At 46.8% G+C, this 72,089-nt stretch overlaps 2 protein-coding genes across 3 annotated transcripts; both read left to right on the top strand.

Annotated features, from left to right (window-relative positions):
• The first annotated feature begins 16,200 nt into the window (after positions 1-16,200).
• On the top strand, positions 16,201-24,192 carry LOC121000820. 2 transcript variants are annotated; one of them, XM_040431491.1, is made up of 4 exons: positions 16,201-17,229; positions 18,831-18,920; positions 18,999-19,073; positions 23,695-24,192. In XM_040431491.1, exons 1-4 carry the CDS (start codon positions 17,068-17,070, stop codon positions 23,890-23,892), a joined length of 525 nt encoding a protein of 174 aa, XP_040287425.1. In that variant the 5' UTR covers positions 16,201-17,067; the 3' UTR covers positions 23,893-24,192. The 2 variants fall into 2 exon arrangements, with proteins under 2 accessions (XP_040287425.1, XP_040287424.1); XM_040431490.1 differs by lacking the exon at positions 16,201-17,229 and adding an exon at positions 18,012-18,694.
• A 1,354-nt stretch (positions 24,193-25,546) lies between these two features.
• Positions 25,547-61,706, top strand: LOC121000821 (cathelicidin-4-like). The gene is made up of 4 exons (XM_040431492.1): positions 25,547-25,888; positions 29,856-29,960; positions 48,030-48,125; positions 61,093-61,706. Exons 1-4 carry the CDS (start codon positions 25,709-25,711, stop codon positions 61,237-61,239), a joined length of 528 nt encoding a protein of 175 aa, XP_040287426.1. The 5' UTR covers positions 25,547-25,708; the 3' UTR covers positions 61,240-61,706.
• Positions 61,707-72,089: the final 10,383 nt, after the last annotated feature.

Genomic DNA, 72,089 nt, shown 5'->3' with positions numbered 1-72,089 from the left:
CCCACACTGCCCCCATATAGTAATTCCCCCCACATTGCCCCCATATAGTAATTTCCCCCACACTGCCCCCTATAGTAATTTCCCCCACACTGCCCCATATAGTAATTTCCCCCACACTGCCCCCATATAGTAATTTCCCCCACACTGCCCCATATATTAATTTTCCCCACACTGCCCCCATATAGTAATTTCCCCCACACTGCCCCATATAGTAATTTCCCCCACACTGCCCCCATATAGTAATTTCCCCCACACTGCCCCATATAGTAATTTCCCCCACACTGCCCCCATATAGTAATTTCCCCCACATTGCCCCATATAGTAATTTCCCCCACATTGCCCCACATAGTAATTTCCCCCACACTGCCCCACATAGTAATTTCCCCCACACTGCCCCACATAGTAATTTCCCCCACACTACCCTATATAGTAATTTCCCCCACACTGCCCCCATGTAGTAATTTCCCCCACACTGCCCCATATAGTAATTTCCCCCACACTGCCCCATATAGTAATTTCCCCCACACTGCCCCATATAGTAATTTCCCCCACACTGCCCCATATAGTAATTTCCCCCACACTGCCCCCATATAGTAATATCCCCCACACTGCCCCCATATAGTAATATCCCCCACACTGCCCCCATATAGTAATTTCCCCCACACTGCCCCCATATAGTAATTTCCCCCACACTGCCCCATATAGTAATTTCCCCCACACTGCCCCATATAGTAATTTCCCCCACACTGCCCCCATATAGTAATTTCCCCCACACTGCCCCACATAGTAATTTCCCCCACACTGCCCCATACAGTAATTTCCCCCACACTACCCTATATAGTAATTTCCCCCACACTGCCCCATATAGTAATTTCCCCCACACTGCTCCATATAGTAATTTCCCCCACACTGCCCCCACATAGTAATTTCCCCCACACTGCCCCATATAGTAATTTCCCCCACACTGCCCCATATAGTAATTTCCCCCACACTGCCCCATATAGTAATTTCCCCCACACTTCCCCATATAGTAATTTCCCCCACACTGCCCCCATATAGCAATTTCCCCCACACTGCCCCCATATAGTAATTTCCCCCACACTGCCCCCATATAGTAATTTCCCCCACACTGCTCCATATAGTAATTTCCGCCACACTGCCCCATACAGTAATTTCCCCCACACTGCTCCATATAGTAATTTCCCCCACACTGCCCCCATATAGTAATTTCCCCCACACTGCCCTATATAGTAATTTCCCCCACACTGCCCCATATAGTAATTTCCCCCACACTGCCCCATATAGTAATTTCCCCCACACTGCCCCATATAGTAATTTCCCCCACACTGCCCACATACAGTAATTTCCCCCACACTGCCCCCATATGGCAATTTCCCCCACACTGCCCCATATAGTAATTTCCCCCACACTGCCCACATACAGTAATTTCCCCCACACTGCCCCCATACAGTAATTTCCCCCACACTGCCCCCATATAGTAATTTCCCCCACACTGCCCCCATATAGTAATTTCCCTCACACTGCCCCATATAGTAATTTCCCCCACACTGCCCACATACAGTAATTTCCCCCACACTGCCCCATATAGTAATTTCCCCCACACTGCCCCATATAGTAATTTCCCCCACACTGCCCCATACAGTAATTTCCCCCACACTGCCCTATATAGTAATTTCCCCCACACTGCCCCATATAGTAATTTCCCCCACATTGCCCCATATAGTAATTTCCCCCACACTGCCCTATATAGTAATTTCCCCCACACTGCCCCATATAGTAATTTCCCCCACACTGCCCCATACAGTAATTTCCCCCACACTGCCCCATACAGTAATTTCCCCCACACTGTTCCCACATAGTAATTTCCCCCACACTGCCTCCATGTAGTAATTTCCCCCACACTGCCCCCATATAGTAATTTCCCCCACACTGCCCCATATAGTAATTTCCCCCACACTGCCCCCATATAGTAATTTCCCCCACACTGTCCCCATATAGTAATTTCCCCCACACTGCCCCATATAGTAATTTCCCCCACACTGCCCCATATAGTAATTTCCCCCACACTGCCCCATATAGTAATTTCCCCCACACTGCCCCATACAGTAATTTCCCCCACACTGCCCCCATACAGTAATTTCCCCCACAGAGTAATTTCTCCCCACACTGCCCCATCAAATAATAACCTCCCACACTGCCCCCCATTAAGTAATTTGCCCCACACACTGCCCCCCATTAAGTAATTTTCCCCCACACTGCCCCATCAAATAATAACCTCCCACCTTGCCCCATTAAGTAATTTGCCCCACACACTGCCCCTCATTAAGTAATTTGCCCCATACAGTAATTCCCCCCCACTGCTCCTTACAGTAATTTCCCCTGACACTGCTATCCATTAAGTAATTTTCCCCCACTCTGCCCCCCATTAAGTAATTTGCCCCCATGGAAACATTTGCCCCCACTGTCCCTGTAGTAATATGTCCTCCTCTGCCCCACAAAGTTAGCACACACACAAAAAAACAAAAATAAATAAATAAAGACTAATACTTACCTGTATCCGGAATGGTGTGGCAGGCACGCGTACATAAAAGTCCTGCACGCGCCCCAATATAGACGCAAGATGACATCACCACGCACGCCGAGCGGGGCTTTTACCACCACATAGGCCTCAGGCCTACTAGGCTTGAAGCCTATGGTGGTGATAGGCGGCGGGGCAGTGAACTATGTGCTCCTGTGCCCTGCCGCAGTATGTGGGTGTTCGGGTCGGCGTTGGGCCCTCCCACGATGCCGGGCCCGGGGCTGCCGACCCGAACGTTCCTATTATAATCCGCCACTGCCTCTATCCCATGAATTCCATGTGGTAACTGGGGACCCAATTATGGATTGTGCACTGGGGCCACAGGTTATGCCTCTAATGACCAACCACTTAGACGGAGCTTGTGTAGTGGCCCCACCATACATTACCAGCCTCCTACCTGCACCCAGAAATATAATGACTCTATAATTTAGGCCAGGTACAGTATAGGCAGAAAAACCAAGGAGGTCACTTACTTCTTCTTTCCCTGCATGTTAATATGGTTCTTGGTGGTTTCCTCCATATTATGTCCATAGAGCTCACAGTTCAGATATTGCTGGTGACATGAACATCTGGTCACAGGGTTGGATTCATAAACCCTTATACACAAGGAAACTTCTGTGTATTTGGGGTGGTGGCGCCTACTTCTGTTATCAGCACAAATAGACAATATGGAGGATGAGAGATGAGGAGCACCATGCAGATGACGGGACCCACTGAAGGACCCCTATGTGCAGAATCAGGAAGATGACTCTATAGGCAGCCATGATGGAAACTAGGAATGGCTGTATTTGGTCACCCGGTCGCCCATCTGCATCGCCCCTCTATTTACTCCCCATCACACTCTGTTCTTTTGCATAATTCTCCCATAATCGTCTCTTTAACTTATTCAGCTATTTTTGTTTGCATCAACAGGATCCTCTGACTGATCCAGAGTCAATGAGGGGTCAATGAGCAGCCCAGCAGTTTTTCTAGACAGTTAGAGCCCAACCTACTGCCCGCGGTCCACATCCGGCCCGTGAAGCCGATTCATGTGGCCCGCTCTTTTATTACCAGCACATTTGCATGCCTTCTGGTATAGCCACCTGGTCATGGCCCGTGGAGCTTATATCATGCAAAGTGCGGCCATCAGATGAAAAAAGGTTGGGCACCACTGTTCTAGACCACAAGTCCTCAACTCAAGTAGTCTGCCTCCTGCAGGTCATGGATGGAGGCTTTAATTAAAGGGGATGTACATGTATAAAACATCTGATATTGATAAATATTGCAATATACAATGAGACAAAAAACAATGAGAATAAACAATAACAATATATAATATTAATAATATCAATAGGTATCTGCACCTCGAAGAGGAGTCATAGATGAGGTCACAAGGCTCCCTAGTCAGGGCAGGACACACTGGACAAGCGAAATGTTCTAACTCGAGATGAGCGAGGTTCTCAAAAATTTGATTCGGCTGCTTTGCACTGGTTATCAGGAGACACTCTACTGGCTCTGGTTATAACGGGCCACTGTACTCGGGGACTGGATATCAGCGGACATTGTACTATCACTGGCTAAAGGGGGCACTTTACTGGCAGTATTGTGTCGAAGGGGGCACCTTGCTGTCACTCTTTACAGGAGGAGCAGTGCACTGACAATATTATTTATTAGGCCGTAGCTGTCACTGTCAGGGAGTACACCATTGACTGCATTGTTTACAGGGGCCCTACTGATATTCAGGTGGTAGAAATACTAACCATATTGGTTATTAGGGGACACTATTACTACCAGTGTTATTTATTGAGTGAACTCTACTAGCAGTATTGTCTACTAGGGGCGCATCACATCAGGGAGCACGTACTGACAGTATTGAATGATAGAGCACTCTACTAGAGGTTTCTGTATCATGGAGCACTCTACTGGAGGTTACTGTATTACGGAGCACTCTATCAGAAGTATTGTATGAAAGAGCCCTCTACTGGAGGTTACTGTATGATGGAGCACTCTATCAGAAGTATTGTATGAAAGAGCACTTTACTGGCAGCATTGTATGAGAGCACTCTACTGAAATCTACTGTATGAGAAGCACTCTACCAGCAGTATTTTATGAGAGGGCACTCTACTAGCAGCATTGTATGAGAGCACTCTACCAGCAGTATTGCATGAGAGTGCACTTTACTGGAAGTTACTGAATGTGAGAACATTCTACCAGCAGTGCTGTATGAGAAAGCACTCTACTAGCAGTATGAGAACATTTTATGGCAGTATTGTTTATGATCACTTGACTGTCAGTACTGTTCATAAGGGCGCACTCTACTAGCAGTATTGCTTATAAAGGGAGCACTCTACATTGACTAGTATTGACCTTGAGAGAGCACTCTACAGTCAGTATTATATGAGGACACATTCTGCTAGCAGGATTCTACTGTCAGCATTATTTAGTGTTGGGCTGGCCCCTCCAGAGTACCAGAGGATCCTCTGGTGGACCTAGGCTCTGATACCATAGGGGGATTCAAAGGTCCAGACAAAAAACAACATTTGGAGCTGCCTTTAGAAACAATAAATTGCCACTAGGCTCTATTTCTTTGAATCAATACCTATTACACTTTACTGGTGATATGGGGGTTGGGCCCCAAGAATAATTTTCTCTAGTGTGCCCAAGGAACCCCAGTCTGACCCTGGTATTATTTATGAGGGAGCACTCTACTGTCAGTATTGTTTATGAGGGAGCACTCTACTGTCAGTATTGTTTATGAGGGAGCACTCTACTGTCAGTATTGTTTCTGAGGGAGCACTCTACTGTCAGTATTGTTCATACACCCTGACACCTCGTCTCCTGCTGCACTCTCCTATAGTGGATTTCATTTCACTCCCACCCCCCACCCCGGATGCAAACATGGTGGAGGAGTTGCTCTTCTCCTATCAGACACCTGCTCCTACAGCCCCACTCCACTGCCACCCTCCATTACGCTCACCTCATTTGAAGTATACTCTGTTCGCATCTATTCTCCCTCCAACCTTCAAGTAGCCATCATTTACCGCCCCGAGGCCCAGCCACCATCTTTCTTGACCACTTTAACACCTGGCTACTACACTTTCTTTCTGCCGACATCCCCGCTATCATCATGGGCGACTTCAACATCCCTATTGACACCTGCCTCTAAACTCCTGTCAATCTCTTCCTCCTTTGGCCTCTCACAGTGGTCTTCCTCTCCCACCCACAGAGATGGTCACTGTGGCGAAACCAACCTCGCCACTGGGGCTGCTGGAGAAGCCTGAGGGCCAGCCTCCATCCTACAGACTATGGACCGAGAACTATGGAGACCCCCTCAGACCTTTTGGGGTTACAAGGAACTATGAACCCTGATTTATGTGTGTAATTTATATGCCACATATTTCCTATTGCCCATTAAAAAGGCATGGTGTGGATTCAGCAACACAAAAAGGGTTAACTCTGCACTGAGACTCCCACTGATTGTGTTAGTGATGGGATTAAGATAGTTGATTATAATAGCAGCCGACTCCTATGATACACTCAGGAGATAATCCCAGCACATGTGTCTCCTCTTCCCATTCATTCATTATGGAGGGGGTGAAGATATCTGTTTGCATGTTCATTGTTGATTGCGTCAAAGACAATGCCAGTGTGTTTGTAAATTGCATCACAGACAATGCCATTGTGTTTGTTAATTGCGTCACAGACAATGCCATTGTGTTTGTTGAATAGGGCTAGTTTTGTGTTTAAACTGTACAGGATTGGCTGCTATGTCATGTCCTCAGTATGTCATGTGTATATGCAACATCCCACTACGTGTGTGTGGGCACTGCTTAAAAGCACTTTTTATATTATTAAGAGCACTAGGTTGTCATGTATAACTTTGCATTTGTGTATCTACAAAATCCCTGTTAACAGGCCTATTAGGTGTAATTTATACATCCCACCACTAGATGGGGATATAGTTCAGGTCCTATATATACCTAGGTCAGGCCTAGTTAGTCAGTTGGAAAAATGTAGTCAGAGAAGAGAGCAGATCTCAGGTAGTCAGATCAGTTTAGTGGGAAGAAAGATAGGGTGAAGACTTCACAACACAGATTAGTAAGTGGAGCCAACTTCGCTAGAAGGTGTTACTCAGATGTGAGGCACAGAAGAGGGTTTTCCTTCTGTAGCTAGACTATAGACTTGCATCCCTGACCAGTAGGAGAAGAGTTTGCCTCCCTGGAAAAGAAACAAACATTCCTAGGAATTCATCGGTGATAAGAGCCATTATTGAGGGCCACAGACACCTTTGCATGGTGGAGGTTTATTAGCTTCAGGCAGCCACACCAAACTTCTAAGGGACAGTTGAGTTTTCCTGTCTAAAATATATCCAAAGCATCTAAACTAACCAGGTACACCTAACCCACTGCTCCAAAACCCACGAAACCTGATAAGCCTAAAACAGTGGATTTGCAGAATTACCTCTGTACCATCTAAAGGCTGCATATTTGTACTGCTGCAACTAAAAGACATCCAAAGTAAAAGTTGTGAGTTGCATCTTACCACTGTCTACCTCATTATTACTACCTATGGTTGTACCACCATTAACGGTACTGGCGTCACGACAAAAACCATCAAGGGACTCAGCCGCAACAAGCACCCTAAGCACCCCTAACATCAAGGGCACCTCAACCACCATCTTGGCTGATGCTTCCTACCACAGAGCGTGCCCCGGAGGATTTTGTGCTGTCCACCTCAACACTGTGCTGCCGGCCCAGGGAGGCTTTCTGCTAACCGTGAGTAAACTGATGAACTGTGTTTTATATCATTTGGCCCCTCATCGGTCCACCGTGCACCTCACGTGTTGCCCCTGCGACTGGCTGGCTGCATATATAAGTCAATGCTGTGTGTTCAATAAAGAGTTCCTGTTTTACATTCAACATTGAGCCTCGTCTCATGTGCATGGGGATTGCTATACGCTGTATACTCCCCAGGCTATAACTCCTAGCTCTTGTAAGAGCTATTCCTGCTCTCTGGATTTAGGAGAGGTTCACCCACTGGAGCCTGGAGCCTTGTCGTAGGTCCAGGGTGGGTAGGAGACGGTGAGACCTCAACCAAGATTCGGCAGTTTGTGGGGTCTGCAGTGCTTCTGGTGTCAAGTGGAGTGCTTGGAGTCCTCGGGAAGCACTAGGAGCATCTATCAACCGAGGTACCACCTCTGCTCCCTATCTAACCTTTCTAATTTGCCTCTCCCCCTATCCGACCACAATCTACTCACCTTCTCTTCATTGGTCTCTTCTGCTGCTCCCCCGATCCACACACTAGCACACCTCCGCAGGAACCTTAAACATCTCGACTTTCACATACTTCAAACAAAAGATAGTCAACATCAGAAAAAACTTCAGCGCACAGTCCCCACAGACCCTCTACACAACTGCCCGGTCCTCTTCTCCCAAAACCTGCTTCTCCACCATTACAGAAGAAAAACTCTTCACTCTACTCTCCAGATCTCATCTGACCACCTGTGGACTTGACCCAATCCCATCCCACCTCATCCCTAACCTCACCACAGTGTTTATCCCAGCCCTAACTCATCTCTTCAACCTATCACTAACCTCTGGTGTCTTCCCCTCTGCTTTCAAACATGCTACCCTTACACCCATCCTCAAAAAGCCTTCACTTGACCCATCTTCTTTGTCCTGTTATCGCCCCATATCACTTCTTCCATATGCCTCAAAGCTACTTGAACAACATGTCCATTCTGAACTGTCCTCTCACCTCTCCTCCTGCTCCCTCTTTGAACGCCTACAATCTGCCTCCCGACCCCACCACTCCACTGAGACTGCCCTTACAAAAGTCACCAATGACCTACTAACAGCCAAAACCAAGAAACAATACTCGGTCCTCCTTCTCCTTGACCTGTCCTCTGCCTTTGACACTGTCGACCACTCCCTTCTGTTACAAACTCTCTCATCTCTTGGCATCACTGACCTGGCCCTCTCCTGGATCACATCATACCTCACAGACCGGACGCTTAGTGTCTCCCACTCTCACACCACCTCCTCGACTCATTCCCTCTCTGTTGGTGTCCCACAAGGCTCTGTCCGAGGACCCCTGCTCTTCTCTATCTACACTTTTGGCCTGGGACATCTCATAGCGTCCCATGGCTTTCAGTATCACTCCTACGCTGACGACACACAAATCTACCTCTCTGGTCCAGACATCACCACCTTATTATCCAGAATCCCACAATGTCTATCTTCTATATCCTCCTTCTTCTCCTCTCATTTTCTAAAACTTAACATGGATAAAACTGAATTTATCATCTTTCCCCCATCTTGCACACTCTCCCCGGTCAACCAAGTCCGCTACCTTGGAGTGACCTTGGATTCTGCCCTCTCCTTCTGACCGCAAGGCCCTTTCTACCACCTGCCGCCTCCAACTCAAAAACATCTCCCGCATCCGCGCTTTCCTCAATTTTGAGTCTGCGAAAATGCTTGTACATGCCCTCATCATCTCCCGCCTAGACTACTGCAACATTCTCCTCTGTGGCCAGACAGAGGTGTAACTTGTGGCTCCTGGGTCCGGATACGACTTCTACCTCTGCCCCTCCCCCCTCCTTTACTTACAGTTCTGAATAAGGAGGGAAAACCCATGTGGGCTCCCCCCAGCCATAAGGAATAGGGATGAGGCCTGGACAGGACCCCCACCCTTCCCGTGCTCCATAGTAGCCATGTGGTTCCTACATCCTCCATCTCTACCCTAGGCTGAGGACAGTTTCAGACTACTTCAGGCTCCAATAGACAGTGCAGGAAAGCTGGAGTCACCGCGGTCAGAAGGCGTCCAGGATTTCCATATCTGGTATTTGCAGAGAAAGCGTCTTATGGAATGGAGTCATCAGAAAAGAACGTTCTCTATGTGCTTTGTGCTGCAGCCAATAGGAAGTCAAACACCCGGATAGCAATGTCGTTCTCCAAACATTTGTTTCTATTGACTTAAGCAGATTGGAGACTTCAGTAAATTCTGTCAGTTTCCGGAAATAATAACAAGAGATTTCCAGAAAAAAATGAGAACTCGTAAATCTTCCAATAATTCTGGATTCCATTCAGACATTGTTACATTGTGATACTTTCTCCTCCTCCGGTGTTACAGTAACATTCCTGATAGTCCAGAACGTCTGACAGTCCGGCACTTGTGTCATCTGGAATTACCATTGAACAAAAGTCAGCTATCGCTCTCGGGACAAACGCTCAGTAAACGTACTGTAACAGTCCTCTAATCCGGCATCTGATGGTCTGGAATTGCTGACTGTTTCCAAAGACCAGCAGAGTTATGATGACTCAGTGATCGACTCACTCTATGTATATGTTATGGTTCGTCATCACTTGTTAATAATTCAGCAAAAACGGGAAATGGAGTCAACTTTACAGAAGTTTAGATATAAATTCCCCCCTCGGCTTCAAACAGGGCTGAGTGGGTGATTCACGCTGGCATATTGCGCCCTGAGACATTGCTTCATGTCCGATAAGGAGGATTTTACAGACCTTTGATTCTGATGACATCACAAGAGATTTCACAATCCCATCACTTCAATGTTGGGTCAGTCATGAGAACCCTCCATGGAAGTATGACAAAACTGTCAGAGAGGACAGAAATCCACCGTCCCAGTGAGCGCCGCGGCCTCTTCCTAGGCAGTGATATCACGTGGGCTATATTGCTGCACTACAATACCAAGCAGAGCTGGTCAGCGGAGGTGTCAACCTCCGCAGATCTAATATCCATAGGACAGGTCCCCTTTAATGAATCTGCAACTAGGTGTTACTAATGGGGGGCCGTGTCCCTGTCACCATCAGAGACTGGCAGCACTGATTGACTGGCACTAGGCAGGGACACACCCAGTTGGCAATTGATTCATACATTTCTAGTAGGCATAACTGAGGAACTGAACAATGAAGAGATTGCATGATGTCAGGACGGGTGGTAACTGGCAGAGTACTGCGGCGGGCACAGTATATCCCTTTATAGACAGGTGTAACGGTTACTCAGTGTTTACAAACATTACACAGATTACATGATACATAATAAGTAAGTGCAATGTCACAAAATAAACACAGTATCACTGCTGAGAAATGGTGACATCAGGACAGCGGGGGGCCCCGTACCATACCTTAGTATGGGTCCCCTGCCCCACACATTTTCCAAATATGCGTGCATCAGACACTCCCAAGCAGCATGGAATGTAAAGCACAACCCCCAGATTTAGGATAAAATTTTCTTTTTATTGTTTACTATGCAGAAGAAATTTTTATTAATATAAAAGTGCAATTAAAATAAAAAAAAGTCGCCCTAATCCTCACCCACTTTATGTGACTTCTGTGTCTGAAAAAGCTGCTTGATAAGACAATGGCAGACAATGAACACATTGATAAATCTCACCCCAGTCCCGTCTCTTCCCTCAGTGTCTGCAGCCACCACTAGGAGGCGCTAAGTGCATAGGGAGTTATACAGTTACCATTGACTGCAATGAAAGCTGTATAAATCTCTCCCATTAGTGGCAGATGAATGAAACTGCAGCGCTTCCATGTTGGAAACAGAAGGAGCGCAGCGCTAGGCGTCCCGTCCCCCCCCGGAGCCTCACAGTAGTTGTGCTGTCTGTCTCCATGGAAGGAGCGCCCCTGCAGGTCACTAAGTGTAATAGCACTGTGTGAGGAGAACGTATATCTACAGTATAGATAGTTACTAGCCCTGAGTGCACTGGGGCTTACATTATCCCTTCATATGCGATTAAAGGATCTCATAGACATAGATACATTGTTTTCTTTTCCACCGTCAGAATTTGACACTGAGCCAATCCCTGAGCGTTACATAACGTCCAGATAAACCCGCAGATAATCCGTCTCCACCGCAATGTTTACCTTCTCTCCAGTCCTTGAGATTACATGTAAGTGTCTAAGTAAGGCTGCGGAGGATGGGCAGGACGTCACGCCAATCAGCGTTCATTATTAGAGATGAGCGAAGTATTAAAAAGATTCGATTCGGCTGCTTCGCAGAATTTTACCAAAATATTCACTTTCTTATGAATTATTTCTTCACAAAGAGCATTTCTTTGTAAGTAGCGGGTTCAATGACCGGGAGCTGCGGTTACGTGGCACTCCCCGTCATTGAAACTCTCAGATGCTGCGTTCATAGATGATCGCTGCATCTAACAGCAATATTACAGCGTAAAATTTACAAAGAATTTATAAAATCATACTTACCTCATCCATTTGATCGCGCCACCATCTTGACTGAAGATCTAATGCGAAATCTTGCGCGACCCCGTGATGATGTAATCACATCGACTGGCGTGGTGACGTCACTGCGCACGGTATTTTTCGCGGGATCATCAATCAAGATGGCGGCTCTTTGCGCTAAAACGGATGAGGTAGGTATGATTTTTTTTACCGCCATTTAGGGAAATTCGACTATATGGGGCAGTGTGGGGGAAATTACTATATGGGGCAGTGTGGGGGAAATTACTATATGGGGCAGTGTGGGGGAAATTACTATATGGGGCAGTGTGGGGGAAATTACTATATGGGGGCAGTGTGGGGGAAATTACTATATGGGGCAGTGTGGGGGAAATTACTATATGGGGGCAGTGTGAGGGAAATTACTATATGGGGGCAGTGTGGGGGAAATTACTATATGGGGCAGTGTGGGGGAAATTACTATATGGGGCAGTGTGAGGGAAACTACTGTATGGGGGCAGTGTGTGGGAAATTACTGTATGGGGGCAGTGTGGGGGAAATTACTGTATGGGGCAGTGTGGGGGAAATTACTATATGGGGCAGTGTGAGGGAAATTACTGTATGGGGGCAGTGTGGGGGAAATTACTGTATGGGGCAGTGTGGGGGAAATTACTATATGGGGCAGTGTGGGGGAAATTACTATATGGGGGCAGTGTGGGGGAAATTACTATATGGGGCAGTGTGAGGGAAATTACTGTATGGGGCAGTGTGGGGGTAAATTACTGTATGGGGCAGTGTGGGGGAAATTACTATATGGGGCAGTGTGGGGGAAATTACTATATGGGGGCAGTGTGGGGGAAATTACTATATGGGGCAGTGTGAGGGAAATTACTATATGGGGCAGTGTGGGGGAAATTACTATATGGGGCAGTGTGGGGGAAATTACTATAAGGGGGCAGTGTGGGGGAAATTACTATATGGGGCAGTGTGGGGGAAATTACTATATGGGGCAGTGTGGGGGAAATTATTATATGGGGGCAGTGTGGGGGAAATTACTATATGGGGCAGTGTGGGGGAAATTACTATATGGGGCAGTGTGGGGGAAATTATTATATGGGGGCAGTGTGGGGGAAATTACTATATGGAGCAGTGTGGGGGAAATTACTATACGGGGCAGTGTGGGGAGAATTACTATATGGGGCAGTGTGGGGGAAATTACTATATGGGGCAGTGTGGGGGAAATTACTATATGGGGGCAGTGTGGGGGAAATTACTATATGGGGGCAGTGTGGGGGAAATTACTATATGGGGGCAGTGTGGGGGAAATTACTATATGGGGCAGTGTGGGGGAAATTACTATATGGGGCAGTGTGGGGGAAATTACTATATGGGGGCAGTGTGGGGGAAATTACTATATGGGGCAGTGTGGGGGAAATTACTATATGGGGCAGTGTGGGGGAAATTATTATATGGAGCAGTGTGGGGGAAATTACTGTATGGGGCAGTGTGGGGGAAATTACTATATGGGGGCAGTGTGGGGGAAATTACTATATGGGGCAGTGTGGGGGAAATTACTATATGGGGGCAGTGTGGGGGAAATTACTATATGGGGGCAGTGTGGGGGAAATTACTATATGGGGCAGTGTGGGGGAAATTACTATATGGGGCAGTGTGGGGGAAATTACTATATGGGGGCAGTGTGGGGGAAATTACTATATGGGGGCCGTGTGGGGGAAATTACTATATGGGGCAGTGTGGGGGAAATTACTATATGGGGCAGTGTGGGGGAAATTACTATATGGGGCAGTGTGGAGGAAATTACTATATGGGGCAGTGTGGGGTAAATTACTATATGGGGCAGTGTGGGGAAAATTACTATATGGGGGCGGTGTGGGGGAAATTACTGTATGGGGCAGTGTGGGGGAAATTACTATATGGGGCAGTGTGGGGGAAATTACTATATGGGGGCAGTGTGGGGGAAATTACTATATGGGGGCAGTGTGGGGAAAATTACTATATCGGGCAGTGTGGGGGAAATTACTATATGGGGGCAGTGTGGGGGAAATTACTATATGGAGCAGTGTGGGGGAAATTACTATATGGGGGCAGTGTGGGGGAAATTACTATATGGGGTAGTGTGGGGGAAATTACTATATGGGAGCAGTGTGGGGGAAATTACTATATGGGGCAGTGTGGGGGAAATTACTATATGGGGGCAGTGTGTGGGAAATTACTATATGGGGGCAGTGTGGGGGAAATTACTATAAGGGGGCAGTGTGGGGGAAATTACTATATGGGGCAGTGTGGGGGAAATTACTATATGGGGCAGTGTGGGGGAAATTACTATATGGGGCAGTGTGGGGGAAATTACTATATGGGGCAGTGTGGGGGAAATTACTATATGGAGGCAGTGTGGGGGAAATTACTATATGGGGCAGTGTGGGGGAAATTACTATATGGGGCAGTGTGGGGGAAATTACTATATGGGGCAGTGTGGAGGAAATTACTATATGGGTCAGTGTGGGGGAAATTACTATATGGGGCAGTGTGGGGGAAATTACTATATGGGGCAGTGTGGGGGAAATTACTATATGGGGCAGTGTGGGGGAAATTACTGTATGGGGCAGTGTGGGGGAAATTACTATATGGGGCAGTGTGGGGGAAATTACTATATGGAGCAGTGTGGGGGGAAATTACTATATGGGGGCAGTGTGGGGGAAATTACTATAAGGGGGCAGTGTGGGGGAAATTACTATATGGGGCAGTGTGGGGGAAATTACTATATGGGGCAGTGTGGGGGAAATTACTATATGGGGCAGTGTGGGGGAAATTACTATATGGGGCAGTGTGGGGGAAATTACTATATGGAGGCAGTGTGGGGGAAATTACTATATGGGGCAGTGTGGGGGAAATTACTATATGGGGCAGTGTGGGGGAAATTACTATATGGGGGCAGTGTGGGGGAAATTACTATATGGGGTAGTGTGGGGGAAATTACTATATGGGAGCAGTGTGGGGGAAATTACTATATGGGGCAGTGTGGGGGAAATTACTATATGGGGGCAGTGTGTGGGAAATTACTATATGGGGGCAGTGTGGGGGAAATTACTATAAGGGGGTAGTGTGGGGGAAATTACTATATGGAGCAGTGTGGGGGAAATTACTATATGGGGCAGTGTGGGGGAAATTACTACATGGGGCAGTGTGGGGGAAATTACTGTATGGGGGCAGTGTGGGGGGGGGCATTGTTATTGGGGAGGCACTGAAGGGGCAATTCTATTATTTCTGGGGACACTATAGAGGGATTATTGCCTGGAGCACAATATAGGATGTTATTATTACTCGGGACACTCTAGGGGACATTATAGCTGCTGTGGACACTATAGGGACATTTGGGGTAATATATCAAACTGGTGTAAAGTAGAACTGGCTTAGTTGCCCATAGCAGCCAATCAAATTCCACCTTTCATATTTGACAGCTCTTTTGGAAATCCAGTTCTACTTTACACCAGTTTGATAAATGACCCCAATTATGTCTATTAGGGTCACTATTTTTTCAGCAGTATTGTACCTGGGGCATTGGGGGGCACAACGGGCACAGTATTGGGGGTGGCAGCAGGATGACACTGTGGGGACACCAGGATGGGGAGGTTAATGGGAAAACTGAGAAATTTAACGTGTCTGTGTTACAAACTCTGAGACGAGATGCGGCTGAAAGAATTAGTCATGGCGGTCTGGGCCTAACAGAGGAGAAGAAGAAAGAGTAGGTCTACATGACAGGAGATGTCCCTGGATGTAAGAGGTATGTGGTCAAGTATTGGGGGGTGGGGGGGGCAGAGAAAGGACCCGTCCCGTTTGCCAAACACCCTAGGCATGCTACTGGATCACAGTTCTCTTCTTCACTTCTTACCCCCTATTAGTCGGGGCAGGTAGGAAGATAATAATCCTCATCCCCCTGCATAGGTTGCTCACTACTGCCTACAGACTATTCCCAAAACAGGACCCTTGCTGAGGTCATGACTTCTTACAGGGGCCCCACAGCAAAGACCAAGATGAGCCCATAATTATGGTGCAGGATTTATTCACCCTTTACACACTTTCCATGTCCATTACTTGCTAGCAGTTCCCCTGGAGAGTGATAGGACCACTAGAGGCAGACCCCCTTTCTCCACGTGATCGGCCTCTTTTATGCACACTTCATTGTCTTCTTGACTTTCTCTGACCTTCAGACAGTTTTTTGGAAATTTTTCTTGAATTTCTTCCTTGGACAGATTTGCTGATCCATCATGATGGAACATAATTTGTAGATTATAATCTGACAGCCTCATTGTGATAAAGTCAACATTTCCTGTCGTTGGATCCTTCCTCATTAAATATTTCCTCGTCACTCTCTAGAACTTGTCCCCAGACTGATAATAAGAAGCATCTTGTGTAATTGTGCAATTAAGCAATATATAAAGCTGAGCGCTGTATACACAACCCTACAGACAGGAGGACAGTCCGGGTGATGTGCCACCACACTGAGGACAGTGCAGGCTGAAGACCATCACAGTGAGGACAGAGCAGGCTGAAGACCATCACAGTGAGAACAGAGCAGGCTGAAGACCATCACAGTGAGGACAGAGCAGGCTGAAGACCATCACAGTGAGGACAGAGCAGGCTGAAGACCATCACAGTGAGAACAGAGCAGTGTGAGGACTATCACATTGAGGGCAGTGCAGGCTGAGGACTATCACATTGAGGGCAGTGCAAGCTGAGGACAGTCCAGGCCGAGGACCATCACAGAGGACAGTGCAGGCTGAGGACTGTCCAGGCCGAGGACCATCACAGAGGACAGTGCAGGCTGAGGACTATCACACTGAGGGCAGTGCAGACCGAGGACCATTGCATTGAGGGCAGTGCAGGCTGAAGACCATCACAGAGGGGACAGTGGAGGCTGAGGACTATCACATTGAGGACGGTCTAAACTGAGGACCATCACATTGAGGACAGTGCAGGCTGAGGACCATCACATTGAGGACAGTCTAGACTGAGTACCATCACACAGAGAACAGTGCAGGAGTACACTGGGTAGCAAAGGCTTAGATACACTACAGTCACTGCACTGAGTGAAGGAAGGAGGAATGATCCAGAATTAGATACCACAGACATTGCAGAGGAGGAACTGCAGACTGTGCAAGGTTAGATACACCCAAGTGCACGTAGGTAAGGATAATAGGGATAGTCTAGGATTAGATACACATAGTGGGGGACTGGGACACCAGGGAGTATTCTGGAGAATGAAGAGTTATTTGCAAATGTGTCTGGCGCTGGGGCTGGCAGCATTGCTGTATTCTGCCCCCGTACCGCACAGCAGCCCCCCGCAGTGGACCCTGGACGACGCTCTAGACGTGTATAATGAGGGTCTGAGCAGCGCAGGATTTCTCTTTGGAATACTCCAGGTATGTGCTGTATACGTAAGTGTCTATATACATATACAGGTCCGTATAAGGCCTCATGCACACGGCCGTTGTGTGTTTTGAGGTCCGCAAATTACGGATCCGAAAAACACGGATGGCTTCCGTGTGCGTTTCGCAATTTGCGGAACGGCACGGACAGCCATTGATATAACTGCCTATTCTTGTCCGCAAAACGGACAAGAGTAGGACAGGTAATATTTTTTTTTGCGGACCGCGGAACGGAGCAACGGATGCGGACAGTACACGGATGTGGACCAAAACAACGATCGTGTGCATGAGGCCAAATGCACTGAGGCCGACACCTGGCATTGTAAACTAATTAACCCTCTAATGACCGTGACTATTTAATTTTTTTCTTTGTTGCAGTCCAAGAGCGGTACATTTTTTATTTCGGATGTAGTCGGAGGGGCGATTATTGTTTTCTGGGACGAGTTGTGGTTTTTATTGGTACTATTTTTGGGCACACATACTTGTCATTTATTTATTTATTTATTTGGGGGGGCAGCAAATCCACTATTTTTATGCAATTCATTGTGCAGTGTAAATTATCCGTTACATTTATTCAATGGGTTGTTACATTGTATACTTTGTAAACAGAGTAAAATAAGTTTTAAATAAAAAAAAGGGTTTATCAGTTTTTATATTCATTTATTTAATGTTTTATATTTATTTAGTTATTGGGGGTGGGGCGCTCTTAACCACTTAGATGTTGAGGTTGCTATTGACTGCAGGGGTTAAGTTGCAGCTGTGGTGCACTGTGTTGACATTGTAACAATTGTATTGTTATTTGTATTGACATTGTACACTTCTAGCCCCGCCCAGTTCTTCTCTGTACACGCCCACTCTTACTTAGCCTCCTTTGTGCCCCCAGTATTACATATCCTCCAATTCGTAATAGTGCCCCTACACAGTGATGATGCCTCCTTTGTGACCCCTCAGAGGAATAATGACCCCTTAATGCTCCCCAAACAGTTAAGATACCCCATTAAAGCCCCCACACAGTAGTGATGTTCCCAGGACGGGGGCCGGGGCCACACGATATGTCAGGACTCCCCCAGTTTGTCCAATCTGCAGCTCAGCAGGCACAAGGGAAGGGGGTCATTTAGAAAGTGAGCTCAGTCCGATGGTCCGGGAGGTCTGGTAATCCGACATGTCTGTTGGTGCAGAGTGTATTCCGGAGATGTCGGAGTTTCTTCATTCCTCAGCATTGTCTGAAGAAAAGTCTCACATTCCTGTGGTGCAGAAATCTACAGCTGCTCCGGGTGCGGCTCCATCATCACACGTGGAAAAAACCTCAAGGGAGGACATAAGACAGAGCAGGAACGCCCCCGCTATCTGCACATTAGGGAGTCACTCTCATGGGCACTGGTGGGCATTTGGGGGTTTCGTAATGCAGAAAATTCCAGTCCGGCTTCAACGTTCAGAGAACAGCGCCCGGCGTGCAATAGTATTAAAATTAATATGTAACCTAGACCATCACCTGGGTGACCATGCCCTGCCCACCTGCCTGCAACACGTGCACAGCCTGGAAGGGGTTAAAAATGGCGATTATAAAGAGGGTAACGTGTATTGTCTTTCCTCAGGGCAATCTGCGTGACAAATTTATCATCAAGGAGACCATCTGCGTGAAGTCAGCCGAAAAAGACGGAAAATGCCCCTTTAAGGAGGACGGAGTAAGTGGCCATGTGGGATGAATATTTGTACGGATTTACCACAATCATTGGCGTCAAAATTGATATTTCGTCTTACAGGTTGTGAAGAGATGCACGGCATCAAAACTCGAAGGAAGACGTCTTGAAGTCAGATGCCAGACTATAGACATTGCGGTAGGTTTATTGTCCTTCTCCATCTCCTGACCAAAATGAGGACACTGAAAAGAAAGGAGTTAATAGTTATGGAATGAGGTGGAGGGGTTAATGGTGATCAGATTATGTGGAGGGGTTAATAGTGATTGAATGAGGTGGAGGGGTTAATGGTGACCAGATTAGGTGGAGGGGTTAATACTGATCAGATTAGGTGATGGAGTTAATGGTGATCAGATTAGGCGGAGGGGTTAATAGTGATCAGATGAGGTGAAGGGGTTAATAGTGATTGAATGAGGTGGAGGGGTTAATGGTGACCAGATTAGGTGGAGGGGTTAATGCTGATCAGATGAGTTGAAGGGGTTAATAGTGATTGAATGAGGTGGAGGGGTTAATGGTGACAAGATTAGGTGATGGAGTTAATGGTGATCAAATGAGGTGATAGGGTTAATAGTGATCAGATGAGGTGGAGGGGTTAATAGTGATTGAATGAGGTGGAGGGGTTAATGGTAACCAGATTAGGTGGAGGGGTTAATGGTGATCAGATGAGGTGAATGGGTTAATAGTGATTAATTGAGGTGGAGGGGTTAATGGTGACCAGATTAGGTGATGGAGTTAATGGTGATCAAATGAGGTGAAGGGGTTAATGGTGATCAGATGAGGTGAAGGGGTTAATAGTGATTGAATGAGGTGGAGGGGTTAATGGTGACCAGATTAGGTGATGGAGTTAATGGTGATCAAATGAGGTGATAGGGTTAATAGTGATCAGATGAGGTGAAGGGGTTAATAGTGATTGAATGAGGTGGAGGGGTTAATGGTTACCAGATTAGGTGATGGAGTTAATGGTGATCAGATGAGGTTAATAGTGATCAGATGAGATGAAGGGGTTAATAGTGATGAGATAAGTTGGAGGGGTTAACCACTTCCTAACGAAGCGATTTTCCGTTTTTCGCTCCCTTCCCAGAGCCATAGCTCTCTCATTTCTCCACTCCCATAGCTGTATGAGGGCTTGTTTTTTGTGGGACAAGTTGTACTTTCCAATTCCACTATTTAATATGGAAAACAATGTAGTGGGAAGCAAGGAACAAAAATTCAAACGGGAGGAATTTGAAAATAATTTGAGTTTTATGGGTTTTGTTTTTACTGCGCTCACAGTGCAGTAAAACTAACTATACAGTCAGGTCCATAAATATTGGGACATGGACACAATTCTAACATTTTTGGCTCTATACACCACCACAATGGATTTGAAATGAAATGAACAAGATGTGCTTTACCTGCAGACTGTCAGCTGTAATTTGAGGGTATTTACATCCAAATCAGGTGAACGGTGCAGGAATTACAGCAGTTTGCATATGGGCCTCCCACTTGTTAAGGAACCAAAAGTAATGGGACAATTGTCTTCTCAGCTGTCCCATGGCCAGGTGTGTGTTATTCCATCATTATCCCAATTACAAGGAGCAGATAAAAGGTCCAGAGGTCATTTCCAGTCTGCTATTTACATTTGGAATATGTTGCTGTCAACTCTCAAGATGAGATCCAAAGAGCTGTCACTATCAGTGAAGCAAGCCATCATTAGGCTGAAAAAACAAAACAAACCCATCAGAGAGATAGCAAAAACATTAGGCGCGGCCAAAACAACTGTTTGGAACATTCTTAAAAAGAAGGAACGCATCGGTGAGCTCAGCAACACCAAAAGACCCGGAAGACCACGGAAAACAACTGTGGTGGATGACCGGAGAATTCTTTCCCTGGTGAAGAAAACACCCTTCACAACAGTTGGCCAGATCAAGAACACTCTCCAGGAGGTAGGTGTATGTGTGTCAAAGTCAACAATCAAGAGAAGACTTCACCGGAGTGAATACAGAGGGTTCACCACAAGATGTAAACCATTGGTGAGTCTCAAAAACAGGAAGGCCAGATTAGAGTTTGCCAAACGACATCTAAAAAAGTCTTCACAGTTCTGGAACAACATCCTATGGACAGATGAGACCAAGATGAACTCATACCAGAGTGATGGGAAGAGAAGAGTATGGAGAAGGAAAGGAACTGCTCATGATCCTAAGCATACCACCTCATCAGTGAAGCATGGTGGTGGTAGTGTCATGGCGTGGGCATGTATGGCTGCCAATGGAACTGGTTCTCTTCTATTTATTGATGATGTGACTGCTGACAAAAGCAGCAGGATGAATTCTGAAGTGTTTCGGGCAATATTATCTGCTCCTATTCAGCCAAATGCTTCAGAACTCATTGGACCGCGCTTCACAGTGCAGATGGACAATGACCCAAAGCAAACTGCAAAAGCAACCAGAGAGTTTTTTAAGGGAAAGAAGTGGAATGTTATGCAATGGCCAAGTCAATCACCGGACCTGAATCCGATTGAGCATTTCACTTGCTGAAGACAAAACTGAAGGGAAAATACCCCAAGAACAAGCAGGAACTGAAGACAGTTGCAGTAGAGGCCTGGCAGAGCATCACCAGGGATGAAACCCAGCGTCTGCTGATGTCTATGCGTTCCAGACTTCAGGCTGTAATTGACTGCAAAGGATTTGCAACCAAGTATTAAAAGGTTAAAGTTTGATTTATGATTATTATTCTGTCCCATTACTTTTGGTTCCTGGGAGGCACATATGCAAACTGTTGTAATTCCTGCACCGTTCACCTGATTTGGATGTAAATACCTTCAAATTACAGCTGACAGTCTGCAGGTAAAGCACATCTTGTTCATTTCATTTCAAATCCATTGTGGTGGTGTATGGAGCCAAAAATGTTAGAATTGTGTCGATGTCCCAATATTTATGGACCTGACTGTATGTCGATTTTCTTGCCTTTTAATACTGGGGGAAAAAACTGCGTCTCATGATAAATTAGGCAAATCTCCAGCAGTCTGTGCACCTAGTGTAAAACTACAACGGCCCCTGACTGATAGCCCCCTGACTGATAGACCCCTGACTGATAGACCCCTGACTGATAGACTCCTGACTGATAGACTCCTGACTGATAGACTCCTGACTGATAGACTCCTGACTGATTGATAGATTCCTGACTGATAGATTCCTGACTGATAGATTCCTGACTGATAGCTCCTTGACTGATACCCCCTGATTGATAGCCACCTATTTCCAGACAGGGCTGAACTGATGGCCCTGGCCCCTGCCACTTCCAAGAGGTGAGCATGGTGCAAAAACGCCCATGTGACAAAATATTATTGTGAAGTATTAAAAAGTAGCAAAATGGTGTCTTGCAACTTTTTTAATGCCACCAGAAGAGGCAGAGCTTGTTAAGAGCTCATTTGCATACTTTCTTCCCAGAATTCCAGAGAAGCTTGTATGGCCTAAGTCTCCTCATGCTAAGTAAGGTGCTCTCTTCTCAAGAAGAGATGGTACCCAACAAGAAAGTGGAGTGACACGCATAGTAAATGACCCCTACCATTGTGGCAGCAGGTCCTGGTGACACTGGGCGGTATCTGGCAGCAGGCAATGGGGCAAATTTATTAAGCTCGCCTATTTTTGGCCATAAAATTAGACCGGTGTATTTCATTCGTCTGTCTTTCTTTTGCCGATTGTTTATTACAAGTCGCACAGCCATTAATTAATTAGACTCGGCATATTTTTATTAGTCTGACATCTGGTGGTTGATTTTCAGTATGACAGGTTCATATTCACTAAGACTGGTAGTGTTCAGCGAATCGAAGTATCCAAAGTGGACTTCGATTCGTCACAAAGTCAAATTTCCTCGGGCTTCTTGGTGACAAATCACTTTTTCCTAAAGTGGTGGCTGAAAAAAAAAAATTCTCCCCTTATCCACTTGCTCGTGGAGAGTGCGTCTGCTTCCATCTTGATTGAAGAGAACCCACCAAAGGTCCTTTGGTGTCTTTTCTTCAGTCAAGACGGGAGTGGATGCCCTCTCCGCGAGCAAGTGGATGAGGTGAGTATTTTTTTAACCCCTGATTAACCCCTGAAAGGCTAAATGTGAGTCACGGATGCCTTCATCAGCGTTAAACGCGGCCTCTGAGGGGCTAAATGACCGGGGGAGGGGGGTGCAATCTCCGTTCCCCATCATTGCGCCCGCTCCATACAATGGAAAGTGATTTGTGACAAAGTTATTTGTAACAAATCGAATTTCTTATCGAATATTGGCGACGCAGCCAAATCGAATTTTTCAAAACTTTGTTCATCTCTAAAGACTGGTTCATTAATTTGCACATCAAAAAAGTCGCATCTTCGTGGAGAAAAGTCACGTCTCCTAGAAAGTGCGACTTTTAATACTAACAAATCGCATTTCACACTGAAAACACGCGGAAAAAGTACGCCAGCCCTGGAGCGGAGCAGAAATTAGATTGTTTTTGCGACAATTTAAGGAGTAAAAAAAATTGCATGTATGTAAATAGGTCAGAACAAAGTTGCAAAAACTTCTGAATTAGTAAAAAAAAAAATCTAAATAGTCGAACAAGGCTGAAAAGTCTCCAAAACTGGCGCAATTTCAGTAGTAAATACGACAAAAATATATGACTGTCTAAAATAGCATTTTTTCAACTGAAAACAGGCGCAAACACTTTAGTTAATGTAAATGTGTCCCGCGTCTCAGAGCACTGACGTCTGATCGCAGAACTCTCTCCTTCTCTCTACTGAATGATACCTTACAGGACGAAGAAAACACAAAGTCCGAGACTGCCAGAGATCATCACATTTTCAAGGTCTTAAGAAACGACAGGAAGAAAGCAGAAAGCAGCTTCATGCAGATTGAGAAGGATTCTGTCAGCAGCCACGCCGTCTTCTCCTGCCTCGGCTGCATATTCGATATGTTCAATCCCAAAACAAGCTCAAAAGACTCGGGGAGATGATCTCCTCCATGGTCTTCTGAGAACCTTCTCATAAGCCATCTAGCACTACAGCTCCCAGCATGTGCTGACATGTTGGGGGTGGTAGGTTTACATATTTACTCTGATGCTTTACTGTTAAGAATTGTAACTATCTATGTATTTTGGGGTAAACAGGTGTTACTTTTTTGCCAATGATAATGAGAAGATGAAGAGCTTGCGATTCAACTCGAGACTGAACCATGGAGCAGCAGCTGCTTTAGGGCCCCTAATAAGGGCCCCTCATGTCTTTTGCAAATAAAACTTCATCCCTGTATAATGAAACATTCTGCAACTTTCTAATTGACTTAGTTCTTCAATTACTCAGCATTTTCAAGAATTCTGGTTGCTGTCAGTGAATGATGGCATGCAGAGGCTGATAACCCATTCTGACTATTCTGTATGGGCAGTGTTCATGGTCCTGTTACAATGTGTCAGTGCAGATAAAAGCTATCCGTCTGATGTGCAGAGGAGAAGCGATTCGTCCCCTAGACTTTGAGGCAAGAAATCAGAAGTCATATGGTCTCTGTATGCACCACACATGGAGGTCATGTGGAAATACACAGCTCCGATTCAATCAGAGCGGACCGCTCACAGCCAGGGAAAAGGAGACGCCCAAAGCAGAAGACTCTGCGTCTCCGCTCCGGTGCGAAGTTACAGCTCATTACAATACAGCGTGCCAAAATATCGGAGGACCACAGTGGACGAACGGTGGGGGGTTTAAAAAAAAAAAACACCCATGGCATCAGTGGGGGCCGCCCTACAAGGTAATACCATAATTAGCCTATGTCAAAACGGATGAAAGTTCCTCTTTAAGGAGAAAGGAGGGACAGAGGGACTTGGGTCAAAATTAGGGACTGTCCCTCCAAAAGAAGGACACTTGGGAGGTCTGTTGCATATGTGCAGTAGGACAGAAGCAAGGATGGGAGAGAGGAAGTAAAGATTGGAGGGAGGGAAGAACGAAGTAAAGATTGGAGGGAGGAAGGAAGAAAAGTTTGGAGGAAAGAGAGAAGTGAAAGAAGGAAGGAAGGAAAGAGGAAGGAAGGTTTTGAGGATGGGAGGAAGGAAAAGGAAAGTAGGAAAGGAAGTAAGAGAGGAAGGAAGGTTTGGAGGGAGGAAAAAAGGGAGAGAGGAAGAAAGGATATGAGGGAGGAAAAAAGGTTTGGAGGGAGGAAGGAAAAGGAAGGTAGGAAAGGCAGGGTGAGAGGAATGAAGGTTTAGAGGGAGCAAGGAGAAGGAAGGGAAGGAACGAAGGGAGAGAGGAAAGAAGTTTGAAGGGAGGAAGGAAGAAAGGTTAGGACAAAGGAGGGAAGTGAAAGAAGAAAGGGAAGAGGAAGAAAGGTTTGCAGGGAGTAAAATAAGTAAGGAATGAAAAGGAAAGTAAAAAATGGAAGGAAGGACTAACAAAAATGTTAGAAAAACCGAATGACTGAAGGAAGAAAAAAGGAAAGGAAGGGGATTTCTCCTTTACACGCCATAATATATAAAAGTATATAAAGGCATAAACACACATCACAAAGAAGAACAAACATTGTGTTCACTGATATAACAGAGGATTTATCTGATGGAATGATTCCAGTAGATTGTACAGGGAGTGGTTCCTGGACCTGCAGCTCATTTCACCATACTCAGCACGTCCTCAGAAATATGTGCTCTGATCTATGAGTGTTTACTGACCCGAACACTTGTAGGTCCTTGTAGTTCAGCCAGATGGGGACACCTCCGCAGCCTCCTCACCCATCATTCTACCTGGAGAGACCTGGAGGAAAGCTGCTGAGATCCAGAGCTCAAGACACAACTGATGGAGCGTTCCTTGAAGTGTCTATTCCTCTGTGGCCACTTACTGACCATAACGGCTGCCCCCATTCTCTCATCTAAAGAAGACATCGCAGAAATCATTCATTTTAGCAATAAACTTTTGTCCAAGAATTTCCTGTTTAAGCTCTTGAGGGTTGAAGATGAGGATGAATCCTATTTGCAGGTAAGTGTTTTTCATGATGGATTTATGTGGAGGAGTCATTATTGCGCTGATCAGATGGATATCTGCAGAATTAAAGGAATAATCAATTTTCAGCAAAATAAAAACATTATTCTACATATAATGAAAAGTTCTACAATTTTCCAGTTTCTCTATCTATTACTCACATGTTTAAAGATCCCTGCTCCATGACACCCACAATGTCCCATGACTGTGCAGTGGCTGGGTTTGGGGTGGCCTCAAAGCTACACTGGGTCCCATAGACACCATCGAGGTGTCACCTCGAGTTGCTGCTCTCTGGAAGGGATGGTAAGATGTGGTGCACCCCAATGGGAAATAAGTCCAGAAAGGCAGGGTCTGCAGTAACCAGTGTGCTTCTTTACTGGAGGAACTCATGTGCAAAACAAAACAGGCGAGGCATAGGGCTGGCTTCTCCAGTCTCCTGCCTGGCAGAAGAAGGTTCTGTGATGAGGAAAGGCCTGAGCTAGCTGTCCCTCTTTCTCTTCAGAAGGCTGGTACCTTGGCCAAAGGCTGGAGTCCCACGGTGTGTGGCTCAGTAGTCAGCTGACTCCTTGGTCACAGGGCTGGTGATCCAGGCTTTGTGGAGAAGTATCCCCGTCTCAGCGTCTACTTTTGGTCACTCAATAGTCTGGCAGAGTCTCCTCTTCTAAGCACTGATCCCTATCTTCAGAACACTAGGGCCCTGACTGCTCTCCTTATATACAGTTCTAGTGGGAGGGGTGAAGTGGAGAAACTCATCACAAACAAATACAATGTTACATTTTCCGTCTCTCATAGACTTGCATTAGAGCTTCAATGATATTCAATGGCAATGACACAGCAGTTTTTCCAGACAAAAACAAGATTCTAGACATAACAACAGAGCTAAACCAGACAGTCACAAGGTCAGTCTGTCTGGTTTTGGTGGTAAACAAGTCTGGCCTTTTCCCTCCACAATATGCTCTTCTTTAAACCTTATGGTAGCTGCTGAAAATTACCAGCCTCTCAATATTAGCTAGAAAATCCCCAAAATATCACAGTATTTATTAACCCCTTCCACAGTGAAAGGCAAATACAGTGTAAATGAGCAGGATATATCATAGCAAAAAAATAAAATGCAGTTACACAGCATTAAACAGTATAGGTCAGTGCGCATTAACCCTTTAAAGTGAAATAAAGTAAGTTGATGACTTTGCATAGGGAAAACAGGGGCAAATGTCCACAAATGTCCAGACTTCAGAGTACCTCTACTCCAGGGCACTACAACTGCCACAATGCACCCTATGACAGCTGCAATGCTCCCTATGACAGTCAATGTGACCCCTAATGACATTCCCAATTGCCCATGACTGCCACAATTCACCGTATGACAGCTACAATACCTCCATGACAGCCACAAGGTCCCTCATGACAGTCAAAAGACACTAATGGCCGCTTGACAGTCACAACACCCCCATGACAGCCACAAAGGCGTCTCTTAAAGAGCTATAAATTATAAGAGGCAGTCGCTGGCTTGGACGACTTAGGGATCCAGACATTGTACCCAGATATATCTGGTGACTAACTGAAACACATGACAGTCTCCACAGGATGATCACCCTGACAATTTGGAGTCTAAATATTTGTGATACTGTATATATATATATATTGTAAGAGATCGCTCTCTCTCAGGGGGTTGCAATCACAGACATCTCGTCAGACAGCAAATTTTAAGTCCAAGAGGTCATAAATTTTTGCACCAGCACACACAAAACAGCAAAAACAAACTCCTGCCCGTCTGGGCTCTAACTAATACAAAGTAGTTTTCCCTGAATCACCTCTAAGCACAGGGTCTCAGGCTCCAAGCCTTAGCAGGCCTGCTCATCAAACACACATCCACACAGGGGAGAGATCTGGCTACATGTAGCCTTGTGGCCCACCCAGCCCTCCTTACGGAGACCCCCCAGATCCTCACTAGGACTCTGTTTTGAAGTCTTTCTCTCCCTCGACTGACACACAGAGGGTTGATTTTATCCCTCCTTGATTATAGCAGGCTTCACCTGTGACGACCTCGGGTAAAAAACAATACAAGGACTGGAAGGGTGTGGACTGGCAGATCCCACTACCAAACCTATCCACCAGTCCAAATGAAATCCAGCCAAAAACAAAATGTAAACAAAGCTGTCTCAGCAAACAACACTTTGCTGAAACCCCTGCAGCTTTCTGGGTTTGATTTATCTCACCCAGCTAAGGTATCTGGGTGGGATATACATACCTTTCAGCAGTCACATTGTACACATCACCACAATATACAAGGAGTGCAGAATTATTAGGCAAGTTGTATTTTTGAGGATTAATTTTATTATTGAACAACAACCATGTTCTCAATGAACCCAAAAAACTCATTAATATCAAAGCTGAATATTTTAGGAAGTAGTTTTTAGTTTGTTTTTAGTTTTAGCTATTTTAGGGGGATATCTGTGTGTGCAGGTGACTATTACTGTGCATAATTATTAGGCAACTTAACAAAAAACTAATATATACCCATTTCAATTATTTATTTTTACCTATGAAACCAATATAACATCTCAACATTCACAAATATACATTTCTGACATTCAAAAACAAAACAAAAACAAATCAGTGACCAATATAGCCACCTTTCTTTGCAAGGACACTCAAAAGCCTGCCATCCATGGATTCTGTCAGTGTTTTGATCTGTTCACCATCAACATTGCGTGCAGCAGCAACCACAGCCTCCCAGACACTGTTCAGAGAGGTGTACTGTTTTCCCTCCTTGTAAATCTCACATTTGATGATGGACCACAGGTTCTCAATGGGGTTCAGATCAGGTGAACAAGGAGGCCATGTCATTAGATTTTCTTCTTTTATACCCTTTCTTGCCAGCCACGCTGTGGAGTACTTGGACGCGTGTGATGGAGCATTGTCCTGCATGAAAATCATGTTTTTCTTGAAGGATGCAGACTTCTTCCTGTACTACTGCTTGAAGAAGGTGTCTTCCAGAAACTGGCAGTAGGACTGGGAGTTGAGCTTGACTCCATCCTCAACCCGAAAAGGCCCCACAAGCTCATCTTTGATGATACCAGCCCAAACCAGTACTCCACCTCCACCTTGCTGGCGTCTGAGTCGGACTGGAGCTCTCTGCCCTTTACCAATCCAGCCACGGGCCCATCCATCTGGCCCATCAAGACTCACTCTCATTTCATCAGTCCATAAAACCTTAGAAAAATCAGTCTTGAGATATTTCTTGGCCCAGTCTTGACGTTTCAGCTTGTGTGTCTTGTTCAGTGGTGGTCGTCTTTCAGCCTTTCTTACCTTGGCCATGTCTCTGAGTATTGCACACCTTGTGCTTTTGGGCACTCCAGTGATGTTGCAGCTCTGAAATATGGCCAAACTGGTGGCAAGTGGCATCTTGGCAGCTGCACGCTTGACTTTTCTCAGTTCATGGACAGTTATTTTGCGCCTTGGTTTTTCCACACGCTTCTTGCGACCCTGTTGACTATTTTGAATGAAACGCTTGATTGTTCCATGATCACGCTTCAGAAGCTTTGCAATTTTAAGAGTGCTGCATCCCTCTGCAAGATATCTCACTATTTTTGCTTTTTCTGAGCCTGTCAAGTCCTTCTTTTGACCAATTTTGCCAAAGGAAAGGATTGCCTAATAATTATGCACACCTGATATAGGGTGTTGATGTCATTAGACCACACCCCTTCTCATTACAGAGATGCACATCACCTAATATGCTTAATTGGTAGTAGGCTTTCGAGCCTATACAGCTTGGAGTAAGACAACATGCATAAAGAGGATGATGTGGTCAAAATACTCATTTGCCTAATAATTCTGTACAGGGTGTATATATATATATAGAGAGAGAGAGAGAGAGAGAGAGAAAGAGAGAGAAAGAGAGAGAGAGAGAGACTTTCACATCTTGTTACTTGTATTATTTTATTACATTTTTCCTTTTCTTCAGGAAACCTCAACAGGAAGAAAAGTTCTGAAATTTTCCATAAAGGAGACAACATGTTTGACCTCTGACAGTTATGATCTTGAAAAGTGTGACTTTAAAAATGATGGGGTCAGTGTCAACATATGACTAATATTAGATATAGATTGGATACAATGCAGAAATTTTGCTTAAATGGGTCGAGTGCTTTACTTTGAAACTTTTTCACAACAGGTCTCTAGTCTACAGGAGCAGCTAAATATGCTGCATAGACCTTATATAAACTTAAAATCAGGGCGGATGTAGATAAAAGACCATGTACAGTACAAACTGGATATAATACAAAACTGATTTCAACCAGACATAGAGACCAGAAATACAAGATAAAAGTCACAAAGACTAGATATAGAATAGAGATCGGATATAGAATAGAGACCAGATACAGAAAAAGAAAATGTACAGGACCGGGCAGCACACAGCTATATCAATGTCTGTAACAGTGTACAGGACCGGGCAGCACACAGCTATATCAGTGTATGTAACAGTACACAGGACCGGGCAGCACACAGCTATATCAGTGTATGTAACAGTGCACAGGACCGGGCAGCACACAGCTATATCAGTGTCTGTAACAGTGTACAGGACCGGGCAGCACACAGCTATATCAATGTCTGTAACAGTGTACAGGACCGGGCAGCACACAGCTATATCAGTGTCTCTAACAGTGCACAGGACCGGGCAGCACACAGCTATATCAGTGTATGTAACAGTACACAGGACCGGGCAGCACACAGCTATATCAGTGTCTGTAACAGTGCACAGGACCGGGCAGCACACAGCTATATCAGTGTATGTAACAGTACACAGGATCGGGCAGTACACAGCTATATCAGTGTCTGTAACAGTGCACAGGACCGGGCAGCACACAGCTATATCAGTGTCTGTAACAGTGTACAGGACCGGGCAGCACACAGCTATATCAGTGTCTGTAACAGTGCACAGGACCGGGGCAGCACACAGCTATATCAGTGTCTGTAACAGTGCACAGGATCGGGCAGTACACAGCTATATCAGTGTACAGGACCGGGCAGCACACAGCTATATCAGTGTCTGTAACAGTGCACAGGACCGGGCAGCACACAGCTATATCAGTGTCTGTAACAGTGCACAGGACCGGGCAGCACACAGCTATATCAGTGTCTGTAACAGTGCACAGGACCGGGCAGCACACAGCTATATCAGTGTCTGTAACAGTGCACAGGACCGGGCAGCACACAGCTATATCAGTGTCTGTAACAGTGCACAGGACCGGGCAGCACACAGCTATATCAGTGTCTGTAACAGTGCACAGGACCGGGCAGCACACAGCTATATCAGTGTCTGTAACAGTGCACAGGACCGGGCAGCACACAGCTATATCAGTGTCTGTAACAGTGCACAGGACCGGGCAGCACACAGCTATATCAGTGTCTGTAACAGTGCACAGGACCGGGCAGCACACAGCTATATCAGTGTCTGTAACAGTGCACAGGACCGGGCAGCACACAGCTATATCAGTGTCTGTAACAGTGCACAGGACCGGGCAGCACACAGCTATATCAGTGTCTGTAACAGTGCACAGGACCAGGCAGCACACAGCTATATCAGTGTCTGTAACAGTGCACAGGACCGGGCAGCACACAGCTATATCAGTGTCTGTAACAGTGCACAGGACCGGGCAGCACACAGCTATATCAGTGTCTGTAACAGTGCACAGGACCGGGCAGCACACAGCTATATCAGTGTCTGTAACAGTGTACAGGACCGGGCAGCACACAGCTATATCAGTGTCTGTAACAGTGCACAGGACCGGGCAGCACACAGCTATATCAGTGTCTGTAACAGTGCACAGGATCGGGCAGCACACAGCTATATCAGTGTATGTAACACAGTGCACAGGACCAGGCAGCACATAGCTATATCAGTGTCAGGGATCGAACCGGGAGACTCCGGCGTCCTAGGCTGTAGCCTTGCTCACTAGACCACAGAGCTTCTTGGACAGTTTCTGTTACTTTTTTGAACCACCTCCTTGACCTGAATGTTCCTGCTTTTGGTTTGACCAATCAGATCTGTGTACGCCCTATTTAAGGAAGACAATGTCACTTCCTCCCTTGCCAGATTATTGAGCTATCTCAGCCATAGTCTTGCTTCAGCCTCTCAGCATTTGTCTGCTTACCTGCTCGTGTACCGAACTCTGCCTCCATCGACTACTCTCCTGCCTCATCCTGAATTCTTGCACCTGCCATCTCGTGTACCGAACTCTGCCTCCATTGACTACTTTCCAGCCTCATCCTGTATCCTTGTACCTGCCATCCCGTGTACCGACCCAGGACTGCCTGACTACTCTCTTGCCTTCCTCATTCTTCGGCACTTATCTACCACCTTATCGGGTCCATTGAGCCACCGCCATTCCTGCATATCGGGATCATTCATCCATTCCGTTTCCGCGCTCCTCTGTTCCTGTGTCGCTGCCATTGGACTCTTTCCCCTCTTCGAGTAACCTCTACAAGCAATTGTGCAGGTAACCCTAACATGCTGTGTGACAGGTATACGTTTAATCACAGAATTAGACTTGTATCTGCACTGTAGCGTGTGTGTTAAGTTTTTCAGAATAATCTGGCCTCAAAAATGGAGTCCGCGGTGACGCTCCTGAAACAACAAGTTATAGAGCTACAAGAATTCGGAACCACTTATCAGGAAAAGTTTTCCCAGTTACAAAGTGTGGTACAAGATCAACAAGGGGAAATAATCGCCCTACAGAGACAACTCCTGGAGGGGCAAGCCCCAGCTGGAGATACTCGCATGCCGCTCCCAGCAAGGTTTAATGGAGATCGACGCCAATTCCGAGGTTTTTTGAACCAATGTCGAATCTATTTTGAAATGAATCCAGCCCGGTTCACTACTGGAAAGATGAAGGTATTGTTCATCATCAATCTTTTGTCTGATGAGGCTCTCGCATGGGCATCTCCTTACGTGGAGACCAACAGCAGCCTTCTGCGGGATCTGGAGACCTTCATCTCCGCCATAAGTCAGGTGTTTGATGATCCTAATCGTTGTGCTACTGCGGAACTAAAACTACATAATCTACGCCAAGGAAACCGTTCAGTGGCCGTTTACACAGCCGAATTCTGCCGCTGGGTGACCGACACCACCTGGAATCATGCCGCCCAAAAGAGTCAGTTCCGGCGGGGGTTGTCTGAGCAAATGAAAGATGAACTTGCTAGGACAGATATTCCAGAAGACTTTGAAGACTTAATTCAACTTTGTATCAGAGTCGATCAGAGACTTACTGAAAGGAGAAGGGAGAAAGCATGGGCGCAGGAAAACCGACCCACCTATTTTTTCAGACCATCAGCTCCCCGTAATCCTGAACCTGCACCAGAACCTATGCAAATCGATGCATTACGGAGATCCATAACTGTAGCGGAAAAGGAAAGACGCATCTCAGAAGATCTTTGTCTCTACTGCGGAAAACCGGGACATTATGCTATTGACTGCCCTAGAAGGGTCCGTAGAATAAACGCGGTCAGAGAGATAGAAGAACAATTGGAATCAGAAATTCCATACTCCATACACTCTGAAATAAACTCTATTTCCCCTATTGCTTGGAAGAAAGACCAAACTACTATCCCCGAGTCTCGTTTCATGGTACCCATTCAGATCTTCACCTCTGAACTCGAAATCTCCTGCTCTGCTATGCTGGACTCTGGGGCCGGGGGCAATTTTATGGACTTAACATTTGCACAAAAAAACCATATCCCACTATTAAAGAGAACAACACCATTGGATATGGAGACTGTGGACGGCTCACCTCTTTCCTCAGGTCCAGTTACGCAAGAAACGGTAAAGCTCCAAATACGCATCAACACGGATCACCTTGAGGACATCCATTTTTCTTTGATCTCTTCACCCAAATTTCCCATAATCTTGGGGATCCCATGGTTGGCGATTCATAATCCATCCATTGACTGGGAAAATCATGTACTACACTTCCCGTCGGAATTCTGTCAGTGTAATTGCCTGCAAGACACTCAGTCTTCGGCTCCAGCGATCCCTCTGGTTCCGGAACAGTCTACAAGTGAGTTATTACCTCTGCCGTACAAGAATTTTCAGCATGTTGGCGACAAGAAAAATGCAGATAAGCTTCCACCTCACCGTTCTTACGACTGTCCGATTGAACTATTACCGGGAGCGGAAATACCGTTTGGCTGCATTTATCCGCTTTCTGATCCTGAATTAAAGGCTTTGAAAAAATATCTAGATGAAGATCTAAAAAAGGGGTTTATCCGACCCTCCACCTCTCCAGCTGGTGCTCCTTTTTTCTTTGTAGAAAATAAAGATTCCTCTTTACGCCCCTGTATAGACTACTGGAAACTTAATAGTATCACTGTAAAAAATCGGTATCCCCTTCCTTTAATATCTGAACTTCTCGAAAGACTGCGCACTGCCAGAATATTTACGAAACTCGATCTCAGAGGAGCATATAACCTGGTCCGTATTCGTCCGGGTGACGAATGGAAGACTGCTTTCCGAACTAGGTATGGACATTTCGAATACCTCGTTATGCCTTTCGGACTGTGTAATGCGCCAGCTACATTTCAACACTTTGTTAACGATGTGTTCCGGGACATGTTGGATCAGTTCGTAATAATATACTTGGACGACATTCTAATTTTTTCTGAAAGTCTGGAGCAACATCGTATGGACGTCTGCAAGGTTCTACAGAGACTTTGAGAACACCAACTCTACATTAAACTTGAGAAATGCGAATTTGAAAAAACAACTGTTCAGTTTTTGGGATACATTATTTCTTCGAAGGGTCTAGAGATGGACCCCAGCAAGATTAGAGCTGTAACGTAGTGGCCTACCCCCAGAAATGTAAAAGACATACAAAGATTCATCGGTTTTGCCAATTTCTACAGGAGATTCATCCGGAATTTCTCCAGGGTCATTAAAACAATAAAAAAAGGAGTTACAGCCAGCTCTCCTTCCGATCCTGTTGACGGTGCACGGGGCGGACTCAAGCCAGTCCAGCGATAGGTAGATGAAGTAGAAAAATGCTCCAGCACCAAAGGACGTTTATACAAAATCCCGGTCTTTATTGAATTCTTCACCAAAATACAGGTACAGACAGCGACAGTGGCACGGGGACCCACTGCTCCCCACGATCTACGCGTTTCGAACGGTGTCGTTCTTACTCCAGATCATGAGTAGGAACGACACCGTTCGAAACGCGTAGATCGTGGGGAGCAGTGGGTCCCCGTGCCACTGTCGCTGTCTGTACCTGTATTTTGGTGAAGAATTCAATAAAGACCGGGATTTTGTATAAACGTCCTTTGGTGCTGGAGCATTTTTCTACTTCATCATTAAAACAATCACACAACTCACAAAGAAAACCGTACACTTTACCTGGACTCCCGAGGCACAAGACCCATTTAGTCAACTAAAGACTCTGTTCACAGGCGCACCAATACTAATCCATCCAGATCCAGAACTACTATTCACGGTAGAAGTGGATGCATCTGATTCAGCAATGGGGGCGGTTTTGTCACAACGTGCAGGAGATAAAGAGTTGCTTCACCCTTGTGCCTATTTTACGACATCGGGAATAAGGAACTACTTGCAATCAAGGAAGCTTTCTCGGAGTGGAGACACCTTTTGGAGGGGGCCACCATTCCTGTAACCGTCTTGACTGATCACAAGAACCTTGAGTTTCTGCATAACGCCAAAAGATTATCCTCCAGACAGGCCAGATGGAGCCTGTTCTTTTCACGTTTTAACTTTATTATTACCTACCGTCCAGGTTCTAAGAACGGCAAAGCAGACGCGCTGTCCAGAATGTTCTCTGACTCCTCCCAAGAAAATAAGAATCAAACCACGATCCTGCCTGAAAGAAACTTCTTGGGGGCCACCCATTTGGGGGATTTATGGAAACTAATTAAAGACAGATATCAGAGTGACTCTTTCCTTAGCCACCCCACTAGTGAGGTTAACCTTCACTTCCAGGATGGTTATTGGATCAAACCGGATCATCAACTATATGTTCCCGAAATAGCTCAACTTGAAGTCCTTAAACTGGCTCATGATTCCAAGTTGGCCGGTCACTTGGGCATAAAAAAAACTCAAGAACTGCTATCTCGTTCCTTCTGGTGGCCCAATTGTAAAGGGGATGTGAAAAGGTATGTTTCTTCATGTTTGACCTGTGCGCACTACAAGACACCACGTTCTTCCCCTCTGGGATTATTACAACCACTTCCGGTTCCATCTCGCCCTTGGGGCTCAGTCTCTATGGACTTCGTGGTCGATTTACCTCCTTCTCAAGGAATGAACACTATCCTTGTTGTCATAGACCGTCTTACCAAGATGGCACACTTCATACCTTTCAAAGGAATACCATCTGCAAAACAGACAGCAGAACTCATGATCCGTGAAGTGTTCCGGCTACACGGGATTCCAGACAACGTGGTCTCTGATCGTGGAGTACAGTTCACGTCCAAATTCTGGAAAAACTTCTGTTCTGCTCTTGGAATCAAAGTAAATTTGTCATCAGCTTTTCATCCACAATCTAATGGTCAGACTGAAAGAACTAATCAAACCCTTGAACAGTATCTATGCTGTTTTATTACCCATTTACAAGATGACTGGATGGAACATCTCTCCACTGCAGAATTTGCATACAATTACTCGGAACACAGTTCGACTTCTTTCAGCCCGTTCTACGCAAACACAGGCCTCCATCCAGTCTTCATTCCCCATCTGCCAATCACCACGGCCCTCCCAGCAGTAACCGAACGGTTAACTAACCTGCAAGAGGTACGGGGAAAAATCATGGAGAATTTACACAAGGCCCAAAGACGCTCCAAACAAGCTGCGGACAAACACCGTAGACCAGCACCAGTTTTTCATATTGGGGACAAAGTGTGGCTGTCTACAAAAAATATTAAGCTGAGAGTCCCTTCTCAAAAACTGGGTCAAAGATACATTGGACCATATCAGATTTCGGCTCAAATTAATGATGTCACATTTAAACTCAAACTCCCGGATTCGCTCAAGATACATCCGGTCTTCCATTGTTCACTCTTCAAACCATTTGTCGAGAATACTTTCCCTGATCGCTTTTTGATGCCACCCCCACCAGTGAGGGTTCATGGAGAAGAGGAGTTCGTTGTAGAAAAGATCCTGGACTCTAGAATTTGTCGAAGAAAACTGCAGTATTTGATCCGTTGGAACGGTTATGGTCCTGATGAGGACTCGTGGGAACCCAAGGAGAATGTACACGCTCCCAGACTGGTCAGTGAGTTTCATCAGCAATACCCCGACAGGGCTATCTTAGAGATGCCCGGAGGTCATCGTGGAGGAGAGGGAGTACTGTCAGGGATCGAACCGGGAGACTCCGGCGTCCTAGGCTGTAGCCTTGCTCACTAGACCACAGAGCTTCCTGGACAGTTTCTGTTACTTTTTTGAACCACCTCCTTGACCTGAATGTTCCTGCTTTTGGTTTGACCAATCAGATCTGTGTACGCCCTATTTAAGGAAGACCATGTCACTTCCTCCCTTGCCAGATTATTGAGCTATCTCAGCCATAGTCTTGCTTCAGCCTCTCAGTATTTGTCTGCTTACCTGCTCGTGTACCGAACTCTGCCTCCATCGACTACTCTCCGGCCTCATCCTGAATTCTTGCACCTGCCATCTCGTGTACCGAACTCTGCCTCCATTGACTACTCTCCAGCCTCATCCTGTATCCTTGTACCTGCCATCCCGTGTACCGACCCAGGACTGCCTGACTACTCTCTTGCCTTCCTTGTTCTTCGGCACTTATCTACCACGTGCACCTTATCGGGTACATTGAGCCACCGCCATTCCTGCATATCGGGATCATTCATCCATTCCCGCGCTCCTCTGTTCCTGTGTCGCTGCCATTGGACTCCTTCCCCTCTTCGAGTAACCTCTACAAGCAATTGTGCAGGTAACCCTAACAATCAGTGTCTGTAACAGTGTACAGGACCGGGCAGCACACAGCTATATCAGTGTCTGTAACAGTGCACAGGACCGGGCAGCACACAGCTATATCAGTGTCTGTAACAGTGTACAGGACCGGGCAGCACACAGCTATATCAGTGTCTGTAACAGTGTACAGGACCGGGCAGCACACAGCTATATCAGTGTCTGTAACAGTGCACAGGACCGGGCAGCACACAGCTATATCAGTGTATGTAACAGTGCACAGGACCGGGCAGCACACAGCTATATCAGTGTCTGTAACAGTGTACAGGACCGGGCAGCACACAGCTATATCAGTGTCTGTAACAGTGTACAGGACCGGGCAGCACACAGCTATATCAGTGTCTGTAACAGTGTACAGGACCGGGCAGCACACAGCTATATCAGTGTCTGTAACAGTGTACAGGACCGGGCAGCACACAGCTATATCAGTGTCTGTAACAGTGCACAGGACCGGGCAGCACACAGCTATATCAGTGTCTGTAACAGTGTACAGGACCGGGCAGCACACAGCTATATCAGTGTCTGTAACAGTGTACAGGACCGGGCAGCACACAGCTATATCAGTGTCTGTAACAGTGTACAGGACCGGGCAGCACTCAGCTATATCAGTGTCTGTAACAGTGCACAGGACCGGGCAGCACACAGCTATATCAGTGTATGTAACAGTGCACAGGACCGGGCAGCACACAGCTATATCAGTGTCTGTAACAGTGCACAGGACCGGGCAGCACATAGCTATATCAGTGTCTGTAACAGTGCACAGGACCGGGCAGCACACAGCTATATCAGTGTCTGTAACAGTGTACAGGACCGGGCAGCACACAGCTATATCAGTGTCTGTAACAGTGCACAGGACCGGGCAGCACACAGCTATATCAGTGTCTGTAACAGTGCACAGGACCGGGCAGCACACAGCTATATCAGTGTCTGTAACAGTGCACAGGACCGGGCAGCACACAGCTATATCAGTGTCTGTAACAGTGTACAGGACCGGGCAGCACACAGCTATATCAGTGTCTGTAACAGTGTACAGGACCGGGCAGCACACAGCTATATCAGTGTCTGTAACAGTGCACAGGACCGGGCAGCACACAGCTATATCAGTGTCTGTAACAGTGCACAGGACCGGGCAGCACACAGCTATATCAGTGTCTGTAACAGTGTACAGGACCGGGCAGTACACAGCTATATCAGTGTATGTAACAGTGCACAGGACCGGGCAGCACACAGCTATATCAGTGTCTGTAACAGTGCACAGGACCGGGCAGCACACAGCTATATCAGTGTCTGTAACAGTGTACAGGACCGGGCAGCACACAGCTATATCAGTGTCTGTAACAGTGTACAGGACCGGGCAGCACACAGCTATATCAGTGTCTGTAACAGTGTACAGGACCGGGCAGCACACAGCTATATCAGTGTCTGTAACAGTGTACAGGACCGGGCAGCACACAGCTATATCAGTGTCTGTAACAGTGCACAGGACCGGGCAGCACACAGCTATATCAGTGTCTGTAACAGTGCACAGGACCGGGCAGCACACAGCTATATCAGTGTCTGTAACAGTGCACAGGACAGGGCAGCACACAGCTATATCAGTGTCTATAACAGTGCACAGGACCGGGCAGCACACAGCTATATCAGTGTCTGTAACAGTGCACAGGACAGGGCAGCACACAGCTATATCAGTGTATGTAACAGTGCACAGGACCGGGCAGCACACAGCTATATCAGTGTCTGTAACAGTGCACAGGACCGGGCAGCACACAGCTATATCAGTGTCTGTAACAGTGTACAGGACCGGGCAGCACACAGCTATATCAGTGTCTGTAACAGTGCACAGGACAGGGCAGCACACAGCTATATCAGTGTCTATAACAGTGCACAGGACCGGGCAGCACACAGCTATATCAGTGTATGTAACAGTGCACAGGACGGGGCAGCACACAGCTATATCAGTGTCTGTAACAGTGCACAGGACCGGGCGGCACACAGCTATATTAATAGCAATGGAACGAGGCGCAGACATAGTGGAGTGCGTCTTGACTTAGGGGGAAGACCGCAGGCTAGGAAAGGGTTACTGGTTGGAAGTGTGTTGGAGGTTGGGTTCAGGTGAATGGGGTGGAGTAGCAAGTTCGCGGGCAGTATATAGGTTGGGGGCGGAGTTTGTGGGTCAGTTGCCAGTGTAAGTTGGAGTGTTTAGGGCCAGGATGTCGTCGCTGGAGGAGCTATTGGAAGCGGTCCGGGCTGCAGTGCAAGTGCATGGAGCTGAGCGCTTGCAGCAGACCATACAGGCTGCTCTGATCCCCCCTACTACGGCGGCCTTACCGGCGCGTCAACACAGGACCAGGAGGTCGGGTCCCCCAGAGCGCCTGAGTCCGGAGCCTACGCCGCGGGTACGTCGTCGCCTCAGAGGCCCCCTTATGTCCCCTCCGCTGCAGTCTGTGGAGCCTGTGCCCGGTCCGGTGCCCAGACGCAGCGGGAGGAGTGTATCGGCGCGGAGCAGGTCAGCGGGAGAAGGGCGGGATGGTTCCGGCCCGGTCTCACAGGCGGCGAGAGGAAGGGAGCGCAGACAGGCGGGTGTCTCCTCACAGGTGCGGCGTGGTGAGGAGCGAACCCAGGCGGCCTTACCGTTGGAGAGGAGGAGCAGCGCGGTCGGGCGGTCCGGTAATCGGGGCCTTGCATCGGTCAGAGAAGAGAGGTCTTCTGCGCCGCGGCCGGCGACTTCCGGTCGGCGGCAGGCCAGCGCTGGAAACAGGGAGCAGGGAGAAGCTGAGATGGACGAGCGTGCGTCGCGCCTCCTGGCGGTGGGGCGGCGATATTGCGGCAGCGCAGGGAATGTGGCTGGGGCTCAGTCTCCTGGCATAGTGTCGCTTGATGCGGCTCACAGCCCTCCTGCTGTGGGGCCTGGAATTATGATGGGTGGCAGAAGAGACATTGTGCGGCCTTGTGATGAGGCCAGTGCGGCAGTCAATCTAGCGGGAGACGGTCAACTGCAGCTGCAGGGTGACGGGGAGCTGTCACCACTGGAAGAGGGAGAAGTCGGCTCAAACGAAGAATTGGCGGCAGGCGCTGTGGACTTTCCTCTGGAGGACGACGCCGTGCCGGGCAGGATGGACGCACTACTGAGGACACCTGGGAGGAGTTCTGCGGCTGCCGGAGAAGCTATCCGGGGACGGCCAGGTGAGAGATCGACGGGTCAGAATATTGTTGGGGGAGGTGGGGTTGATGCTTCTCATAATGCGGGGGGTTCTGATGTTTTAGTGCGGGATGTGTTGTCAGGCATGATGTCATTGTTGTCGCGGCTGGGTACGGGATCTGCTGCGTCCCCGGTGCCAGTCTGGGCTCCGTCGCAGGCGGGGGTGTTGGAACAGGGGCCGGTGCGGGGTTTATTGGGGGCAGTAGAAGATCGTGCAGCGGCTAGTACCCAGGGATCTGGGGCGGTTGCGGGTGTTAGGGGAGACATGGGTGATGGCGTTCGGCTGGCGGATGCTGCAAAAGGGGAGATTTATGTATGTTTTGAGGGGCCGCTGGGGGCTCACTTGAAGCAGGAGGTGAAGGATAAGATATGGAGGGATGAATACGTGGAAATCTTTTCACTGCTTCCATTGGAGAAATTTAATTTAGATAGGGGGAAGCCAGACGAGAGTAAGAAGGAGGAGGAGGAGAGGAGGCGGTATAGGCTTATCCCGCGTACCTTTCAAAACTGGCTGCAGGCCTTTGCAATTCTGGCTAGCGTGGTTGGAGAAAAGGCGCCGGAGCACTGCTCCGCGCTTTTTTGCTATATGGATGCTATTGGTGAGGCGCATCGGACGTATGGGGGTGTTGCGTGGCTTAGGTATGACGAGCAGTTCCGGCAGCGGAAGGCGGTCAGGCCTAGCATTCGTTGGGACCATAAAGACATTGGTCTGTGGATGCGGTTGATGGCGGCACCTAGGATGGGCCCTCAGCCCTTTCGTGGAACGGCCGGGGGCACCTCGGCCTCGGAGTCACATGGGGGTAATAGGAAGGGATGTTGTTGGCAATACAACGAAGGGCATTTCAGGTTCTTGTCGGATTGCCGGTACAAGCATGAATGCTCCGGTTGCGGCGGCTCCCATAGTTTGTCGCGATGTTTCAAGCGTGGCAAGGGTAAGGGACCCGAGGTTGTGCAGAAGAGGGGTGACGCCGGTGAGGGTGGAAGAGATGGTGCCCTATTTAAAGAGGTATCCAGATAAGGATGTGGCGCAGTTGTTGTTGGCTGGGTTTACGGAGGGTTTTGTTATTCCGTGTGGTTTGGTAGGGCCGAAACGGGCAATCCGGAATTTGTCATCGGCGCTGCGTCATCCGGCAGTCGTGAGGAGTAAGATTGATGGGGAGGTCTCTGCCGGAAGGGTCGTGGGTCCTTTTTCCGCGTGCCCGTTGCCGGATTTGTGGGTTTCCCCTTTGGGCTTAGTCCCTAAGAAGGAGCCTAATAAATTTCGGCTTATCCATCACTTGTCCTATCCGTTAGGGGGGTCAGTTAATGACGGTATAGCGGATGAGTTGTGCTCCGTTTCGTACACGTCTTTTGATGAGGCAGTACGGTGGGTCCGGCGTTTTGGGCAAGGCGCCCTGCTTGCGAAAACGGACATCGAGGCTGCTTTTCGTTTGCTGCCTATTCATCCCGATAGCGTGCATTTACTTGGTTTTCAGTGGGATGGCAGTTATTACGTTGATTGTTGTTTGCCGATGGGTTGTGCGATTTCGTGTTCATTGTTTGAATCTTTTAGTTCTTTTCTGGAGTGGGTGGTGAAACAGGAGGCGGGATGGAGTTCGGTTTTGCACTACCTGGATGATTTCTTGTTTCTGGGTCCGGCCGGTTCCAGAGTGTGTGCTGTTTTGTTGCATACCATGGAAAGGGTGGCTGCACGCTTCGGTATTCCGCTGGCTGCGGACAAGACGGAAGGCCCTTCCACGGTGATAAAGTTTTTGGGTATCGAGATTGATAGTGTGGCTATGGAATGTCGTTTGCCGGAGAACAAGGTGTCGGATTTGTTGGATGAGGTTGTGCTCTTGCGGAAGGTGAAGAAGGTTCAGCTTAAGCGGGTTCAATCGGTTTTGGGTAAATTGAACTTCGCGTGTCGCATCCTGCCGATGGGGCGGGTTTTTTGTCGTCGTTTGGCGCTTGCGACTGCGGGGGTTACTGCCCCGTTTTACTACTTGCGTTTGCCAGCAGCAGTGAAGGATGATTTGGCGGTATGGGAGACATTCCTGGCAGAGTACAATGGTCGGTCTATGTGGATGGAGGCAGTAATTAGTAATGTGGATTTGGAATTGTTCTCTGATGCATCAGGTTCGTGTGGATATGGTGTTTTTTGCAGGGGACAATGGAGTGCTGGGGCGTGGCCGGCTGAATGGAGGGAGGCGGGTTTTCTTACGAACTTGGCGTTGTTGGAGCTTTTTCCTATTGTTTTGGCTACTAAGTTGTGGGGGGACTGGCTTAGGAATCGGCGTGTTCGTTTTTACTGTGACAATATGGGTGTGGTGCAGGCGATCAATAGCCAAACGGCGAACTCGCCTCCGGTGTTGAATTTACTGAGGCATCTTGTATTGCGGGGTTTGCAGTTGAATGCATTTTTTGTTGCGGTTCATGTTCCTGGAGTTGATAACTCACTCGCCGATTCCCTTTCTCGTTTTCAGTGGGATCGTTTCCGCAGTTTGGCGCCGGGTGCCGAGTTACAGGGGTTGCCTTGCCCCCAGTGGCTCTGGAGCGTGGCCTTGGGGTATCGGCAGGCTTGATTAGGCAGTCTCTTAGTAGAGGTACGTGGTCGGCTTATTCATCAGTGTGGGCGTTGTGGGAGGAGTTGATCGAGCAGGTAGGTGGTTGTAGTTCATTAGAGGATTTTAAGACGTTATTGGTTTTTTGGGTAGGTCAGTCTTATGCAGCGGGTTTGTCATTTTCGGTGGCATCTAAGAGGGTGGCGGCTGTTGCCTTCTGGTTGCGCTGGCGTGGACTGGCTGACGTGTCTAAATGTTTTATGGTGCGGCAAGCTTTAAAGGGTTACCGTCGCTGTGCATTGCGAAAGGATAGTCGTAGGCCGGTTTCGTTTAGTGTGTTGCAGATGCTATGGAGGGTGGCTGAGTCCGTTTGTGTGTCGGAGTATGAAGTGTGTTTGTTTAGGGCTGCCTTTGCGTTGGCCTTTTTCGGGGCTTTTCGTATATCGGAATTGGTGGCAGCGAGTCGCATGGGCGGTGGTGGTTTGTTGTGGGAGGATGTTTGGATTGTAGACGGTGCTTTGAGATGTATGCTTCGTAAGTCTAAGACTGATCAGGAGGGGAAGGGTGTGGTCTTGTGGCTTAGGCCGTTATTGGGGTCAGTTTTTTGTCCTGTGCATTGTGTGAAGGAGTTTTTGGAGTTGCGTCCTGGCGGTGCGGGTGCGTTGCTGGTTCATAGGGACGGTTCGCGGTTGTCGCGTTTCCAATTTGTGGCTGTCTTCAGGAAATGTTTGTCTGCCGCGGGTCTTCCGGCTAAGGATTTTGCATCTCACTCATTCAGGATTGGCGCTGCGACCGAGGCTTCCAGGTGGGGTTTGGGGGAGGAGGTTATAAAACGTATCGGGCGCTGGGAGTCTGATTGTTTTCGGTCATATGTTAGGCCTCATCTGTTATAATGTTGCAACGTGGAGTTAGTCGGTGTCTGTTCTCTATTGATTGTGAGTTTGCAGTGCTATTTTGACTCTGTTTGTTTTTACAGGGGCGGCCTTACGAGCGGATGTGCGGCGGAACGGTCGTCAATTAGGTTTTCCGATGGAGGATTTGCTGGTCAGGTGGATTGGTTTGAGGGGGCTTCTTTGGGGGCGCGTTTTGCCCGAGATTCATACCAATGTACTGTTAGATCGCCCGCCTGATATCTTAGTTCTTCATGCGGGGGGTAATGATTTGGGGGTTCGGCGGTCCCGTGATGTGATACGGGATATCAAGTTAGACGTGTTGCGTTTGATGTCGGATTTTCCGGATTTGCTGGTGGTGTGGTCAGAGGTGGTTGCGAGGAGCAGTTGGCGGTTTGCCAGGTCGGTGGAGCGGCTCAATAAAGCGCGGGCCAAGTTGAACAAAGAGGTGGGTCGTTTTGTTCGCAGACAGGGTGGTCTGGTGGTCCGACATCAGGAATTGGAGGCTGCATCGCCTCAATTCTTGAGACCCGATGGTGTGCATCTTAATGATGTGGGGATTGATATGTGGGCGTTAGGCATTCAGGAGGGTCTGGAAACGGCCTTGAGGGTGTGGCGGGACGCCCACAGGTGAGGTGTCATCGGTGGTCGTCTGTGGCTGATTGATATGGGATCCTGGAGGAGCAATACAATGGTTTAAGAGATGCAGGACATGTTGGAGCCTGTGTCTCATGTGGATGGTGATTGCCGAGGATGGGGCTCCTGTTTGGGCTAAAAGGCCTACAGGAGGAGATACATGGATACTTCAAGGATTTGGTGCCCTTGGGTCGGTGAGTGCGGCCAAGGGTAACCTTGAAGTATAAGGAGAGATGTTTAAGGAAGATACCGCTTGTTTGGGTTGCCCTCCAGGATCCTTGTTACGGTATAGTGGCTCATAAGGTTGAAGTATGTGTTAAAATGCTTGTTAGTATTATTGTTATTATTATTATTGTGTGTGTATAATAAAGTTGGCCGTAATGGTCATTTTACCAAACCAAGAAGGTTTCTGTGTGGTTATTGGAAAGGAAGGGGCTTGGTAAGGCCAGCCGGAGGATAACTCTTCCATCCTAGTAAGTCATAATAGCAATGGAACGAGGCGCAGACATAGTGGAGTGCGTCTTGACTTAGGGGGAAGACCGCAGGCTAGGAAAGGGTTACTGGTTGGAAGTGTGTTGGAGGTTGGGTTCAGGTGAATGGGGTGGAGTAGCAAGTTCGCGGGCAGTATATAGGTTGGGGGCGGAGTTTGTGGGTCAGTTGCCAGTGTAAGTTGGAGTGTTTCCCGCCCGCCCGCCCTTGTTTGGGTTAAAGGGGGGTATACGGAATGAAGGTGGAATGGTGGCTGATTGATATGGGATCCTGGAGGAGCAATACAATGGTTTAAGAGATGCAGGACATGTTGGAGCCTGTGTCTCATGTGGATGGTGATTGCCGAGGATGGGGCTCCTGTTTGGGCTAAAAGGCCTACAGGAGGAGATACATGGATACTTCAAGGATTTGGTGCCCTTGGGTCGGTGAGTGCGGCCAAGGGTAACCTTGAAGTATAAGGAGAGATGTTTAAGGAAGATACCGCTTGTTTGGGTTGCCCTCCAGGATCCTTGTTACGGTATAGTGGCTCATAAGGTTGAAGTTTGTGTTAAAATGCTTGTTAGTATTATTGTTATTATTATTATTGTGTGTGTATAATAAAGTTGGCCGTAATGGTCATTTTACCAAACCAACAAGGTTTCTGTGTGGTTATTGGAAAGGAAGGGGCTTGGTAAGGCCAGCCGGAGGATAACTCTTCCATCCTAGTAAGTCATAATAGCAATGGAACGAGGCGCAGACATAGTGGAGTGCGTCTTGACTTAGGGGGAAGACCGCAGGCTAGGAAAGGGTTACTGGTTGGAAGTGTGTTGGAGGTTGGGTTCAGGTGAATGGGGTGGAGTAGCAAGTTCGCGGGCAGTATATAGGTTGGGGGCGGAGTTTGTGGGTCAGTTGCCAGTGTAAGTTGGAGTGTTTCCCGCCCGCCCGCCCTTGTTTGGGTTAAAGGGGGGTATACGGATGAAGGTGGAATGGTGGCTGATTGATATGGGATCCTGGAGGAGCAATACAATGGTTTAAGAGATGCAGGACATGTTGGAGCCTGTGTCTCATGTGGATGGTGATTGCCGAGGATGGGGCTCCTGTTTGGGCTAAAAGGCCTACAGGAGGAGATACATGGATACTTCAAGGATTTGGTGCCCTTGGGTCGGTGAGTGCGGCCAAGGGTAACCTTGAAGTATAAGGAGAGATGTTTAAGGAAGATACCGCTTGTTTGGGTTGCCCTCCAGGATCCTTGTTACGGTATAGTGGCTCATAAGGTTGAAGTATGTGTTAAAATGCTTGTTAGTATTATTGTTATTATTATTATTGTGTGTGTATAATAAAGTTGGCCGTAATGGTCATTTTACCAAACCAAGAAGGTTTCTGTGTGGTTATTGGAAAGGAAGGGGCTTGGTTAGGCCAGCCGGAGGATAACTCTTCCATCCTAGTAAGTCACAGTGTCTGTAACAGTGCACAGGACCGGGCAGCACACAGCTATATCAGTGTCTGTAACAGTGCACAGGACCGGGCAGCACACAGCTATATCAGTGTCTGTAACAGTGCACAGGACCGGGCAGCACACAGCTATATCAGTGTCTGTAACAGTGCACAGGACCGGGCGGCACACAGCTATATCAGTGTCTGTAACAGTGCACAGGACCGGGCGGCACACAGCTATATCAGTGTCTGTAACAGTGCACAGGACCGGGCAGCACACAGCTATATCAGTGTCTGTAACAGTGCACAGGACCGGGCAGCACATGGCTATATCAGTGTATGTAACAGTGCACAGGACCGGGCAGCACACAGCTATATCAGTGTCTGTAACAGTGTACAGGACCGGGCAGCACACAGCTATATCAGTGTCTGTAACAGTGCACAGGACCGGGCAGCACACAGCTATATCAGTGTCTGTAACAGTGCACAGGACCGGGCAGCACACAGCTATATCAGTGTCTGTAACAGTGCACAGGACCGGGCAGCACACAGCTATATCAGTTATATATATTATATAGCTATATAACTTCTGACCACAAAAGGAGGGGAGAACAGAATGGTGAGTTCCATTCTCTCCAAGTGTAGCTCTGCCATACTTGCTGCCACCTGCTGATGAACCAGGCACATTACATGAACAATTACATAACATTACTATAACTGCACAGTGTCGAGAGACCTGGAAATAAATGCACAAGATGACATTGTATTAGAATACACAGATAGAAGCGGTGATGACACTCGGGGGCGTTACACATACATGATTATTATGTATTATTATTACATCAGATATTGATCTTCATTATTACTGGTACTAGTTAAGCTCCTTTTGTATATTACAGTCCACAAACCCAGCCAACTCCTATAATGTGTGACCATTTACCTGCAGTCAGACCTGTATGTAACGCTGTCCTTGATTTCTGCTCATGTGCAGGAGGTTATGGCGTGTGTGGCCGATATTATCACTGATCACCAGCAGAAAAAAATCACAGGACAATGTATGAAGAAAAGCTCTACAGCGAGGAGAGAGGTAAGAGGGGGTGCAGCATGCAGGACCAGGCCTGTCCTACACTGATACATATCCCCATCTCCCTTTGCTGAGAAGGAGGACTGTTTACCCACAAGTCACAACCTCATCTGCTACAGTTTCAGCTCAGTGATTCTTGTTTGGTTACATTGTTTCCTGACTCACAGATGACACAATGTATAACAAGCGCTGCAATAACAGAGCAGAAATCAGCTGGCACAGGAGCAGGCACACCTCATAACTGCAGGGAGAAGCAGGCACAGCGCCCTGCCCCATCACACAGATACAGGAATATATCAGATAGTCTATCACCCAGGAGTATAGCTATAGGGGGTGTAGAGATAGCATCCTGAGGGGACCCTACCATGTTCTCTGCTCACCTTCTTCCAATAGCATGCAAGTGTCTCCACTAGTGTTGATTGAGCACCGTAGTGCTTGGGTGCTCGGGCCGAACACATCCGGATGTTTGGGTGTTCGACGGAGCACTAGAGTATAATGGAAGTCAATGGGAGAACCCGAGCATTAAACCAGGCATCCCCTGCTCTGAAGAGGGGAGGGCGTCTGGTTCATAGAAAAAGGTCAGAAATTGATGGAAACACCACCGAAATGGTTCGGGAACATGGGGAGGATGTCTGGATGCATCTTGGACTCCCAGGTCGCTGCTGGGAACCATGTTGTCCGAGTAGTACGCCACTTTTACAGACTGACAATAATACATTCAAAACAAATCAATTTTAGAGGAAAAATTTATAGGAAACATTCTTTCCTGTATATTTACTTGTATATAAAGTGCAAGTGCTGCCAAAAATTACAAGGAAGAGGCACTCCGATACAACCTGTATATCACATAAAGGAGGCCTCATTCACATTGTGGTACAATAGTTCAGGTAGTCGGACTCCTACACTGATAAAGCCTATGCACTAAGGGAAAGGGCTGCCAAAAATTACAAGGAATCGGCGCTCCAATACACCCTTTATTACACATAAAGGAGGGCATCATACACAGCCCTGAAAAATTATGATTGATGGCCTTCTGGTGACCTTCAAAAACAATAGGAGCAAGGGCCTGCTGCCGCTTTAGTGACTCTAGATAACCTGGGGACGATCGCACGTGATTCGGATGTCTGTCCTATCAACTTTCGATGTTATTTTCAGCCCAAACCATGGGTAACGGGGAATCATGGTTGAATTTCGAAGAGGGAGCCTGAGAAACAGTGTCATATATATTTTATATAAAAAGAAGCTTCATATAAAAGAGAGGATAAAAAAAACATAAAACTTATATTATCCTTCGGGCGGACATAAACACGCCTCTAAGTTCTTTTTATCAAGTATCTTAATTTGATTTGTGCAAGCAGTGAAACAAAGGGACAATTGTATATGCAAAAATATATAATCGTTTATTATAAAACAAAGAATATAAAATCAATACAATTGCAAAACAAATTATGGAGTTACAAAATAATACCCAAAATGTACCACACGGAGGTGCTAACACACCCCTGTCTGATCAGCACAGTGTGACTTAGGGCTCTTTCACACTTGCGTTGTTCTGTTCCGTCGTCGGGGCTCTATGCCGGAAGAATCCTGATCAGTTTTATCCTAATGCATTCTGAATGGAGAGAAATCCGTTCAGGATGCATCAGGATGTCTTCAGTACCGGACCGGAACGTTTTTTGGCCGGAGAAAATACCGCAGCATGCTGCGCTTTTTGCTCCGGCCAAAAATCCTGAACACTTGCCGCAAGGCCGGATCCGGAATTAATGCCCATTGAAAGGCATTAATCCGGATCCGGCCTTAAGCTAAACGTCGTTTCGGCGCATTGCCGGATCCGACGTTTAGCTTTTTCTGAATGGTTACCATGGCTACCAGGACGCTAAAGTCCTGGCAGCCATGGTAAAGTGTAGTGGGGAGCGGGGGAGCAGTATACTTACCGTCCATGCGGCTCCCCAGGCGCTCCAGAGTGACGTCAGGGCGCCCCACGCGCATGGATGATGTGTCGCATGGATCACGTCATCCATGCGTATGGGGCGCTCTGACGTCATTCTGGAGCGCCCCGGGATCCGCAATGACTGTAAGTATACTGCTCCCCCGCTCCCCACTACTACTATGGCAGCCAGGACTTTACTAGCGTCCTGGCTGCCATAGTAACACTGAACGCATTTTGAAGACGGATCCGTCTTCAAATGCTTTCAGTTCACTTGCGTTTTTCCGGATCCGGCGTGTAATTCCGGCAAATGGAGTACACGCCGGATCCGGACAACGCAAGTGTGAAAGAGCCCTAAGTGATTTATGACAACCAGTGTCATACTTTTAACAAACAGACTCAAATACCGAGAGAAACTTAGGATCTTCTGTTTTCAAACAGGCTATAACAATAAAACACGGATTATACAGGAAAATAATTGACTCTGTTTTCCTATGACCAATCAAAAATATATGATATTATATGATAAAATATTCAGCTCGGCAATCGGACTATGGAAAATAACTTCTCAAGGGTTTAGTCCTCTTTTCAAATAATGTCAGATCTTCCATTAACAATATGCATCTTTGCTAAGAGAATAATCAGCATTATGGACGTGCCTAACACTATATATTCCCACAATATGGGAACTCTTGGCTATATACCGAGAGAAATATCTTATTAATATCACGAGTAGTAAACAAAATGAGTTCAGATGGGACCAGTTCTGAAGAACTTTCCTATTAATCCAAAAAATAATCCAAGTTTTTTCTGGTAAAGTTTTCTTTTTGACTGAATGAATGGATGGATGGCTCAATGGATCTAGGGATCTATGGATATATGGCTCGCTCCTAATGCTCTGTACACGAGCAATTATTCCCCCCCTTATCTAAGAATCATCCCCTTTAGATAAGGTATTCCCAATCAGGTAAAGTGGGTGTATTCGCATGCTAATAATACAATGATGTCATGTTAACTCCTAATATGGCATAGAACAAATAATGAAATAATATAATATTGGCCTCCAGATGGCACTGTGGTACTGCAGATGAACATCACAACTTTTAAGCATTTAAAACTAAATATCTAATAATACGTTTACATGACCTTCTTGACCTTTTAATATACATCATTGAGGAAGGTATTTTCCTGACACTTTTAATTACCTATATCCTGGACTTGTTGGAGTTGGCTGTCTTCTCCTATCTTTTTGAAATATGTGTTAATTTGATGAAAATTTTATATAACGGCTTTGATGCTTGGCATCGGAACTTGTACATTTCACTTATCTACATCCATGAATAACTATTGTTTTGAAATAACATTTACTCTTCTCAGAAATCCAATTAACATAAACTTACTTTAATGTTTCTGTACCTTCTACAATACCTTCTAAATTATAAATACATGGTATAATATATATATAAATCGATACATTGTTACACATAGATAACACATTATATGAATTATTGATTAAAATATGTTGTAAACTAAATATACCATACAGAGATATATATAATATAATTTTGAATATATAAATTGAACCTCATACAGCAGGTGTAACGGACCTCCTGACACCCCGACCGGGTACCTCCGTTGATAAATGCTCCCAGTGCCTCCCGAGGACTCCAAGCACTCCACTCGACACCGATACCACCACAGGAACCAGGAACAGCTCTTACAAGAGCTAGGAGTAATAGCCAGGGGAGTATACACGTATAGCAATCCCCACACACATGAGACGAGGCTCTATGTTGAGTGTAAAACAGCAACTCTTTATTGAGGGCTACCCACCCGTATTTATGCAGGTCCCCATCTGGTGGACACTCCCCTAGGGGACCAGATGGAAGACTGTGACATAGGACAGATATGTAGCAATTCAGGATACACAGACACAATACATCCCCACAATGCATCATGGTTTCCTCCTCTCTGCCCTGGAGACACCCGAGGAGCAATTCAATTATCTCTCAGGACAAAGGGAAATCGCCAATACACATGTGGGGACAACAGGACAGAAATCCCCATTTAAACATACAATGTCACAACCCTTACAGTAAACACAGACATTTAACATATCCCCAGATAGCTCAAGTCTGAGTGCATATTATTAGGTGAATGGCACTCAGACTACACGAATACAATAAAATGAGCTATCTGGGTACCCTCACATAACATACAATACAATTCCAAAGACAGATGGTTCTGTCACACACCTCAAAACCCCAGATATCCCCATAATGTATACATCCATGGATAGCTCTGATCTGGGTGAACAACATATCCAAAAATCACCCAGATCCGAGCAGGGGTTCCCGAATTCCATGGAAGTCACATTTGGCCGACCGCAAGCATGGCTTTCCTGCCCAAAACAGTTCCACAGATGTAAGCTGTGTGGCCGGTCTGTCTTCTCCTTTAAAGTCAGTATGGGCCATAATCCTGAGGCAGGAGGCTGGTAAACAGGCCCCTCCAAAACCCAGTGGCAAGGTTATTTTCGCCACACATCTCCCCCTCCCAGGGAAGACTAACCAGGTACCTGACCTCACGCCGGTCAGTACCTGAGTTAGTCTGGCAGCCCACCCACAACCAAATACTGGACCTGTTGAATTTGGTAGCCTGTCTCTGTCCAGTGAGTCCACCAAGGTTATATTGGTAGCTGGTACTCCCGGTCTCCGTGTTGCTCCCTGGCTTGGAGTGGAGGTTGCTTTGTGGGCAGGGATCATTGGTACTCTGCCCTGGTGCCAGCGCTACCACGGAAGAAGCCTGGTTGGAGTCTGGTTGTTGGAGGGGGAGACCGACTGTCTCCCCTTTGGCTAAACAGTCCTGTTGCTGGGGGACAGGACCGACTGTCTCTACCCCCTGTGCTGTAAGTGCAGAGACCACGGTCCCATCTGCACTGTTGTGGGGCTTACTGTCTCCCCCTGGTGCGTTAAGCTGCTGCTGGGGAGAGGGGGTAATGAGCTCCTCTCCCATACATACTTCCAGCTGCTGGGGAGAGCAACTGATCGTCTCCGCTCCCAATACAGTGTCCTGCTGCTGGGGAAAGGAGACTGGGCTCTCTATTCCCTGCTGGACACTCTGCCGCTGGGGGACAGGACCGACTGTCTCTGCCCCCTGTAACTCCGCCTGCTGCTGGGGAATGGAGACTGGGCTCCCAATTCCCAATAAATCACATTGCCGCTGGGGGAAGGGACCGACTGTCTCTGCCCCCTGTAACTCAGCCTGCCGCTGGGAAATGGAGACTGGGCTCCCAATACCCTGCAGGACCAGTGGAGAGACCTTGGTCCCATCTCCACCAACACCCTGGGGTTCTTCCCAGAAAAACTCCACAATATCTTCCCAGCTGAAGAGGTCTGGCTCTGGGTCTGTCACTCTGCTCTCCTGCTGAGCCTTCTCACTGGAGTGGAACAGCTGCTGGTAGCCTTGTTCCAGCTCCATCTCCCAGGTCACCAGGTGGAGCAGGTCCTGCTCAATCTCATGAGTGTCGTCCCAGTCATACCTGCTCTCCCGCCACTCAAAGAGGTCCCTGAACCGGGCTTGTGTAGGGCTCCCAAACTCCAGCTCTGAAAATGTCTCCCATAACAAGCCAGGACCATCAAACTCCTCTCCCTCTGGCTTGTCATGCTCAGCTGTCCTGGGTAGGTACTGTGCCCCATACCACCAGAGCGCCTAGTAGGCATCTTCCAGCCACAGCTCCTGCCATGCTAGGAGTTCCAATTCCTTTACCCATTCCTCCCGGGGCTGCTCTCCCAGGAAGGGCATCCGCAGGGCTACTCGCTTCTGCAACCGCTGGTCTTCCGTAGGGAGTCTCTCGTCCCGCATATACTCCACAATACCCAGTACCTGGTACCAGATGCCTTTGCGGACTGCATCTCGGTCATCCATGACACCCTCATCGTACTCCACTGCTGTTTCTATTCTGGTGCTGTCAGGGTCGCTGTACTAGGACATGCGTTGTTCTCAAATTGTAAAATCCATGGAATGGTGTCTCCTGTAGCTGTCCTTCTGGCTGTGGGAACGATCCCACTGCTGCCACCAATGTAACGGACCTCCTGACACCCCGACCGGGTACCTCCGTTGATAAATGCTCCCAGTGCCTCCCGAGGACTCCAAGCACTCCACTCGACACCGATACCACCACAGGAACCAGGAACAGGAACAGCTCTTACAAGAGCTAGGAGTAATAGCCAGGGAAGTATACACGCATAGCAATCCCCACACACATGAGACGAGGCTCTATGTTGAGTGTAAAACAGCAACTCTTTATTGAGGGCTACCCGCCCGTATTTATGCAGGTCCCCATCTGGTGGACACTCCCCTAAGGGACCAGATGGAAGACTGTGACACAGGACAGATATGCAGCAATTCAGGATACACAGACACAATACATCCCCACAATGCATCATGGTTTCCTCCTCTCTGCCCTGGAGACACCCGAGGAGCAATTCAATTATCTCTCAGGACAAAGGGAAATCGCCAATACACATGTGGGGACAACAGGACAGAAATCACCATTTAAACATACAATGTCACAACCCTTACAGTAAACACAGACATTTAACATATCCCCAGATAGCTCAAGTCTGAATGCATATTATTAGGTGAATGGCACTCAGACTACACGAATACAATAAAATGAGCTATCTGGGTACCCTCACATAACATACAATACAATTCCAAAGACAGATGGTTCTGTCACACACCTCAAAACCCTAGATATCCCCATAATGTATACAACCATGGATAGCTCTGATCTGGGTGAACAACATATCCAAAAATCACCCAGATCCGAGCAGGGGTTTCCGAATTCCATGGAAGTCACATTTGGCCGACCGCAAGCATGGCTTTCCTGCCCAAAACAGTTCCACAGATGTAAGCTGTGCGGCCGGTCTGTCTTCTCCTTTAAAGTTAGTATGGGCCATAATCCTGAGGCAGGAGGCTGGTAAACAGGCCCCTCCAAAACCCAGTGGCGAGGTTATTTTCGCCACAGCAGGTGTGCCTCAAGGATATGAATTCTTATCACGTCATGGCTTATCCATGAAACAACCTTGTTCCCTTCAGACAGACATGTCTGAGGAGGCTGGTATACTCCCCATAGATAAACCCATATCCTTAGCAATAACTTTTAAATACAATGTCCGTTTATGTTCACAATTATTTTTAATTTTTTTATACAAACTGAACTTGCCATAAATTCATCTTGGCTTCCTCAGCCACATAATAGAACTTTGGCTCAAGCTGATTTCTTCTTAAAGGCAATGAGCATTCATTTTGGTAATAATGTCATTAGATAATATTGTATACGTATGAAAATGCACAACAGCAACGGCTACCACATCCAAGCAAGGCAGCATACGCGCAAATTACCTATTAGGTATAATTAGGTGAGGGCCTGCAGGTGAGCTGACCCTGTAAAAGATTTTAGGTGCGGGCCTGCTGGTGAGCTGACCCTGTAAAAAATTATATGCGAGAGCCTGCTGATGAGCTGACCCTGTAAAAGATTTTAGGTGCGGGCCTGCTCGTGTGCTGACCCTCTAAAACATTATATGTGAGGGCATGCAGGTGAGCTGACCCTCTAAAAAATTTAATGTGAGGGCCTTCAGGTGAGCTGACCCTGTAAAAGATTGTAGGTGAGGGCCTGCTGGTGAGCTAACCCTCTAAAAATTTATATGCGAGGGCCTGCAGCTGAGCTGACCCTATAAAACATTATATGCGAAGGGCATATATGTGAGGGCATTATATGTGATGAATAAGCATGTGTTGATATGATTGAAGAGGAGGAGGAGGATGAGAAAAGGAAGATTCAACCATATACCCTTGTTTGTGGTGGAAGGGGTGCATGGGAATACAGTGTATTCAGTACATTATAAACAACACATTTAAAGTGCCTTTATGTTCATCCGCTTTCCTCTGGTGGAGTCGAGAAGTCATGGTCAATCCAGGCCTTGTTCATTTTTATAAGAGTCAACCTGTCAGTATTTTCAGTTGACAGGCGGATGCGCTTATCTGTTTTAATGTCACCAGCAGCACAAAATTCCCGCTCAGACAAAACGCTGGCGGCAGGCCAGCACCTCTAAGGCGTAGAGTGCAAGTTCGTGCCACGTGTCCAGCTTGGACACCCAGTAGTTGTAAGGCACAGAGGGATCACTGAGGATGCTGAACCGGTCGGCTATGTACTCCTTCACCATCTTCCAAAAAATTTCTCTCCTTGTGACACTAGGCCGCGCATTAGGGTGAGCGTTCTGGCGGGGTGTCATGAAACTGTCCCAGGCCTTGGAGAGTGTTGCCCTGCCTCTGTTGGAACTGCTGTGTGTTCCCCTTGTCTCCCTTCCTCGGTTGGCCAAGGAACTACGGACTCTGCAGCCAGTGTTGTCAGATGGAAATTTTTGGAGCAATTTTTCCACAAGGACCTTCTGGTATTGCACCATTTTGCTCATCCTCTCCACCACAGGAATGAGAGATGAGAAGTTCTCTTTGCAGCAGGTGTCGAGAAGGGTGAACAACCAGTAACCCATGATGTCTAAAATGCGTATAACACGCGGGTCGCGGGAAAGGCAGCCTAACATGAAGTCAGCCATGTGTGCCAGAGTACCAACAGGCAAGACTTCGCTGTTGTCATCAGGAGGATCACTCTCAATCTCCTCATCCTCCTCTTCTGTCCACCCACGCTGAACAGATGGAATTAAACTTCTATTGGTACTACCCTCTGTAGCGGAGGCAACCGTCTCCTGCTCCCCCTCCTCCTCTTCATCGTTCAATTCGCGCTGAGAAGACGGACGGAGGGTGGTCTGGCTATCACCCTGTGTAATGTCTTCCCCCATTTCCACCTCTTCCACATGCAAAGTGTCGTCCTTAATTGTGAGCAGCGAGCGTTCGAGTAGACACAGAAGTGGGATGTTTACGCTGATAATAGCGTTATCGCCGCTCACCATCTGTGTTGATTCCTTAAAGTTTCTTAAAACCTCACAGAGGTCAGACATCCATGCCCACTCCTCGCTTGAATAGCGGAATCTGACTGGAAAAGTGACGACCATGTTGCAGCTGGTATTCCACTACTGCCCTCTGCTGCTCACAAAGCCTGGCCAACATGTGGAACGTAGAGTTCCAGCACGTGCTCACGTCGCACAACAGCCGGTGAGCTGGCAATTTGAAGCATTGACAAATCGGCTGAAGCTGTCGATGACTTGCGGAAATGGGCACACACGCAGCGCACCTTCACCAGTAGCTGAGGCAAATTGGGGTAGGTTTTGAGAAACCGCTGAACCACTCAGTCGAAGACGTTGGCAAGGCATGGTATGTGTCTGCGCTTGCCGAGCTAAAAAAGCCGTCCCCAAGTTACGGCCATTATCAGACACAACCATGCCTGGTTGTAGGTTTAATGGCGAGCTCAGTCTGGTCTCACATAAAGGAGGCCATCATACACACCTTTGAAAAATTATGATTGATGGCCTGCTGGTGACCCTCAAAAACATTAGGAGCGAGGGCCTGCTGATCTGACCATCTAAAACATTATGGGCGGTGGCCTGCTGCCGCATTGCTGACTCTAGATAACCTGGGGACGATCGCACGTGATTCGGATGTCTGCCCTATCAACTTTCGAACAGCCACCACTAGAGGGAGCTCACTACATGCAGATTATACAGTCACCACTAGAGGGAGCTCACTACATACAGATTATACAGTCACCACTAGAGGGAGCTCACTACATACAGATTATACAGTCACCACTAGAGGGAGCTCACTACATACAGATTATACAGTCACCACTAGAGGGAGCTCACTGCATACAGATTATACAGCCACCACTAGAGGGAGCTCGCTACATACAGATTATACAGTCACCACTAGAGGGAGCTCACTACATACAGATTATACAGTCACCACTAGAGGGAGCTCACTACATACAGATTATACAGTCACCATTAGGGGGAGCTCACTACATACAGATTATACAGCCACCAATAGAAGGAGCTCACTACATACAGATTATACAGCCACCAATAGAAGGAGCTCACTACATACAGACTATATATTCACCACTAGAGGGAGCTCACTACATACAGATTATACAGACACCACTAGAGGGAGCTCACTACATATAGACTATATACAGTTGCAAGAAAAAGTATGTGAACCCTTTGGAATGATATGGATTTCTGCACAAATTGGTCATAAAATGTGATCTGATCTTCATCTAAGTCACAACAATAGACAATCACAGTCTGCTTAAACTAATAACACACAAAGAATTAAATGTCACCATGTTTTTATTAAACACGCCATGTAAACATTCACAGTGCAGGTGGAAAAAGTATGTGAACCCCTAGACTAATGACATCTCCAAGAGATAATTGGAGTGAGGTGTCAGCCAACTCGAGTCCAATCAATGAGATGAGATTGGAGGTGTTGGTTACAGCTGCCCTGCCCTATAAAAAACACACACCAGTTCTGGGTTTGCTTTTCACAAGAAGCATTGCCTGATGTGAATGATGCCTCGCACAAAAGAGCTCTCAGAAGACCTACGATTAAGAATTGTTGACTTGCATAAAGCTGGAAAGGGTTATAAAAGTATCTCCAAAAGCCTTGCTGTTCATCAGTCCACGGTAAGACAAATTGTCTATAAATGGAGAAAGTTCAGCACTGCTGCTACTCTCCCTAGGAGTGGCCGTCCTGTAAAGATGACTGCAAGAGAACAGCGCAGACTGCTCAATGAGGTGAAGAAGAATCCTAGAGTGTCAGCTAAAGACTTACAAAAGTCTCTGGCATATGCTAACATCCCTGTTAGTGAATCTACGATAGGTAAAACACTAAACAAGAATGGATTTCATGGGAGGATACCACAGAGGAAGCCACTGGTGTCCCAAAAAAAAACATTGCTGCACATTTACAGTTTGCACAAGAGCACCTGTATGTTCCACAGCAGTACTGGAAAAATATTCTGTGAACAGATGAAACCAAAGTTGAGTTGTTTGGAAGAAACACACAACACTATGTGTAGAGAAAAAGAGGCACAGCACACCAACATCAAAACCTCATCCCAGCTGTGAAGTATGGTGGTGGGGGCATCCTGGTTTGGGGCTGCTTTGCTGCGTCAGGGCCTGGACGGATTGCTATCATTGAAGGAAAAATGAATTCCCAAGTTTATCAAAACATTTTGCAGGAGAACTGAAGACCATCTGTCCACCAGCTAAAGCTCAACAGAAGATGGGTGTTGCAACAGGACAACGACCCAAAGCATAGAAGTAAATCAACAACAGAATTGCTTAAACAGAAGAAAATACTCCTTCTGGATTGGCCCAGTCAGAGTCCTGACCTCAACCCGATTAAGATGCTGTGGCATGACCTCAAGAAAGCAATTCACACCAGACATCCCAATAATATTGCTGAACTGAAACAGTTCTGTAAAGATGAATGAAGAATTACTCCTGACCGTTGTGCACGTCTGATCTGCAAATACAGGAAACGTTTGGTTGAAGTTATTGCTGCCAAAGGAGGTTCAACCAGTTATTAAATCCAAGGGTTCACATACTTTTTCCACCTGCACTGTGAATGTTTACATGGTGTGTTCAATAAAAACATGGTAACATTTAAATATTTGTGTTTTATTAGTTTAAGCAGACTGTGATTGTCTATTGTTGTGAATTAGATGAAGATCAGATCAAATTTTATGACCAATTTGTGCAGAAATCCATATCATTCCAAAGGGTTCACATACTTTTTCTTGCAACTGTATTCACCACTAGAGGGAGCTCACTACATACAGATTATACAGCTACCACTAGAGGGAGCTCACTACATACAGACTATACAGTCACCACTAGAGGGAGCTCACTACATACAGATTATACAGCAACCACTAGGAAGAGCTCACTACATACAGATTATACAGTCACCACTATAGGGAGCTCACTACATACAGATTATACAGCCACCATTAGGGGGAGCTCACTACATACAGACTATATATTCACCACTAGAGGGAGCTCACTACATACAGATTATACAGCCACCACTAGAGGGAGCTCACTACATACAGAGTATACAGTCACCACTAGAGGGAGCTCACTACATACAGATTATACAGTCACCACTAGAGGGAGCTCGCTACATACAGATTATACAGCCACCACTAGAGGGAGCTCACTACATACAGATTATACAGCCAGCTCTAGAGGGAGCTCGCTACATACAGATTATACAGCCACCACTAGAGGGAGCTCACTACATACAGATTATACAGCTACCACTAGAGGGAGCTCACTACATACAGACTATACAGTTACCACTAGAGGGAGCTCACTACATACAGATTATACAGCAACCACTAGGAAGAGCTCACTACATACAGATTATACAGTCACCACTATAGGGAGCTCACTACATACAGATTATACAGCCACCATTAGGGGGAGCTCACTACATACAGACTATATATTCACCACTAGAGGGAGCTGAATACATACAGATTATACAGCCACCACTAGAGGGAGCTCACTACATACAGATTATACATCCACCACTAGAGGGAGCTCACTACATACAGATTATACAGCCACCACTAGAGGGAGCTCACTACATACAGATTATACAGCCACCACTAGAGGGAGCTCACTACATACAGATTATACAGCCACCACTAGAGGGAGCTCACTACATACAGATTATACAGCCACCACTAGAGGGAGCTCGCTACATACAGATTATACAGCCAGCTCTAGAGGAAGGTCACTACATACAGATTATACAGCCACCACTAGAGGGAGCTCAGTACATACAGATCATACAATTACCACTAGAGGGAGCTCACTGCATACAGATTATACATCCACCACTATATTTTGGTTATCAGTGCTTTCTATTCTCACAAGCCCTGCACCAGTGACAGTTGAGAATGCTCCCATTGACTAACAGCAAGCAAAGATCTTGAAACAAGGATAGTCAGTTGTGGAACGTCTCCTGATACCATAATTGTGCTTTATGTCCATTGTTTTGTTGTTTTTGCAGCACGCCATGGAGAGGGACATCGTGGTCAAGGCACAGAAGACTTTTGATTTGTCTGTGGACCCTGAGAAGTCTCATAACCAGGAATGTCTGGAGTGCATCTTCACCCTTCTCCCGAAACACAGCTGGACCCCACCCCTGTCCAAGTGACCAGATCCCCACTTGCTCGTCCCTTTATTTTAAAGAGGGGGGTGTCACACACAGACATTTTGTGTTGCAAATCTTCTCTTGTTTCACATGCTTTGCTTGCTGTAAGGATATGGAAATATTGCTGATATCCAGAGGCCACAGCTATGTTGACCAAGCAGCTGAGGGTTTGTTACACTGTACAAACAATGGAATCCTTTATCTTGTATAGCTTGTTATAATGTATGAGTCTGGGCTGATTAACTCACAGAAAATTGTCTGGACTGGATACAACTGTAACAAACCCTCAGACAGAAAACCTACCAGTGAAGGTTAGTGAAGGTCTGAGCGTCCAGCCGGCAGGGCAGCAGCTGCTCACTGAGGATTGTCTGTATGGGTCTCACTCCCTTTTCTAAAATTCTCATCCCCATCCATCCCTTGGCTGAACTTGATGGACTTATGTTGCATTAACAATGTATCTATGTAGTTGTAACAAAATCAATAACTACAGAATTAGTGATTTATTGGTTGTATTAAAACATAACTATTACTAAAGAATTTAAGAAAAATAGGCCCAAAATACATAAATAAATTAAATTAACAGTGCGGTGGTCTAGCAGGTCAATGTGCACGGCGGCACCCAAACAATGAAAAAAGGTACTCGGCGGCACCCAAACAATGAAAAAAGGTACTCGGCGGCACCCAAAAAGAAACCTGTACTCCTACCGCTCTGTCGTCAGCTTCCAGGGTGCAGGATGCGTCCAGATGACACCAAGTTGATTAACTCCAAAACCGGACGCCCGGCTGCTAGGGACGGCGGGGTTCACGTTCAACCCTAATTTGGCCCTGTTGAGTGGTCTGTGGCGACCCCGTCCGGAACCTCTCCCTGTGACCTGGCCCTATGTGGCCCTAATCTAGTCCCGCTCCCTTTTTACATGCACGTTTCAGCATAAATCATCAGGGGAGATATATAGCGAGGACTTGTTCACTTGAGACGATCGGGTGATACCAAATATAACACACCCGAATAATCGTCATGGACTACTGGATGGAGTACTGGATAACGCTCCTCTTCCTTAGTACGGGCATCCTCAGATAAGCCGCGGGCAATAGATCGCACCCGCGCTCAGTTTCGCGCCATCTATTCAATGCGCGTCATCTATTCAATGCGTATGACGAAGCTAAGACGGCCGCTCGGCGCATGCGCTCTGGCCCCACCGCTCGGCAGGGATCGCTAGGGACGCCTAGATAACGTGAGCGCGTCCGAACGTCCTGTATTACCAGGGCGGTCAGCTGATACTGGTTGCCATGAGTCCGGGCGCGTCCCCAGCAACCAGTCGCTAAATGGTCTAGTGATATAGATTAGATTGAGGAAAAGGCATTTATGGCGTTTTGATTTGTAAATATTCGAAAAGGATTAAAGATCCGGGGTTCAGAGCTCAGATCCTAGGAAGGATCAAGCCAAGATAGGGACCCAGTGACATAACACTTCTGGATATTAATTATAATCGCACAATACATTATCCATTTATCAGGGGGGGGGGGGATAATGATATATAAGCACGTCCAGTATCAATAGAAGATATGTAGGATAATGATACGGGCTTTATGATACCTCATTTTTTGATGCCTCAATGTTGAGGAATGATTCAACAGCCAGTTCAATTTTATTGTGGGATTGACTGGGACATTTCAGACGAAACAACTGAAATAAAGTTCTCGTTCAGAACGGTAGGTGATACTGTACGCAGCCTGAAGATCCATCGGGTCTTGTGCTGCAAAAGTATGCGGTCCCAGTCACCTCCTCTTATTGGTTGTTTATAGGCGAACACCTGGGAGACATAGCAAACAAGAGAGACACAGCAGTCTCCAGGCAGATACACGAGGTACACAACGGGAATCCCAAATGCCTAAGTGCCACCGGGATTAAACTGGTGAAACAACCAATGCTGGACGTCACTGGTACTGCAGAATATATAAATGCTGGACGTCGCTGGTACTGCAGAATCTATAAATGCTGGACGTCACTGGTACTGCAGAATCTATAAATGCTGGACGTGGCTGGTGCTGCAGAATCTATAAATGCTGGACGTCGCTGGTACTGCAGAATATATAAATGCTGGACGTCACTGGTGCTGCAGAATCTATAAATGATGGACGTCACTGGTACTGCAGAATCTATAAATGCTGGACGTTGTTGGTACTGCAGAATATATAAATGCTGGACGTCGCTGGTACTGCAGAATATATAAATGCTGGACGTCGCTGGTACTGCAGAATATATAAATGATGGACGTCGCTGGTGCTGCAGAATATATAAATGCTGGACGTTGTTGGTACTGCAGAATATATAAATGCTGGACGTCGCTGGTACTGCAGAATATATAAATGCTGGACGTCGCTGGTACTGCAGAATATATAAATGCTGGACGTCGCTGGTGCTGCAGAATCTATAAATGCTGGACGTCGCTGGTACTGCAGAATATATAAATGCTGGACGTCGCTGGTACTGCAGAATCTATAAATGCTGGACGTCGCTGGTGCTGCAGAATCTATAAATGCTGGACGTCGCTGATGCTGCAGAATCTATAAATGCTGGACGTTGTTGGTACTGCAGAATATATAAATGCTGGACGTCGCTGGTACTGCAGAATATATAAATGCTGGACGTCGCTGGTACTGCAGAATCTATAAATGCTGGACGTCGCTGGTACTGCAGAATATATAAATGCTGGACGTCTCTGGTGCTGCAGAATATATAAATGCTGGACGTCGCTGGTACTGCAGAATCTATAAATGCTGGACGTCGCTGGTGCTGCAGAATCTATAAATGCTGGACGTCGCTGGTACTGCAGAATATATAAATGCTGGACGTCTCTGGTGCTGCAGAATATATAAATGCTGGACGTCGCTGGTGCTGCAGAATATATAAATGCTGGACGTGGCTGGTACTGCAGAATCTATAAATGCTGGACGTCGCTGGTACTGCAGAATATATAAATGCTGGACGTCGCTGGTACTGCAGAATATATAAATGCTGGACGTCTCTGGTGCTGCAGAATATATAAATGCTGGACGTCGCTGGTACTGCAGAATATATAAATGCTGGACGTCACTGGTACTGCAGAATCTATAAATGCTAGACGTCCAAGAAGAGATTTTCTGATTTGGGGTAAATCCTGTAATAAACCTCCTGACCATCCGCAGTTTCTTCTCTCTAGTAGTTTCACCGCTGAGATGCCAATCATACATCCCCCCCCCCCCCCATATCCATGAGGAGAACGCCTCAGGAGCAGCACTCTACAGGCTGAGGGTCTTTTCCTTCTTAGTGACTTTTATAATGATATGCCAGGGTGGAGAACATTCAGTCACTCATACATGGTGGCACAGTGGGTCAGTGGTCAGCACGTGGCACATTGCAGATCTGGGATGCTATGGCTTTAAGGGCTCATGTCATTAACCCATATGCTCCCACCATCAAGCAGCGGCTCTCCCATGAAGACAAGTCATCTGAATGGTCCCGTGTCCCCCCACAAGTCACCACTAGTGGGCGCTACAAATGTTGTGGGTCTCAGGAGGCACAGAGCCTCCCAGATGGATGATACTGACCCTGAGGGGTCTCTGCATATCCCCCGACACAGAAGTCAGGTGAAGTCCACCTAAATCCATCTGCTGACTCCTTCTTATAGACTTCATTTTCATTTGTCACTGTTATCAAGACCTCTGCTTGCAGTCAGCGAATGTTTACCTCCAGAGGCTGAACTGTCCTGACCCAACAGTTCTTAGAGCTGAGGGTTTGTTACAGTTGTATGCAGTCTACACAATCCTCTGATAAACATACGGTATCAGTAGTACAATTTTCTCTGCAGTCCAGGTAGTTTGGTACAATGTATCGGTGCAGATAATAAGTATCAGTTTAGGGCTCGTTACCACTTGTGATTATAAGTAGCTAAGGATGTCAGAATGAAACTGAGGGATGAGCGAGTGCGTGGCCCCGGACTAAGGGCCCTTGGGACAGTCACACTGACTCCTCACCGCCAGACACGTGGAGCTCAGTAACGTCAGGAGACCTTCCACAAATCCATAAATTCCTCTCATTTATTGGATTTTCATTTATAACCTTGTATCCAATGAAGAATAAAGTTCTGCTACTTTCTCACAGACGCTGTGTATAATGCTCTGCTTGCTGTCAGGGAATGAGATCATAATTGTTTAAAGCTAGAGATTAAAAACCTTTCGTGATCTAATACCTCTCACAGCTAAGGACTTGTTACAATGTATCCACAATCCTCTGTTCTGAACTATAGGTTATTATTAGGTATACAGTACTGACACATTGTAACAAGCCCCCCAGCTGTGAGAAGAACTAGTGGAGGCTTTTCTCTCCTTGAGAGATGACACATTAATTACCTGGACCATCAAGGACTCAGGTATTAACCTATTGCTGTCCTAGACCACCGGGAACCCTAACAGTAACACTTTAGCTGGACTAGTGTACATTGACCCCCTTCTCTGCTGTTGACCACCAAGGATGTAACTATTACCCTTTTCAATGCTCTTGATCACCACGAGAGCAGACACTTATTCCTTCTCTACCATAGACCACTCGCCATGCAAATGTTACCCCTTTCACTCTTATTTATCACAGGGGGTGTGGAAAACAGCCCCTTCACTGGCCTAGACCATCAGGGATTTGGCCAAAAAAAAAAACTTTGATTGACTAAAACCACAAGAAATTCTTGTAGTCAACTCAGACTACTACAAGCGAAGTGGGCAAATAAAATGTAAAACTATTTATCTGAATTGTACAAAACATTTTACTTGGTTCCTGCATGGTACTGTGGCTTCTGCATGACAGTATACATTTGGTGTTCTGGTGGATTGCCAAGATTACAGGAAAAAAAGCACAGACCCTTACTGCCCAACCTACTAGATACTGTTCGGAAGAAACATTACCGGGACCCCTTACTGCCCTACTCACTAAATACAATGACTTAGAGGGAGCAATGTCCATTCCCCTTAATGCCCCACTTACTAGATAAAATGGCTTGAGGGAGCATTACCCGGACTCCTTACTACCCCACTCAATAGATACAATGGCTTAGAAGAAGCATTACCTGGACCCCTTACTGCCCCATGGATTAGAGGAACCATTACTCGTACCCCTTATTGCCCCACTCACTAGATACAATTGTTTACAGGGAGCAATATCGGGACCCCTTACTGCCCCACTCACTAGGTACAAGACTTAAAGGAAGTATTACCCAGACTATTTACTGCCCCACTAACTAGATACAATAGCTTAGAGGGAGCATTTCCTGGACCCCTTACTATCTGCCCACTAGATACAATGGTTTAGAGGGAGCATTAGCCGGGCCCTTTACTGCCCCACTCACTAGATACAATGGTTTATGGAGAGCACTACCCGGACTCTTTACTGCCCCACTCACTAGATACACTGGCTTACAGGGAGCACTACCCAGACTCTTTACTGCCCCACTCACTAGATACAATGGCTTACGGGGAGCACTACCCGGACTCTTTACTGCCCCACTCACTAGATACAATGGCTTACGGGGAGCACTACCCGGACTCTTTACTGCCCCACTCACTAGATACAATGGCTTACGGGGAGCACTACCCGGACTCTTTACTGCCCCACTCACTAGATACACTGGCTTACAGGGAGCACTACCCAGACTCTTTACTGCCCCACTCACTAGATACAATGGCTTACGGGGAGCACTACCCGGACTCTTTACTGCCCCACTCACTAGATACAATGGCTTACGGGGAGCACTACCCGGACTCTTTACTGCCCCACTCACTAGATACAATGGTTTATGGAGAGCACTACCCGGACTCTTTACTACACCACTCACTAGATACAATAGCTTAGAGGGAGCATTTCCTGGACCCCTTACTATCTGCCCACTAGATACAATGGTTTAGAGGGAGCATTAGCCGGGCCCTTTACTGCCCCACTCACTAGATACAATGGTTTATGGAGAGCACTACCCGGACTCTTTACTGCCCCACTCACTAGATACACTGGCTTACAGGGAGCACTACCCAGACTCTTTACTGCCCCACTCACTAGATACAATGGCTTACGGGGAGCACTACCCGGACTCTTTACTGCCCCACTCACTAGATACAATGGCTTACGGGGAGCACTACCCGGACTCTTTACTGCCCCACTCACTAGATACAATGGTTTATGGAGAGCACTACCCGGACTCTTTACTACACCACTCACTAGATACAATGGTTTATGGAGAGCACTACCCGGACTCTTTACTGCCCCACTCACTAAATACAATGGCTTACGGGGAGCACTACCCGGACTCTTTACTGCCCCACTCACTAGATACAATGGCTTACAGGGAGCACTACCTGGACTCTTTACTGCCCCACTCACTAGATACAATGGCATACGGGGAGCACTACCCGGACTCTTTACTGCCCCACTCACTAGATACAATGGCTTAAAGGGAGCAAAACCGGGACCCCTTACTGCCCCACTCACTAGATACAAGACTTAGAGGAAACATTACCCGGACTCTTTACTGCCCGACTCACAAGATATAATGGCTTAGAACAAGCAATATCTGGACCCCTTACTGCCCCACTCACTAGATACAACGGTTTAGAGGAAGCATTACCTGGACCCTTTACTGCCCCACTCACTAGATACAACGGTTTAGAGGAAGCATTACCTGGACCCTTTACTGCCCCACTCACTAGATACAATGGTTTCGAGGAAGCATTACCCGGACCCTTTACTGCCCCACTCACTAGATACAACGATTTAGAGGAAGCATTACCCGGACCCTTTACTGCCCCACTTACTAGATACAATGGTTTAGAGGAAGCATTACCTGGACCCTTTACTGCCCCACTCACTAGATACAATGGCTTAGACCCCATTACCTGGACCACTCACTAGATACAACGGTTTAGAGGAAGCATTACCCGGACCCTTTACTGCCCCACTCACTAGATACAATGGTTTAGAGGAAGCATTACCTGGACCCTTTACTGCCCCACTCACTAGATACAATGGCTTAGACCCCATTACCTGGACCACTCACTAGATACAAGTATCCTTCACAAACTAACGAAAAAATGTAGATCTTAGATCTTATAATTTTAGTTAAATAATTTGTCCGTCTCACATAACAGGTGAATTCTGCAGATGAGACAGAGGACAAGAGCAAACAAGTAGAAATGAGAATAGAGGGAGGACCGTTGCTCCAGAGCAGGAATTACCAGGTTGCGTGTTGCTCGAGATGCTCTGCTGCTACTTTAAGATCTCCAGTCTATTCTTACTATCTCATGAGTCAGGGCAGAACTGATGGAGATGTTTTGGCGGGGCAGGATTTGGCAGTGTGGCCTGGGCATTCCCCATGTCCCGCTCTATTCTTATTTCCAGTCAAGGAAGGAATGCTTAATGTGTGCAAGTGTCCACCTGTCTGGATGATGTCACCAGTACCAAGCTTCATAAACCAGCTATTGATTAGTCATTGTCTCTGGGAGGAACCTCCTTCTGAAGATGATGAAACTCGGATCTCCTTTCCTGATAAATGTTGTTGCATCTCTGCATCAAAGTGGGATATGTCTGGTGCAACATGTTTTGGTGGAGTGAAGAACCTGTTCCCAATTTGTTCCAGGGATCCAAGACAGAAGAAGGTCTCTAGGACCCAGGTTTCTCTGCCCAGATTGTTAATTGGTATATTATTTGTTCCATATTGTACCATTATTCTCCTTGTCTTGTGTTCAGACCTGGTCAATAATAAACAAACACTGAAGCTCATATTTAAGGCCATATCTACCTTTATGTGTGCTGAAGAAAACTTCATGTCAAGAACATTCAACAAACTTCATCTCCAGAACATACAATTTATGTGCAGAGTACATACAGTACTAAATCCATTTCGAGAACATACAAACACTACGTGGAAAACATACATTCACTATGAAGAGAACATACAAACTCCACGTAGAGAGCATGTAAATTACAAGCAGAGAACATATCATTTCGATGAAGAGAAACAAACATCATGTAGAGAGCATACTATCTTTATGCACAGTACATACAATCTCCATGTGCAAGGCTTTCAGAAAGTCTTCAGACCCTTTAAATTTTTCACATTTTGTTATGTTGCTTTTCGTGTTAAAATAAAGTAAAATGATGAGAAAGTAAAAACCGAATTTTAGACATTTTAGCAAATATTTTTTTTTAAAGTAAAAACTAAAATTATGCATGGACGTAAGTATTCAGCCCCTTTGTTATGACACTTGACATTTTGCTGTGGGTCTCCTATTTCTCTGCATCAACTCTAAGATGTTTATCCATCTTGATTGGAGTCACCTGTGGTAAATTCAGTGGATTGGAGATGATTTGGAGAGACACAGCCCTGTCTGTATAAGATCTCACAAGCTGTAGAGGAAAGAACTGCCCGTAGAGTGAAGAACTAGAGACGAGCGAAGTTTCGGAAAATTCAATTTGGTCGCTTCGCCAAATTTTACAAAAACATTTTCTTTGTTACGAATTACTTCTTCACGAAGCACATTTTTTTGTAAGTAGTGGGTGTAATGACAGGGAGCTGTGATAGCGCCGATCCCCGTCATTGTACCCCTCAGATGCCGGGTTCATACATGATCGTGGCATCTAAATAATATTACAGTGTAAAATTAACATAAAAATTTTTTAAACCATACTTACTGCCTCCATTTGCTCACAGCGGGCGGCCGCCGCCATCTTACTTGACAATCTTGAGTGAAATCTTGCGCAGCCCTACATGACATCATCACGCCGGCCGGTGTGGTGACATCATATGTCAACATGCATGGGATTTCAGCCGAGATCTTCAATCAAGATGGCGGCGGCCGGCCCGTCGCGAGCAAATGGAAATGGTAAGTATGATTCTTTTTTTACACTATTTCAGGTTAAATTTATTCGCTACCACGAAGCATGAGGAAATTCGGCTTTGCAGCGAATCGAATTTCTCCTGAAATTCGGATCGAATTCCACTTCATTGGATTCGATTCGCACATCTCTAGAAAGAATTGCCTGTAGAGCTCAGAGACAGTATTGTGTGGAGGCACAGACCTGGAGAAGGGGACACAAAAGTCTGCTGCACTGAAAGTTCCCACAGTGGTCTCCATAGGTCTTATATGGAAGAAGAAGAACCAGGACTCTTCCTAGAGCTGTCACCCCCCAAACTAAGTAATCAGGGGAAGGGCCTTGGTAAGAGAGGTGACCAAGAGCCCAATGGTCACTGTGGCTGAGCTCCAGAGATCCTGTGTGCAGACGGGAGAAACTTCTAGAGTGTCAACCATCACTTCACTCTCCACCAATCTGTGCTTTATAGCAGCATGGCCAAAAAGAAGCTCACTCTCCGCAGCGCCGACGGCACCCCACCTCTGTGCAGGAGAGAGGATGCGTGCATCGTCCTCATCTCCTCGGTGATGGGGGGCGGGACGGACCCAGCCGCGCACGTCTCCTCAGCGCGGCCGACATCCTCTGTTCCCTCAGATTAAGCCTGAGCACCGAGCTGGGCACTTGGTGCTCAGCCATTTGCAGCAGGGTGAGTCATGTGACGCTGGCCACGTCACTGACCCCTGCTAGTTAGTATTTAAACAGGCATCCTGCTGGCCACAGGTTGCCTGTTATTTATGTTCCACCTGTGATTTTGTCTGACCTGGCGTACTTACCTTCTGCTGATTTCCTGACGATCCTCTGCCTGCTCCTTGTGTACTTTACTTCTCTCCTGGTATTCTGACCCCGGCCTCCTCCTGACGATCCTCTGCTGACTCCTTTGGTACTTCACAACTCTCCTGGTATTTATGACCCCGGCTTCTCCTGACAATTCTCTGCTTGCTCCATTTCTACTTCGTTGCTCTCCCGGTATTGACTCGGTCCGTTCGCGTTCTGTTGCTTGTCTGGTCTGTCCTCCCTGCACTTAATCCAAGCTAGGGATTGCCGTCCAGTTGTCCCCTGTCATTAGGACTTGCGAGGCAAGTAGGCAGGGCCAGGGGTAAGGGTGGAGCGCAGTGGTCACTTCCCTCCCCCCTGTGTGTGCGTGTGTGTGTGTACGCGATCGTTACACCTCTCTTCAGTAAGAGACACATGAAAACCGCATGAAGTTTGCAAAAAAAAATCATCTAAAGGACTGAGAAAAAAGATTCTCTGCTCTGAACCAAGATGGAACTTTTTTGCCCAAATTCTAAACATCATGTCTGGAGGAAATCAGGCGCCGCTCATCACCTGCCCAATACCATCCATACAGTGAAGTATGGTGGGGGCAGCATCATGTCTGGAGGAAACCAGGCGCCGCTCAACATGTAGTGTACGGGAACTGTAATACCCGTCACTACCAAAGTGTCACTTGGTGTGCTGTCGTCCCTCCTAATTATGGAAAGTTGGTATATGTCAGTTTTATAAAATGTCATGTAATGTAATGCATGTATTTCCCTGTTGCTATGAAACTTGCAAGTACAGGCCGGCTAGGGGTGTCATTCCAGCTCTTAGGCATTAGAGGGAGCTAGGGAGCCCTAGTTTATATAAGGCCAGTCAGGGAAGTGCAAGGCAGTGTAACCTGATCTAGTGTGGAGTGCAGAAGTCAGTCTAGACCAGAGCTCAGAAGTTTCTAGAGCCTGAGGAAGCTGAGAGAGACAGAGGCAAAGATCAGAGAAGCCAGAGGTACTGAGAGAAACAGAGGAGGTACTTATTTAAGCCATAATCAAGGATATAAAGCCAGACTTGGGTTAATGGGCCTTGGTGAAGAATTGCTACATTCCAGGATCAGACAGAGTTAGAGTGCAATCTCCTTTGCTGCAAATCCTGTGTTTAACACTCTGTAATTACC

Source organism: Bufo bufo, chromosome 5 (assembly GCF_905171765.1).
Source record: "Bufo bufo chromosome 5, aBufBuf1.1, whole genome shotgun sequence".
In the NCBI taxonomy this organism is placed as follows: domain Eukaryota; kingdom Metazoa; phylum Chordata; class Amphibia; order Anura; family Bufonidae; genus Bufo; species Bufo bufo.
This window is presented reverse-complemented; position numbering and strand designations above follow the sequence as displayed.

Coding starts and splice junctions, on each gene's coding strand:
- LOC121000821 (XM_040431492.1), top strand. CDS start 25,709: ATGGAGCGTTCCTTGAAGTGTCTATTCCTCTGTGGCCACTTACTGACC. Junction 25,889..29,855: donor AGGATGAATCCTATTTGCAG/GTAAGTGTTTTT, acceptor CCTTTTCTTCAG/GAAACCTCAACAGGAAGAAA. Junction 48,126..61,092: donor GCTCTACAGCGAGGAGAGAG/GTAAGAGGGGGT, acceptor TTGTTTTTGCAG/CACGCCATGGAGAGGGACAT.
- LOC121000820 (XM_040431490.1), top strand. CDS start 18,398: ATGTCTGTTGGTGCAGAGTGTATTCCGGAGATGTCGGAGTTTCTTCAT. Junction 18,921..18,998: donor GCCCCTTTAAGGAGGACGGA/GTAAGTGGCCAT, acceptor TTCGTCTTACAG/GTTGTGAAGAGATGCACGGC. Junction 19,074..23,694: donor GCCAGACTATAGACATTGCG/GTAGGTTTATTG, acceptor GATACCTTACAG/GACGAAGAAAACACAAAGTC.